The sequence below is a fragment of the Pagrus major genome, chromosome 12, assembly GCF_040436345.1.
Source record: "Pagrus major chromosome 12, Pma_NU_1.0".
NCBI classification, from domain to species: Eukaryota; Metazoa; Chordata; class Actinopteri; order Spariformes; family Sparidae; genus Pagrus; species Pagrus major.
The window spans coordinates 26594926-26663270 of record NC_133226.1 but is presented as its reverse complement, the minus strand read 5'-3'; the positions used below and the strand labels follow the sequence as shown (position 1 = coordinate 26663270).

Below are 68345 nucleotides of genomic sequence, written 5' to 3'. Positions count from 1 at the left end.
CCCTCGCGGACCCTGAGGTCCTCCGGCTCCAACCTTTTAGTCATCCCAAGTGTTCGGACAAAAACCCACGGTGAGGCATCCTTTTATTACTATGGCCCACGTCTGTGGAATGGCCTGCCGGAGAGCCTCAGGACCGCAGAGACTGTTGATGTTTTTAAAAGCAGGCTCAAGACACACCTTTTTAACTTGGCTTTTAATTGATTTCTTCTTATCCTTCTTCTAAACTCCTTTTTACTAGTCATTTATGGCATTTTACTCAGATCTTAGGTTGTTTTTTTGTTTTTTTAATTTTTTTTTTAAATTAATTTTTTAAGGACCTTTTAGGATACAGCTTTAAGAATGGTATCTTAGCTTTTTTCTTTTAGTCTCTTTCTTAATATTCCTAACTACTTTTAACTTATTTTAATGTTGATTTTATCCTGTTTTCTTTTTATCTTCTAGCTCCAGTGTTTTCCTCACGGGGGGCCCTCCACGTTGGGGGTAGTTTGATCCGCCTGTGGGGGTGCTGCCCTGGGGGCTGTCCTGGCCTGGAGGGATGGGGTGGCACTGCACCACGGCCATCTCCACAGTCGTGGTGTGGGCTCCTCTGTCTGTCCTGGTTGGGTGGTTCCTGTGGCGGTGCCCCCTTGTGGCCACGGATCTACATGACTTCCCGGCGTTGATGGCTCCCCAACGATGCTTTCCTCACCTGGATCCTCAGTGCCCAGCCATATCATATCTTAACGAGTGTATGTTTGCGGCTGTGTGTGCATGCCTAAGTGAGTGAGTATGTGTGTGTACTTGTGCACATGTGTGTGCTTGACAATCTCACATGCTGTTGCAGACTTTGGTCACAAGCTGGTAGTACTGAGCAGTGTTATTGAGTCATTAAGTGCATTCTGGTCTTTTCTTTCTGTTTGAAGACAAAAAAGTCACAAAATGAACACAAATGTGTTATTTTTTCTCTTTAGTCATCTCACGACCCCTCAGTTTTATCTTGTGACCCTTGAGAGGGGCCCGACCCCTAGGTTGGGAACCACTGCACTGAACTGGCTCCACCTTGAGCAGCTTCAACAGTAACATGTACAGTATATATATGTCCTGTGTTGAACTACCAGCTGTTGTTTCTTTATGCTATATCGTATTGTATTATTGTATAATGACAAATAAATGATGTTGAGCCTTCACACATTGATGCATCAGTATTAACAATCTAATCTTACTTTAGATACTTTCAAGTACAGTTTGCTGATAATATCTCTGTACTTTTACTTATTATTTTAAATGCAGGACTTTTACTTGTAATGTCTTTTTGAAAGATTTTTACATTGTTGTATTTGTACCTAAGTAAAGTATCTGAATACTTCCTCCACCAGTGTCTTAGAAGAAAGTCTCACTGGTCTGCAACTCAACACCAGAACGGTACTTTGGCTCCATCATGTGCTCATAAATAGTCTGACAAGTACCATCAGCTGTTTTTAACCAGGAAAAGCAAAGCGAACAGAATCAGAGGAAGAGTTAGAGAAATATCAGCAAAGCCTGAGGAGCCAAGAAATATTTTACAACTAAAAACTTTGATGTTTTCAAATGTGGAGCAGGTTTTAACTGAGGCTTTGTTGTAAAAGAGGAAACACAGTTCAGATTCACAGAGCGGCTCCTCGTCCTGGAGCGAGTCCCAGCTCGATCAGCCCTCCCTCTTCTTCCTCCTCTCACACACAGCAGCTCCACTCTGTCAGGATGTTTCCTTGTTCCCTCCCCTTCCGATCTACAGTTTGTGGTTGGGTGTAACTGAGCTGACGTCCTCATTCACTGCACAAACACACCCTGGTCAGATCAGAGCTCAGACTAGTTTCAGTTATCAGGAAGTGAAGCTCAGACAGTCGCTGTCACTGAGAGGTGAAATGGAGCAGAGAGCAGTTCAGCTGGACCGAGAGACTTTCTCTTGTCCGATCTGTTTGGATCTACTGAAGGATCCGGTGACTACTCCCTGTGGACACAGCTACTGCAAGAACTGTATTAACGCTCACTGGGACACAGAGGATGAGAGGAGGATCCACAGCTGCCCTCAGTGCAGGCAGAGCTTCACACCGAGGCCTGAGCTGCTGAAAAACACCATGTTAGCAGTTTTAGTGGAGGAGCTGAAGAAGACTGGACTCAAAGCTGCTCCTGCTGATCACTGCTATGCTGGACCTGAAGATGTGGCCTGTGATGTCTGCACTGGGAGGAAACTGAGAGCCCTCAAGTCCTGTCTGCAGTGTCTGGCCTCTTACTGTGAGAAACACCTCCAGCCTCATTATGAATCACCTCCATTTAAAAAACACAAGCTGGTGGAGCCGTCCAAGAAGCTCCAGGAGAACATCTGCTCTCGTCATGATGAGGTGATGAAGATGTTCTGCCGTACTGATCAGCAGTGTATCTGTTATCTCTGCTCTGTGGAGGAACATAAAGGCCACGACGCAGTTTCAGCTGCAGCAGAGAGGACTGAGAGGCAGAGAGAGCTCGAGGTGAGTCGACAAAACATCCAGCAGAGAATCCAGGACAGAGAGGAAGATGTGAAGGTGCTTCAACAGGAGGTGGAGGCCATCAATGGCTCTGCTGATAAAGCAGTGGAGCACAGTGAGAAGATCTTCACCGAGCTGATCCGTCTCATGGACAAAAGACGCTCTGATGTGAAGCAGCAGGTCAGATCCCAGCAGGAAACTGAAGTGAGTCGAGTCAAACAGCTTCAGGAGAAGCTGGAGCAGGAGATCACTGAGCTGAAGAGGAAAGACGCTGAGCTGAAGAAGCTCTCACACACAGAGGATCACAACCAGTTTCTACACAACTACCCCTCACTGTCAGCACTCAGTGAGTCTACACACTCATCCAGCATCAATATCCGTCCTCTGAAGTACTTTGAGGATGTGACAGCAGCTGTGTCAGAGGTCAGAGACAAACTACAGGACGTCCTGAGAGAGACATGGACAAACATCTCACTGACAGAGACTCAAGTGGATGTTTTACTGCCACAACCAGAGAACATGACCAGAGCTGACTTCTTAAGATATTCATGTGACATCACACTGGATCCAAACACAGCAAACACAGAGCTGTTATTATCTGAGGGGAACAGAAAAGCAACATACATGAGACAACAACAGTCTTATTCTAGTCACCCAGACAGATTCACTGGATGGGAGCAGGTCCTGAGTAGAGAGAGTCTGACTGGACGTTGTTACTGGGAGGTGGAGAGGAGAGAGAAAGGAGTTGGTGTAGCAGTCGCATACAAGAATATCAGCAGAGCAGGGATCTCAGATAAATGTAGATTTGGACACAATGACAAATCTTGGATCTTACATTGTTTCACAAACAGTTATAACTTTTCTCACAACAAAGTCCAAACTCGCTTCTCAGGTCCTGTGTCCTCCAGAGTTGGAGTGTACCTGGATCACAGTGCAGGTATTCTGTCCTTCTACAGCGTCTCTGAAACCATCACTCTCCTCCACAGAGTCCAGACCACATTCACTCAGCCTCTCTATGCTGGACTTCAGTTTTACTTGCCTCCTGGATACTCTGCTGAGTTTTGTAAACTCAAATAGACAGAAGTCATTTCAGGGTCAGTGTGTTAAATTCTGTGTCTCATTTCTTCACACTTGTTGTGTTTCCATCATTGTTGCTGAGAGCTGATTGTTGTGGCGTTTCTTCACTGCACACAGATCACCTGTCAATCAAACATGATGGGCGGTACTTTGACGTCTTCTATTTAATTTTAGAAGTCTGTATGTAGTACATTAAAGCAGAGAAACTGTGACGTAACACGCTGCTCAAATATTCAATTTAAGAGGATTTAAAAGAGAAATAATGAGACGTTATGAGCTGTAAATGTTGGAGTTTGTTCAGTCGGCGCTCCTTCCTGTGTCTGTTCAGCCACGGAGGCTCTCGCTGCTCGTGATGACTTCAGTTTACATGATCATAATCAATAAGGAGATGCTCCATTATTTGCTTGTACATAGCTGAGATTCTGCTCCAACAAACTGATTGTGTGGATGAAGTGAATCTGTTCATGAAATCATTGAACAAGAGTGGTTTAACAGACTTTACTGATGGGACGTGTGAACAAACTGGAAAGTGTGTCCATGTTTTGCTGTTTTGAACAAAGGACGGTTCAGATTTTGATTCTCTTCATATTTTGTTCTGTTCACTTGTTCTTCCATATTTTGAGGTGCGGGGCAACTCGTCTATGACTCGTACCAAACCTTTGTATGTGTCAGAGAAAAGAGCAATAAGACTTATAAACGAGGTGGATGAAAGAAAACAGCAACAGACCGTTTATCAGGTCACACGTGATGAAATTTAAAGATTGAGCTGATTTGAAAACGTTATCAGTCGTGTGTAAAGACAGAAATCAGCTGAACATCTACAGAGGTTGTTTATATTAAGATCACATTTAATTTTAAAAGTCTGTATGATGTAATACATTAAAGCAGAGACACTGTGACGTAACATGCTGCTCAAATATTTAATTTAAGAGGATTTAAAAGAGAAATAATGAGACGTTATGAGCTTATTGAGTCACATTTATGTTAAGATGACTGTTATTGATTGTATCTGAGTTTGTGAAAATACAATTGAACAATAAAGTGATGTCCATCAGTATCTACAGTATCTGGTGTTATTATTAAGAAAGGGGCAGCTCAGAGAGATTTTTCTTCTTCCTGCTCCTGTTTGGTTCATTGAATGTGTTGAAGTGTAACCGGATGGCTGTTTTTAAAATAACGCTATGTCGTTTTGGAGATGTCAGAATTTTAACACTTACAATATTAATGTGGTAATAATACAAACTTGGAAATATGTTGTTGTATGTCGCCTCACACGGGGCACCATATGTGGTACTTCATGCAACATTAACAGGGAGTTTGGGGTTAAATTTGGCTGTAAATAATAATCAGTGATTATCAGGGATAATTATTAATTATGATAAATAAGATCCAATTTACATAAGATCATATCGGTTTTCTTTAGGCAGAAAAAAAATCAGTCAATGAAGATCTTTCTTTTCTCATTAACATTTCCTCCTCAAAACTACAGAGTGCTCCTTTAACTGTGCGTTAAAACGTGAAATCTTCTCTGACTTTTTCTGATTTGGCTGGTAGAAACCGATACGATGAAATATCCTCATGTAAAACATTTGCAGAATTAACATGAAGGTCCAAATAGTTAAGACTGTGATGTAGACAGCATTTATCAACGTTTATAAAGTCTCTCCTGACTTAACAACTCACTAAATTGAGTGATTTTTAAAGGGAGTCTGGTGACTTTCTCAACAGAATTCAAAGAAGTAGTATTTATTGGTTACTGTTTACTGTATTTGTGTAATTTTAAATATTTACTGTTAATTGAATGTTATCTTCTTTGGTATATTGAATGTAAATGATTAAATCAGTTGAAACAGTGAGTTCAAACAGCTGCTGGGATGTAAGATGACCTGTAGACTCAGAAGCAGACAGGCTGGTACAGAGGTGCTGCCACAACATGCCCATTTTTATATAGTTGTATTTATACTTCAGTAAAGTATCTGAATACTTCTTCCACCAGTATCTTAGAAGAAAGTCTCACTAGTCTGCAACTCAACACCAGAACGGTACTTTGGCTCCTTCATGTGCTCATAAATAGTCTGACAAGTAACGTCAGCTTTTTTTAACCAGGAAAAGAAAAGTGAACAGAATCAGAGGAAGAGTTAGAGAAATATCAGCAAAGCCTGAGGAGCCAAGAAATATTTCACAACTAAAAAATTTGATGTTTTTAAACGTGGAGCAGGTTTTAACTGAGGCTTCGTTGTAAAACAGGAAACAAAGTTGATAACCACATCCTCTTCTCTCTGATCGCTTATCTTGTTCCGCCATTCTAACTTCAGGTATCAGGAAGTGAAGCTCAGACAGTCATTGTCACTGAGAGGTGAAATGGCACAGAGAGCAGTTCAGCTGGACCGAGAAACAATTTCTTGTCCGATCTGTTTGGATCTACTGAAGGATCCGGTGACTATTCCCTGTGGACACAGCTACTGCAAGAACTGTATTAAAGATCACTGGGACACAGAGGATGAGAGGAGGATCCACAGCTGCCCTCAGTGCAGGAAGAGCTTCATACCAAGGCCTGAGCTGCTGAAAAACACCATGTTAGCAGTTTTAGTGGAGGAGCTGAAGAAGACTGGACTCCAAGCTGCTCCTGCTGATCACTGCTATGCTGGAACTGAAGATGTGGCCTGTGATTTCTGCACTGGGAGGAAACTGAAAGCCCTCAAGTCCTGTCTGCAGTGTGTGGCCTCTTACTGTGAGAAACACCTCCAGCCTCATTATGATGTGGCTCCATTAAAGAAACACAAGCTGGTGGAGCCGTCCAAGAAGCTCCAGGAGAACATCTGCTCTCGTCATGATGAGGTGATGAAGATGTTCTGCCGTACTGATCAGCAGTGTATCTGTTATCTCTGCTCTGTGGAGGAACATAAAGGCCACGACACAGTGTCAGCTGCAGCAGAGAGGACTGAGAGGCAGAGAGAGCTAGAGGGGAGTCGACAAAACATCCAGCAGAGAATCCAGGACAGAGAGGAAGATGTGAAGGTGCTTCAACAGGAGGTGGAGGCCATCAATGGCTCTGCTGATGAAGCAGTGGAGCACAGTGAGAAGATCTTCACTGAGCTGATCCGTCTCATGGAGAAAAGATGCTCTGATGTGAAGCAGCAGGTCAGATCCCAGCAGGAAACTGAAGTGAGTCAAGTCAACGAGCTTCAGGAGAAGCTGGAGCAGGAGATCACTGAGCTGAAAAGGAAAGATGCTGAGCTGAAGAAGCTCTCACACACAGAGGATCACAACCAGTTTCTACACAACTACCCCTCACTGTCAGCACTCAGTGAGTCTACACACTCACCCAGCATCAATATCCGTCCTCTGAAGTACTTTGAGGATGTGACAGCAGCTGTGTCAGAGGTCAGAGACAAACTACAGGACGTCCTGAGAGAGACATGGACAAACATCTCACTGACAGTGACTCAAGTGGATGTTTTACTGTCACAACCAGAGAACATGACCAGAGCTGACTTCTTAAGATATTCATGTGACATCACACTGGATCCAAACACAGAAAACACACTTCTGTTATTATCTGAGGGGAACAGAAAAGCAACATACACGAGTCAACAACAGTCTTATTCTAGACACCCAGACAGATTCACTTGGTGGGTTCAGGTCCTGAGTAGAGAGAGTCTGACAGGACGTTGTTACTGGGAGGTGGAGAGGAGAGGAGGAGCTGGTGTAGCAGTCGCATACAAGAATATCAGCAGAACAGGGAGGTCAGATGAATGTGGATTTGGATTCAATGACAAATCTTGGTCGTTATATTGTTCCACAGACCATTATAACTTTTATTACAACAAAGTCAGAACTCGCGTCTCAGGTCCTGTGTCCTCCAGAGTTGGAGTGTACCTGGATCACAGAGCAGGTATTCTGTCCTTCTACAGCGTCTCTGAAACCATCACTCTCCTCCGCAGAGTCCAGACCACATTCACTCAGCCTCTCTATGCTGGACTTCAGTTTAATTTGTATTCTGGAGAATCTGCTGAGTTTTGTAAACTCAAATAGACAGAAGTCATTTCAGGGTCAGTGGGTTAAATTCTGTGTTTCATTTCTTCAGACTTGTTTTGCTTCCATCATTGTTGCTGAGAGCTGATTGTTGTGGCATTTCTTCACTGCACACAGATCAGCTGTCAATCAAACATGATGGGCGGTACTTTGACATCTTCTATTTCATTTTAAAAGTCTGTATGATGTAGTACATTAAAGCAGAGAAACTGTGACGTAACACGCTGCTCAAATATTCAATTTAAGAGGATTTAAAAGAGAAATAATGAGACGTTATGAGCATATTGAGTAACATTTATGTTAAGATGACTGTTATTGATTGTATCTGAGTTGATTTGTGAAAATAGAAGTGAACAATAAAGTGATGTCCATCAGTATCTACAGTATCTGGTGTTATTATTAAGAAAGGGGCAGCTCAGAGAGGTTTTTCTTCTTCCTGCTCCCGTTTGGTTCATTGAATGTGTTGAAGTGTAACCGGATGGCTGTTTTTAAAAGAACACTATGTCGTTTTGGAGATGTCAGAATTTTAACACTTACAATATTAATGCGGTAATAATACAAACTCGGAAATATGTTGTTGTACATCGCCTCACACGGGGCACCATATGTGGTACTTCATGCAACATTAACAGGGAGATTTAGGTTAAATTTGGCTGTAAATAATAATCAGTGATTATCAGGGATAATTATTAATTATGATAAATAAGATCCAATTTACATTACATCACATTGGGTTTCTTTAGGCAGAAAAAAAAATCAGGCAATGAAGATCTTTCTCTTCTCATCAACATTTCTTCCTCAAAACTACAGAGTGCTCCTTTAACTGTGCGTTAAAACGTGAAATCTTCTCTGACTTTTTCTGATTTGGCTGGTAGAAACCGATATGATGAAATATCCTCATGTAAAACATTTGCAGAATTAACATGAAGGTCCAAATAGTTAAGAATGTGATGTAGACAGCATTTATCAAAGTTTATAAAGTCTCTCCTGACTTAACAACTCACTAAATTGAGTGATTTTTAAAGGGAGTCTGGTGACTTTCTCCACAGGATTCAAAGAAGTAGTATTTATTGGTTACTGTTTACTGTATTTGTGTAATTTTAAATATTTACTGTTAATTGAATGTCGTCTTCTTTGGTATATTGAATGTTTACAATATGAGTGAAATGTGAAGCAGTGACAATCTCACATGCTGTTGCAGACTTTGGCCACAAGGTGGTAGTATTGAGCAGTGTTATTGAGTCATAAGTGCATTCTGGTCTTTTCTTCCTGTTTAAACAACCTGGAGATTTGCTGTGTGGACAGTGCTGTGACATGTGTCTGTAAATACAAACACATCCTGTGAAATACTCTGGTACAAACACTTAAAAGATGTCATCTGTCCATATTTCAACCCTCAAAGACGCCTGACTCTCCTGTATTTATTTAGTATTTCCCTCCTTATTCGATCAGTCAGCATCAAGTGTCAAACATCATTTGATTCAGGAGAAGCTGAAGTTTCAGTCTAAATCACTTCAAGTCTCAGGTTTACATTTGTTTTCTCTTTTCTCAGATGAATTTACCAGAATTTTTAAAAAACGCCAGTCAAAATTTGCCATCTGAAGTCCCGGTGGTCAGAGGAAACACATATCAACGGGGGAACAGAATTTGACACCAGACACCTACAATCCCAATCGTCAGAATAAATGTTAGCTAAGTACATTTCTGTAAAATCACAGATGATTTACAACTTGATGCTCAGTTTTCTTTTCCTCTCTCTTCTATTTCTCTCGATGAGCTGATGCTCTGGATACGTTTAGGCACAAAAACAACCTGATGAGGGTCAGAAAAACATCTTGGTTTGGCTGAAAACACCTGTTTTGGTCGCTACAAACACAGCTGGAAATGTCCTGTGTCCTCCTTAAAAATACAGAGTGGTGTCACACTTACAAATGTTGAAACGCAGACAATCCACTTCAGGGAGGTCAGCTAATAAACCTGTGATGTGAACATGATATGACACGTTTTGTACAAATGTCAGTATGGTACATAGAAGAAGAGAAGAAGAAGAAGAAGATGATGAAGAGAAGAAGAGTTTCCACATTTCTTCCAGTTGTTCCCTTGTTACCTGGGGATAGTGACCGGGGAAAACAGTGCCTCTTCCTGTTTTGTTGCAGGATGACAAGTTAAAGCAGAAAAGTCAGTTTAGTTTCTACATTAACACGAACCAGTCAACGTGGAATAAAAGAAGAGCTGAGAACAAAACAACTGTTGTTTTCAGGCTCTGCTGTGTTTCTGTACAAACCTGCCCTCGCACATTAAAACATGACATTTATTTTTGTGTTTGAAGAGGTTAAATTTGAACCATTTCACGACCTGCTGTCTTATAAGCTCCACAGCGAAGAGCTGATATATGTGACAGTCAGAGTTACAGGTATGTAATGAAATATCCACACTAACAATGAGCTTTGTGAAGTCCTTCCTTTGTTCTTCACGTTTTTACCGCTCAATGCTTCTCCGTCTGTCACAGAAATTATTCATAATTTTCAATCAGCCATTCGTCTCTGTTTAACAGTAATTGAATTTTGATACGGGGGCAATTATTCACCATTTAAGGTTATTTGCATTAATTTGAAATATTAATGGGTTCTTTTGGGTGAGAGGAGAGATGAGTATTTGGTCACAGAGGAGCTCCACCACTCCAGGCAAATATCCACTGACATTACCCAGCATCCTCTGCTCCGGCAGGTCGACAGAAGTGAGTCCACGGATGTTTCTCATCTAACCTGAATCTAACCACCGTTTCCTCATTTGATCTCCTGTGTGTTTCCTCCTCACGCTGACTTCCTCTCGGTTGGCTGAGAGACGCTAAAAGTTAAAAACATCTGCAGCTCAAATTCACATGTTTTTAAGCCATGCTAGCATCATGGCCCAATGCTAGCATTCAACCCAAACAGAATAAATAAGTTAGGCTGAGGCACAAAAACCACTTTGTTAGGGTTTGGAAAAGATCAGGTTTTGGCTTAAAATACCTGCTTATTTCGATACATACACGGCTACAAAATTGCTCTGATGTCTCATCAAAAACATCCAGTTTAGTTGCCTCTAAGACACCTGCAAAATTTCCCAGACGCCTTCTTAAAAATGTCCAGTTTATGGCTGCAAATTATGCCAGCACCTCATCAAAAATGTCCATGTGTTTTGCTGCTACTAACACGGCTGAAAAATGTCCAGTTGTCTCGTTAAAAATATCTGGTTTTGTCACCACAAACACGACTAGAAAATGTCCTGACATCTCCATAAAAATATCCATTTTACTGGCTGAAAATTGCTCAGCTGGAAACTTTTCCTATGTCCCGTTAAAAATATTCAGCTTTCGACTGCAAATTGTGCCAACATCTCATCGAAAATACCTGGTTGTGTTGACACAAACAGGTGGAAAACATCCTGACGTCTTTCACCACAAACAGGACTGAAAATTGTGCCACCTTCGTCTGCATATTCAATCCGGTTTTGTCGCCACAAACACGACTGAAAATATTCCCCAACTTCTTGTTAAAAATATCCAGTTTTCTGGCTGCAAATTGTCCTGATGTCTTGTCAGAAATATTCAGTCTTGTTGCCAGTATCACAGCTGGATATTCTCCAGACTTCTTCTTAAAAATATCCTGTTTTTGGCTGCAAATTGCGACAATATCGCGTTGAAAATATCCAGTTTTGCTGCTACTGACACGGCTAGAATATGTCCTGAAATCTCATCAAAAACATCCTGTTTTGTTGCCACGAACACGGCTGGAAAATCTCCCGACATACTGTTAAAAACATACAGTGGTTTCACGCTTATATTGCCAACATTTATTCTGCCGATTGGGTGGAACCACGTCATGATGCAATGTCTTCTTTGTAGGGTCCATGTTGTTTCCACATCACGACTTACAGGCTCCTGAACACACCGTGGTGGGAAGAACGACTTCCCAACTCAGGAAATGGGAAGATCTGAGGAGCATGTGAATGCAGTATACTGTAAGTACAGCTTCACAGAGCTGCCGGCGTGGCTGCAGACTCTTCTTTTTTTTTCAATTTCCCTCCAGGTACCAGATGATAATAGGCAATCCTGTGGTGTTACATTTTCCCCTCAAATTTCAAGTATAATGAGATTTTGGGGCTGGACACGGGGAGGTCAGAGCGGCTGTGAGGCTGTGAGATAAGAACAGATTCGTCAGAGAGAAGTCGGTTTCGGTCTGGAATAACGCTCAGAGTGTCAGACGTTTCAGCCCAGATTGATTTGACACCCCGATAAGATATTCAGGAGGAGGACGGCCAGCTCATGAAATTTGCAGATCCTGATTGAATTTAGGATATTTTCATAAAGGCCATGTGCTGTGTGTGTGTGTGTGTGTGTGTGTGTGCAGGCTGTTGTTGGCTCAGATCGGGGGGTGGTGCTGGTGCTGGTGCTGGTGCTGGTGGGGGGGTCAGATGTCTTTCTCAGCTGTTCCCCTCCTCTCTTACGGGATTTGAGAGAGGAGGGGGCGACTCCTCCACCCATCAGTGTAGGTGCTCTCTTACATCAAGCAGACAGATATTGGATCTTTCTCTTGTCTTACACGCCTCTCTGTCTGGTCACGCTTGACTGTCCTCAGCCTTTGTGCATTTTGACAGACCTCAAAGGCTTCAAGGAGTCCAGGTTCCCCCCCAAAACACCACCCACCTGCCCACCACCACCACCACCATCACTGACAATTCTGAATAAGTCAATAAATGTTGCGTTATGAAATTTGTTCAGTTATGATTCTGTAAAATGTTTTTTTTCCCAACATGAAGATTTAAATTCTGTTTTTAAGGCATTTTCTGTTGGAAAATAGTGAATCCCTTATTGGTTGGAAGCACTTTACAGTAAGATACACAAAAATGTGATTAGTTACTGAGGAACGAATCAGGAACGACTTGATAGTTAATGAATCGTTAATTCATAATTCCTCAACAACTGTGATTTCAGGACTAGATGCTAAAAATGATGAGTTACTGCAGAACAGACTGGGAGATACAACATTACTGAGTCATTAGTTAAAGATTACATCATAAAAACGTGTGAATCAACATACTGACTTAACTGTGAACCACCCAGTGAGTGTCACGAACTAGTGACGCCTCATTATATACAAACTAGAATCTTTCTCAGTATAACGAACACGATGACGCGACACCGATGAGTTTCTTTTCTTCTGGCGTGGCAGAAATACGCCGCCGTATGTTAAAGCTCCCAAATTCTCTGAAAAAAAAATCACTCTTCAGCCCTGATGCTGCATTTCTTCTGAGATCCTACCATCAAGTATTTAGCGCGGGACTTTGTGAAGTCAGAACGATTCATTTTCATGTCCTGAATCTGCCAGAATCCACCTCGAGAAAATGAAGAAATCCCGCTGACTTCACAGACTGAACGACGTCGGCTGATATGCAGATCAGGGCCGAAGCGGATACTTTCCCCTCCTTTAACTTCTCCGTTTTAATGTATCACCTTGAGCTCCACAGGGCATCCTCCCAGGAGTCCCTTTGTCTATGAATGCTAATGGGATCTCTCTATGTTAATAATAAATAGCTGCTGATAAAATAATAAATTTCTAATGTCCCTCTCAGACCTTTTTCTCTCCTCCTCCGTCTCAGATTAGTTTATCAGGGCTTCGCCGCCCCAAACACTTTGGGCTTAATTATTTAAAATGCCTGAAAAATTCATACCCTTCTTTTTTTGGGTGCAAAAGCCATCGTTCAGCCTGTGAAAATTTGGAAAAAAGAGGCGTAGAGGGGATGAAATATTCAGCAGCACGCAGGCCCTTCAATTATTTTTCAGATGCATGAATGTTAAAAAACACATGCAGAGTGAAATGAGCATTTTAAGGCGGAATAATTCCTACAGCAATATAATACAGCACTGTCAATTATTTACAGCTAAATCTCCCCACCGACACATTTATGTTTAATCACATTCAGGGAATTTGGATACAATCACTTGGCTATCATTTGTTTTGTTTTTTTTCACCCTGAAGCATTGCAATTAAGTGTAAGAAATAAAAGTTAGAGGATATTTTATGCTGACAAATAAAAAAATAATTAAATTAAAAAAATTCTCTCCATCGGGGAGTTCGAGTCCAGAGCTCCAGTTTGTTGCTCGCAGGCCTCCAGCTCCTTAACTGCACTGTTAGCAAACACCAGGTAAACCCTCTCTGTAGACTACGGTGATTGCGCTTTTGCAATGCATGATGGGTAATTATTTAGCTTTAGATGGGCATTCTGAAGCGACCATAAAAAAGTTAAAATGGTACAAAGACATACTGTAAGTTGGATACAGCACCGTACAGTACGTTAGCGATAAAATATTGTAGTTTTACAGCATGGTACACATGCTAAAAGGATTACAGGATTACAAGTGGTCCAACAAGGTAGACAGGTTAAAAGGCTAACAGACCCACAAGTGGGTTAACAAGGTACACATGCTAACAACAGGCTAATATGTTAACAAGCTAACAACAGGCTAATAGGATATAGACCTAGAAGAGGTCCAACAAGGTACACATGCCAATGGGCTAACATGCTTACATGCTAACAACATGGTAACAGGCTTATAAGTGGTCCATATTGCTTACAAGCAATATGGTTGGTTTAAGTGAAAACACAGTACATTACTGTAATATTACTGTCATTTTACTGTAAATGTGTATATTTACAATAACTAAATATGCTAATTACAGAATGATATTGTAACTTTTTACATCAAAATACTGTATTTTCCACAGTAAAACTGTCTGACTTACTTTAGAAACACAATATATTCCTGTGATTTTCATCTATCCTGCTGTAAAGTAATCACAGTATTGGTAAACTCTGACTTTACTGTAAAATGACAGTGATCGTTTTCCCAGTGTGGTCGGACACTGAGCTGTGGAGCTGCCTCCGTCCCCGCTGGTTTGTCTCCCATCAATGTTTAACACACAACCAAACATTAAAGAAAAGATGTTTCCATTCTCATCTGTAATTTAAGCGTTCCTCTGTGTTACATCCTATCCCCGGTATCGCTCTGCGCTACACAACTGCTTTTGTTTGCTGGCTGTCATCGTGCTGTATTATTTAGAGGCAGAACAAACAGAAAGCGCTCGCTGTCTTCTTCTCTTCTTCCTAATTCGTTTGAACGCTGGCTCCTCGGGCCTGTCAGTGTAGCTACCACAGGGATCAATTTCACCACAGCAAACCCACTGGATCAGATCAGGTGGGACGCACACACTCTTAAAAACGCCCACGCTGTCTCCGGCGGTACTCTGAGGAGCAGGGTGACGACATCTTCGGGGGGATTTCTTCACACCGAGACGAGATGATTCAGAAAAAAAAACTTCTCTCTTCTCGAAACTTTCTTATTAACTTTTAGGAGGAGAGGGGAGCAGCTTTAATAACAGTCTGAAAATCTGTCATGTAATTGAAAAGAGCATAGATGGTGATGAGAGTTGAATGATGGGCTTGGAGACGTATTTGAGTCTCAAATTAATTTAAATTGCTGCATGACATGCCCAGAGGTTCTGGGTCAGTTTTTTTTATTTTTTATTTCCCTCGTTTCATCTCGTCGTCTGTCCTTGTTTTTAACCTGATACTTAAATAAAGAATACGGAAATAAGACAGAGAAGATCTAAAGATGAATCTTGATTCATCAATTAGCCTGTACCAAACGTGCTTTCTGGGTTTCACCTTCTGACCAAACAATCCATCAATCAGTTAATCAACAAATAAAAACAGCAGGTAAATTGTTAGTAACAGTAATTATTTGTTTCAGCCCTAAACTGGAGACTAACCGATCAGATTTAACTGTCGAGTGCTGCAGGATTGAGTCCAAAAACCTGGAAGTGAATTAACATTTTTTGCACTCTAATTCGCTCATTTCGAGGTCTGTTCACTGTTGTTTTCCTCCCAAAAACGCAGATTTGTTTCCCGAACTGGACTCTGTAGGCATCCAGAGAGAAACATCTCCATCAAACGTGGATTATTCACCTTCCCAGCGAGGCGGCATGACGGCTCGGTCAAGCTTTAAAATGTTAAAAACTAGAAGATGGACGATGTGACATTTGAGTTTTGAGTGAGCTGAACATTACTTTAAAAAAAAAAGCACAAATATGAGTAAAATGAAGTTCAAGCCTTCCTGTGATGATGATGATGATGATGATGATGATGATGATGATGATGATGATGATGATGAAAGCGTTCATTGTGTTGAAAGCAGACAGATTATTAAAACATTTATTAACCAGCTTCATGCAGTAAATTATTCATCTGGACGGCTCATTTTAAAAAATCATGTCTGGTACATAGCTGATATTATTATATTTATAGTTTTATATTAGCATTATAGCATGAATTATTAAGGCCGTCATAAACAGCTTGTGTTGATCGACTGTGATGCTCAGATTTTTTTCATCTTGGACTGAAAGTGATCGATCGAGTGTTGATGTTTATTAATGTAACGACAGGATTCACTCACTAAGTATCAGCCCTGATGTGAACCACATTTACACACAGTGTTTCAGCTGTTAGCTGCTGAATATATGTCGATGTGAATCATTTTGCTCTTCATATTCGCAGTTTGCACTCTAGCGCCATCATCAGGTCAACAATTAATCTACGTTTGTTTTGTTTATGACAGAAAAACCAACTCAATAAAATGTTGTCGGCCATGTTCAGTGCTACACAGCGAATGTTAGCATGCTTTCACGCTAAGCTAAGATGGTGAACATGGTTAATGTCAGCATGCAGTGGTCAATGCTAAAATTAGCATTTAGCTCAAATCTTAGCTGTGCCTGAAGCAACACTCATGTCATATCATTCAGATGATATTTAGACGCAGCTGAGTCGGCAACAAACTCCCTCCGACACTTTGAGAAAAGAAGGTTTATATTGTAGCTTCAGGGGGGCGTCAGCTTGTCGCTGGGCCAGGACCCACTCAGATGCAGCTGTCGTACCTTTGACATTGGGTATTTGGGTCTGAAACCTCTGCTGGCAAATTTTTGTTCCTTAAATTAATTGGACAAAAACTGACCTTTAAAAAAGAAAAGAAAAAACGTTATTTACGCCCTCGACGTGCGATCAAGCTTGTGACGTGCAGCCACTCCGGACGGGGTGCATGCTAACGCTTTTAGCTCAGCAGCTGCAGTGAAGGGTGTAAATAACGTCTTTTCAGATCAATTTGAGATCTCAGGGCTTCTGGAGACTGGGATTACGCCGGACGAACTGCATGGAGCCATTTTATTTTTTCTTCCAGTTGTTTGTTACGTTTTAAATCAAGTCTCCAGCTGCTTCAGGTGTTTAGCAGAACGCTGCAACTCTGTTTTACTGTGAAGCTCCAGAAATGTTTGTGGACTACGAGATTTACAATGTAAACAGTTTGCTTGTATGTCGACACTGTATGTTGCTGTTCATTGTGATATAGAGATGTATTTAAACACGTTTGTTTCCAGCTGTGTTGTCCTCGTTTTTATATTTGTATTTCTTCCTCCTGTAAATTTTTCTTGAACTGTAGCACTCAAATTTCTTGTATCTGATAATTAAAATACTTCAGAGTTATACACATATGTTAAATCTTTATAATGTGGAGACGTTGGGCAGCAGAGATCTGCAGGTGGAGGACAGGAACTGGAACAGAGACACACACTGAGGGCAAAATATGAGAAAATACAATATGTTTTAAACATTAAGTGTATGCAGTGCTGACGATGAGTTGTGGGGACTGTCTCTCTCACGCACACACACGCACACACACACACACACACACACACACACACACACACACTCACACACACACACACACACACACACACACACACACACACACACACACACACACAGACTGGTTATAATCCCTACAGGCCCCGGGGCCTTGCTCTCAGGTCCCTCAACTGGGTGACAACAAACCTGCCTCTCTGATTTATGGAAATGCAGATGGAGTTTTTATTATTACGCCTCCACACACACACACACACACACACACACACACACACACACACACACACACACACACACACACACACACACACTTCTTGGTTCAACTGAAGTGAGGACAAAGGAGGTCAAACACTAAGAAATGTGTCAACTCTGCAGCGAAAATGGTGATTAGATCATGGGCTCAGTGAGTGTGTGTGTGTGTGTGTGCATAAAGACATCTTGATATTTAATTGCAGTAATTAACATCTTTAAGGAGACAATAAATTATACAGTATTTCAGGTCAGTGTGCGGCTGCGGGTGAATATTTGTGTCTGTGGGTTTTGTGCAGTGATGGAAGAAGAATTCAGATCCTTTCTTAAAGTAAAAGTACAGAAGTATTACCTGTAAAATGTACCTGAAGTATTAAAATGCACCCTGAGGCTGATATATCATTATATATAACATTTTAATACTAATGCATCAATGTGTAAGCAGCATTTTACATTTTCTCCAACTCTCCTGCTCACATCCTGTCACCCCCCCGTGTCCTTAAATTTAATGAAACTTCTTACGATATATGAAATTAATGTCCACATTACTTTTATATGTATGATACAATCCAAGCAGGGAAGTCTTCCAGATCATTTCAGGTTGTATTTTAAAACTAATTCACAGATTCTCTCAACAAGACAGTCACCTAAATCTTCACCCTACAAGCAGATCCCTCACATCACTGATACAGCTCTACCTGTGTGGTTCAAATGTCCAACAAAGCACAAAAGCACAAAAAAGGGTTAGAATAGGTATCTGCTTTGCTGTCACAAATACAGCTGCAGATGGACCGACCTGCCGGCAAAATTATCTGATGTTTGTCGCCATAAACGACTTAAAAGTGTCCAGTGGTGTCACGTCAACAAATGTTGAAACGTTGCAGTCCCTCATCAGAAATATCCACCGTCTCCTGCACCTCTCGACATGAAAGCCAGTTAATAAAACGTGATACGACACGTTTATGGAAATAAAGAAAAAATAAAATGTGACCCTGGTGACCGGGCTGAAAGATGTGTCTTTATTTACTTCTACCTTAATAACACAAACACATTCACAGTTATGCCTGTTTTGACTCCAAGATGGTTTATGAAGCTCTTGCCGGCCTGGCAGCTAGATGCTTTTTAAATGCTGGGTAGTGGAGCTTTCCACGTACAGAGGCCTCGTCCTCGCTGCAGCAGCATCCCCATTTCCTGTCATCTCTCTAAGCTGTTCTTTCAATAAAGCCATGAAAAGGCCAAAAAATACATCTGCATCTTGTCCCTGTAAAGTCCCTCTCCTCTCCTCTGAACTTGTCTTCGTTAACTGAACGGCTGTGCTCGCTAGCTAACGGCAACTGCACTCAGCAGCAGTTAATCTATGACGTAACTTACCTGAGCAACAAATAGTAATACCTGTCCATCAGAAAACTCTGTAAGCCACCGAGAGTTGGGACAGTTTCACCAAAATCAGTGAATGAGGTGAAGATGAAGGTCAACATGAAGAAGATAAACTACCGCTGCTGACATCACTCTTGTGCTCCTGCAACAAAACAACAGCTGGTCGTCAGCATACAAACTCTTTATGGCACTTCTCATATCGGCTGCAAGAATCTGGACTCCAGCGAGCAGAATTTAATTTACAACTGAGCCTGTCAGTGTTCAGATGTGTGAAACATCCAAACGAGATCATGTGAGCGTCTGCGTCTGAATATTCAAAACCACCCCCCCAAAAAATCGTGTTGTCAGAGGAAGAGACGGAGCACGGAGGGGCGGGAGGAGGTAAAGGTGCAAAATACTGGTCTGTTTTCATTATCAGGGAACATAATCCTCTTTGGACGGAGGATACTCGCCGTCAGTCTTTGAGGAGGAGGAGGAGGAGGAGGAACAAAGGGAGGGAAGTGAGGAAAACCATATGAAGGATGAAGGTAGAAGCAGAAGGAAGAGCAGGCCTTCGTTTGTTCACGGATAAAAACACACCGTTCATCCGCCGCAAGCTCCTCAACACTCTGATATAAGAGCTCTCACCTCCATCTCCTCCTTCTCTCTCTCTCATTCTCCCCTCCTCCTTTTTCAAGCTCTTATCCTTCCTTCGTTTCTCACTTCAATTTCTTTTCTCCCTCCTCCTCATCCTCTCTCTGGAGTGCTCTTTATCCCCCAGTCCTCAGTATCCTCCCACACCCTCCCTCCCTCCCTCTCATCTCACCCCCACATCCCCACCCCTCAGCGTTTAGTGATTAATGCGAGTTTTAATTGTCATGCTCACTTTTATGCTCATTAAAGTGTATTATGCAGCAGTTAGGGTATTAAAGTTCAGCGAGAAATTTCATGCATACTGATGAGAATGCAAATGAGCCCAGCGTGAAAGGGTAGTATGGTTTGTGTTGTGTGTGTGTGTGTGTGTGTGTGTGTCTGATTATCCCCAGGAGTGAGCCAGAGTGTCATTATCACCCGTGCTAGCCATCTTAGCCGAGCAGAGAGAGTCCATCCATAGAAATCATGTTAATGGGAGTCTTACAGCGTTTCTCAATGCCTGAATACCTGAATAGTATTTAACATATGATGCTGTATGTTGCAGGAAATGCTGCACGGGCTTTTAATCAGCGAGGTACGATCGATTCCACGTGCACGTCGCCTGAAGCCACGTACATACAAAACAAAACTGCAGGAGCTGAACTGAGGGGTTTCAGTGATATCTGCTGTGAGACTTACAGACGTTTGGGTCAGTGTATGTGGTGTGAACAAAAGAAAGAGTGTGTTAGCGAGGTTTAAACGCAGCTTGAATACAGTGAACTGTTTGACTGTTTGAGTTCTGCTTTAAGATTTAACCAGAAGCTAACAACGAACTGGGGAACCGGTAAATGTTTCCTGGTGCGTTCACTGACTAACGCTGAGTTCAGACATGCTGCAGGATTTAGCGGCGGTACAACACACCGAGGAAAAAAAGAAGGAAGAGTCGTCACGTCACTGAATCTCGCTTTGGTTCCAGACTGTGGTGTCAGTTGTATTGAAGTCTACGGGAGATGATGGAGAAACACGCTGAAACCCAACGTATCTACGACGTGTGACTTCTGATGAGGAGATGCCTTCAGAGAGCAAAATATGTATTCCTGTCTCATAATATATCAGACTGTGATCCTCTGTCTGCCTGCTCATCCCTGAGTCCAAGGACAGTCATTTATTTAAGAAGATCTCGGCTGTTTCATTGTTCTGTAGAGGTTATTCAGACATTTTGTTGAAAGTAACTAAAAAATAGTGTAATAGTAATTTATTACTCTACGCAGACAGTAATATTGTAACATAATATATAACTTTAAAATGGAGGTAACAAGTAATATGTAATCAATTGCATTTTTAAAGTAACTTGCCCAACACTGATCAGAAGTCACACAACGTAGATATGTTTGGTTTTAGTTAGCTTCTCCCGTAGACTTCAATACAACTGTCACCACACCCGGGAGTTGCACTGGTTGCATCAGTATTAAAGGACCAGTATATTTTACTTTGTTTATATGTGGCGGACCCTGCCACCTTTCTGGGTTCAAACAGTGTTCTGGGACCTTATTCTCCTCTGAGAGCAGTTTGTTTATTCACTTATGGAAACAGTTTGTATTATTACCTCACTAATATTGTAAATATTAAAATTCTGAGTTTCTTCTCTAAAAAACTACACACTGACCCTTTAAGTTCCTTTGCTACAGAGGAGTTACTTCATTTCTGACTGTATGTTTTTGTCTCGTGAGTTCAGAGCGTAGATTTACGCGGTCACACCTTCAGACGCTTTTAGCTTTCGCAGCTACAGTGAAGATTTCAGCTTTAAAAAAACAATGTAATAACATCTTTTCAAATCAGTTTGCATCCTCAGGGCTTCTGGAGACGTGGATTACACCAGACGAGCTGCATGGAGACATTTTTTAAATACATTTTTTTTTGTTCTGTTGGCTGTTTTGCTGTGAAGCTCCAGAAATGTTTCGTGGGCTACGAAACTTCACCTGACTTTCCTCCATCAGCTTAGTTAAATATAAACCGTCTTTTCTTCCACGCGATCATTTATTTGAAACAGCAACACTTGTGGTATTTTGTCAGCGTCCCAGCAGCCTCAGCCGAAGACGTTTGATATCTCCTTTTGATCAGCGCCGGGGGAACATTTCAGACATTATTTTAAACAGTTTTATTCTCGCATAAACACACTGTTTGTCACTGTAATGAGCTTATCTGTCTCTTCTTTCCTGCCCGTGTTTTTCCCAGTCACAGTACCACCTGCTGCTCCTGCAGGACAGTTATCAGCAGCCTCATTTCAGCACACTCGCTCCATGCTGTGTAAATGATTTAGGCTCCCTGGTTGAAAATCTTTACTATTGTCTCATTTCACCCTGCAGACAGCGCAGTTGAAGCGCAGTAATGACTGAGCCTATTCACTCAGCATGGTGGTAACAGCAGGTGGGCTGAGGAAGGAAGACGGCAGCATGTGACACACTGACTTAAATAAGATGCCATCTGACGACTGAGGTTTTATTCATATCTCAGGCATCTCTCTTTTCGTTGTATTACATTTAAATTTCAGATGCTCATTATGTTAATAAGGTGCTTATATTTTCTACTCTGACACCACAAACATTTCATCAAGACACCTCATTTATTGAACCACGCTGCTCGCTGTCTTTTCACGGTTTAACCATGCTGCCGGCGTGGCTGTATGTAGGCTGTCAGTCGGGTGGTCGACTCTATGGCAACGTCGGCGCGTGAAGCTCCAACCAAAAGACGAGCGGGAACTCCATTTTAATGAGCTGCGTAACCAAAAAAAGTCAACTTTTTTCAAACGTTTATGCACCAAGCAGGCGATTCTCAGCGGACTGAACGTGCACCGTCTTTGGGTTCACTAGTTCTACTTAAAATCTATGTTCTGTACTCGAGAAAGTAAATGTACTTAGTTACTTTCCTGTCTGGCCCCTCAGTGAACAGCTGAGCAGCTGCTTCGACATGAGAACTGTGTGGTTCTGAGGGCCCGGTCCATCTCTCTCACATCCGTTGAGCAGAATCCCACCACATTCACCGCCCGACATGCATTTCGGTTTTCACCGTCGACGTCACAGCTTTTCAATTTAGCTTCCCCTCGGGCTGTGAAACACCAGCGAGACCAGATTAGCCCCTCTTTTCTCGAAGCTCCATTAATCAATATTTCTCATATTAACACTAAATTAAACAACTCTGTGTAATGTGAAAGAACCCACAGAGAATCATCACCCAGCTCCGCAGCTCTACTTTTTTAGCCACTTTAGCCTCATTTACCGAAAAAGTTCAGTCTCAACCTGGTTTCCAGCAGCAGGTAGCTCTAAAAACTACCTGCCCAGACACAGTTAGAGTCGGAGCTGGTGGACAAAGTGGAGCAGCTAAAGATACAGACGGATATTTCCCCTCATGTGTTGGTTGAGAGGGAGAAACACGGCTCTAAATGAAGGGGAGGAAAAAGTACTCTGTGCTTTGTCACACACAACAGTTCAACCAGAATAACTGTGCAAAATGTTTTCACAGTGAACCATTGTTGTGATTGTGACGAGTCTCCACCTGGGACTTCAGGTAAGAGCAATAATCCAGCTGATGAAACAGAAATCCAGCGGTTGGGCCCGAGGGCAACTGGGCAAAAAACAGCAAAACCATTATCACAGTGAACTCTGTCCTGTTGGCCCGAGGTCGTAACGCTCATGTAGAAGTAATCAGGCTCAAAGAAACAATAAAAAGTCTGTTCTGCTGAACTAAATACACTTACGCACAGTTGTGAGGTGTTTGTAATTTACCTGCGTATTTAAATTTTAAAAGATTTTTTTGCTGCTTGACGAAAGTGAGCTACATCGTCTCACTCAACACCAACATGGAGCCGACTGGGCTCAGAAAAGGTCGTAAAAAAGATGGAGAGCTGGTTCTGGTTCAGTTCTGTGAGCTGCTGATAAACAGGAGCCGCTCTACAATGTTTAAGTGAGGAGACGACGTCACTAACGAGACAGAAAACACCTGAAAGTGCTTCACGTGTCCTTTAATCCATGTTATATCTCAAATTAACGGATCTGATGTGACTTAGAAAACATTTAAAGCTCATTTTTCTTATTTATAATCTGATAGATGCCACTTCAGACAGAACCAGGGCGTTTAAAATCAGTTTTAAAGGAGCACTCTGTAGTTTTGAGGAGGAAATGTCAACGAGAAGAAAAATATCTTTATCGACTGATTTTTATTTTCTTATTTTTCTGCCTAAACAAACTAAACAATCAAACTCTCTGTGTTTTAATGACTGAAAACACACAGTTTCATACTGAAGCGTGATCCTGCTTTTATTTCTCTCAAAACAAGTCGTGTTGTCTTTAAACGCACCACATTCCAGCGGACCTTTAAACGTCACACACAGGGCGGTGCTGCGTTCACTGCCCCCTCCCCCAAAACCACGAGGCTCCGGTGTTGACAGGCCGATCACCGCCCCGCGTTCAGTCCGGCTTCTTCTGCTCCGCCAGCGGGCGACACTGCAGCCTGTGACCGGCCTGGACGGAGGGACGGCGGCTCCCTCCCTCCTTCTCGCAGCTTTTTCTCTCCGGTCTCACAAAGGATTAGCGGCCGTGCGGGAATTCCGCCCTCCGGTCGTCATGCAGCGCCGGACAGACCCCGCCTCCGCTTCATTTGTCAACAAAGGGGCTTGACGGGCCCGGAGAAGCCCTGCCCCCGTGTTTCCATAAAGCCCGGCCCGCCGCCGCGCCGCGCTCAGCTCCCTCCCTCCCCCGGTCCCGTTCATATGGTGCGTTGACTTCCTCCGTCGCCGTTAAACGCGGAGCGATCATGGCGGAGCGCGCACCGCAGCCCCCGGCCAAGCGGCTCTGCTGCAGGCCGGGATACAACTCGACGTGTCGGCTGGGCCCGCGGGCCGCGGGGGCTCCGTGCGGCGGCTCCGCGTCCGGCCCGAGCAAGACCCAGAGCCCGGAGTCCCTGCTGGACATCGCGGCGAGGAGAGTGGCGGAGAAGTGGCCGTTTCAGCGGGTGGAGGAGCGGTTCGAGCGGATCCCGGAGCCCGTTCAGAGGCGGATCGTGTACTGGTCCTTCCCGAGGAGCGAGCGCGAGATCTGCATGTACTCGTCGTTCAGCACCGGCGGGGAGGAGCTCGGAAGTAGCGGGGAGAGCGGCGACGAGACGCGGCTGCCGTTCCGACGCGGCATCGCTCTGCTGGAGAGCGGCTGCGTGGACAACGTGCTGCAAGTCGGTGAGTGATGCGACCGGAACCGGGACCGGGACACACACAACAAAAACCCAGAATAACTAACACAACACCACGGAGCTGTGTCGGGTTATTACACGCGGAGATGAAGTGACAGGGTCGGACAACAAAGGGGGAAGCGGGCGGACACACGGAGGCGACAATGGGGCTTTAAATCCGCTGGTGCGTGAATGGGAATGTGCGGCTGCTGCGGGGGCATTTAAATCCTGGTTCTGCTCGGGGGCAGTTTGAATGTGAGATGTGGGGCACAAAGCCCCCCCCAAAAAAACCCCACTAATTACGTTTAAAAAAAAAAGAAAGAAAGAAAAGTCAAGCTGTGGCTTTAACAAAGAGGGATTCCCACATTTCCACACCAGCAGACTTCATTGAGAAACTTCCACAAAATAAGGAAAAATAAATAAATCACCAGGATGTGACACACAAGCCTTTTTAAGATGGTTTTATAACATCAGAAACAGCCTGGAAGTGCCTCACGTGTCCTTTAATCTACATTATATAGGCTATCAAGTTAACTGATCTGATGTGACTTGGAAAAACATTTAAAGCTCGTTTTTCTTGTTTATAATCTGCTTTTGAGCTTTTAAATCAATTTTAAAGGAGCACTCTGTAGTTAAATGTTAATCAGAAGGAAAAGATGACTGAATAAACATAAATGTATACTGTTTTACTGTCTATATGTGGCGGACCCTGCCACCTTTCTAGCTTCAAACACAGTGTGTTATTCATTTATGGAAAAAAAATACATGAATACCTCATTAATATTGTAAATATTAAAATTCTGTGTTTGAATTTCATCTCCAAAACTACAGTGGCCATTTTTTTAAATAAATCAGGCTAATTAATTGATCTGCTGTGACTTGAAGAGGAATGAAACTGTGTTGTCCTTTAAGATCAGCTTGTTTATTCAGTCATGAAAACAAAGAGAGTTTGATTATTTAGTTTGCCAGTGAAGATCTTTCTCTTGTCATTAACGTTTCTTCCTCAAAACTACGTAATGTACCTTTTTAAGCTGGTTTTATAGCATCAGAAAACACCTGGAAGTGCTTCACGTGTCCTTAATCCCTATAATAAATCAAATTAATTGATCTGATGTGACTTAGAAAAGCATTTAAAGGCATTAAAGCTCATTTTTCTTCTTTAAAAAATCACAATTTCTTGCCGGCCACCACTTAAAAACTGAGCCCGGCCTTTTTAAAATCAGTTCTTGCGTGATTACATAAAGCGTATTGAGTAATAAGGGAAGTGTTCAGTGTTGGGTTGGGTCTCAACTGACACACATTACATGTGAATGAGCTGTTCTGCGCGGCACAGGCGGGATGTTGTTGGACGGTGATTGTACAGCAAACATAATGTGGCGGACCCTGCCACCTTTCTAGCTTCAAACACAGTGTGTTATTCATTTATGGGAAAAAAAAATACATTAATACGTGGTTTCATCAGCAAACAGACGACGGTAAACTGCTGCGTTGTGGAAGAAGTCCATCCTCAGATTATTATTGTTGTTATTTAGATGTTTCAGTGCAGAACAACCTCCAGGAGTAAACACGCGTCGCAGTGTGTCGGCGTGTTTACAAGCCGCTGGCAGGCAGGCGATGTGAAACAGGAACAGACACATGTGCTGAGCTGACAGCTGCTCCAGCACGACAACTTTCCTCCACCGACAACACGAGCCAGTGTCACATTTGTGGGGTTTTTTTTTTGTCATTTAGTTGTAATTTCCTCACCACGTCCTGAGCTCAGAGCACAGCCCCCTCTGTGAGATTTTAATCACCCAGCAGCAGCAGCAGCACGTATCAAATGCCCAGAGTTCCTATTGTGAGTTTGGCACTTTGTTCCTATTTTCATGTTCATTTGTGTCTTTCAAGCTTCCCGTCGCCTCCGAAAGGAAGGCAAACAAAAGCGTCTTTTCACTCCCCTGTTAAGTAGAAGAGATTCACACCAGTCCGCAGCCAATCGGTTCAGGTTTGTGTCTTTGTGTGTGTGTGCGATCGGAGAGGAGACGACCGAGAGCGAAAGAGATACCTCACTTTAATTCAGTTTGCAGCCTTTATCGCGGCTCGGTCAGCCCGGAGCGTCTGTCACCTGCGAGCCGAGCAGACCCGGGACACCTTCTCAGGGCTGTAATCCCATTACTCTGCATGGTTCATTTGAATTGTAATGCAATCTGAACAGTTTCTGCATGACCCGTCCCCTCTTCCCCCCCCCCCACACTTTTAAAATGCAGGAGGCTCATGTGGGCTTTGTGAAGGGCCACGGGGGAATACACACTCACAACACACACACACACACACACACACACACACACACACACCAGCCTCCGTCCTGCCAAAATGAGAGGCCTATATATTCCCAGATATTGGGAAATGTTTCTGCAGGGAAGAAACAGAATCTGGGAGAGCGAGGGGGCTCGATCTGCATGCTTACAAAGAGGAATAACAGTAGTGCACGCACACACACACACACACACACACACACACACACACACACACACACACACACACACACACACACACACACACACAGGGAGGGTTTCTTTCTTGGCTGATTGCACCCCAGCCTGGAATTTGCTGGAAAAATAGAGCCAAGAAGTGATAAATAAAAGATGTAATCTCCCCATGTGTGGGCTGCACCAGAGGAGGGAGGCTTTCTCGCTGCAGACCTTGAGGAAATGAATTGGCACACATTAGCTGTGGACCCTCTTACTCCACAACAAACCCTCACTGTTAATCAGTGCAAAGATAAAGGACGCCATTTTTTTTTTTTTTTCCTCTTACAAGAGCAAATACTGCAGCTTCTCCGGTTTAGACTCGAGGGCTACTTTATTCCCCCGTTGTAGCCGATATGAGAGCTGCGGGTGAAGTTATTGAGCTGCGAGGTGGACGACCAACACCGGAGAAATAAGTGAAGTGTGCTGCCGCTTCAAATGCACTCAGGGCTGCCGGCAGTTTAATACCAATATCTGCTTCAGTTGTTTAGCAGAATGCTGCAGAAATGTTTTGTGGACTATGAAAAGAAACGTAAAATGGCTCCAGACAGTTAATCCAGTGTAATCAAAGTTTCTGGAAGCCCTGAGATCCCAAATTGATCTGAAAAGATGTAATTTACACCCTCGACACGTGCTCACTGACTGTAGATGGGTTTAATCACATTAGGTCACTAAAGTCATTAGGATTCATCCTCTGGGGACGATGACAACACACACCAGCCTTGTGTATTTGTATCTACAAGATTTTAAGGTAATCCATGAAGTAGTTGTTGAAATTTTTCAGTTTGCACCGGCTACAACCAACATTTCAAAATAAGACTTCCTGAATGTTTTAACTGGACGGCTGCGATATCAAATTTTCACTGCACGTTTGTCGTGGCCACAAAAATTCACAATAACGCTGATCGATGTGGCGTTTCCAGGGCCGATACTCTCGATTATTAGAAATCAAGGAGACAGAAAACCGATATTTGGGACTGATTATTAATTTGCATTTAAAAGTAATTAAAAGTAAAAAATTTTAGGTTCTTTTTACTTGAGTATTTCCTTGTTCTGCTACTTTATACTTCCCCCACTACATTTATTTGATAAGTTACTAGTTACTGCAGATTCATATTATTGTATTGTTTATAGGCTGATGATGTGTAGCACATTTTTAAATTAGTTTAGTCTGACAGAAAAATCACCGCAGCCGGTAATCGTAAAGTTGTCGAATATCAGCTCCAATAATTAATCAATCCATCCCTTATAATGATATTATGGTGATAGCTATAGAAATTTGAAAAAGCTCAGTTAAATTCATCTTTAACTTGTTGTTTATTGTGTGTTTTGTCTCTTTAAATCCTTGAATTACACTCAAAATACAAGCGAGAGTCTGTGACTATCACACATGATGATAAAGTTTTCAGTTTTATGAAAGCAAGAATGGAAATAAATGGAAATGATGTAAGAGGTGATTGTTTTATTTACACAATATTTTACTTTTTAATATCACATTATCTACAATATCAGTATATCACAACACAATTTGCACACAAGACACAATTCCAGACTCGTAGTCGGTATAAGACGCCTTTTTCATGAAATCCCAAAAACTATTTTAGGAGTTGATCTCAGGCCGCGATGACCTGCAGCGCCTCGGACACTGAAGGTTTAAACGTTGTTGAGGTATAGGTTCAGCTGAAGTACAGGCTTCAGTGGCATGTTTAAGTACAGGCTGCAGTGTTTACGTGCACTGAGCACGGTCATCTGCCCTCGCTTCATCAAAACAACTTCAAAATGGAAGGAGGAAAAAAAAAAATCAACGATGAAACGTGTACGTTGACCTGAGGGAGGAAATACAAGGTTTCTATATATGGTGGGAAAACACACGCTGTAATGTGTTTTGCTACCTGCGTCAGCCGGTTATTAGGTGCAGGAGAAGTTCAAACCGTCACACACCTCAGAGGCTCTTCTCTCTTCTGATGTCTTCAGCCTCATTACATCAAAGGTCATTAAAGCATCAGTGCTGTTAATATGCAGCGTTTGCTCTTGATGGGAAGATAGGGACCACTCCTGATTAATTGTTTGGTCTGTAAAGTGTCAGAAATAACGAAAATGTTCATCACAGTAATGAAGAAGCCCAATTATATTTTCTTTGTCCAACCAACAGTCCGAAACCCCAATGATAGTTGAGTTACGACCGAGAAAAACATCCAAACAGAAACCAAAACCTTGAATTTTTAGGGATTTTTACTTAAAAGTTGTTGTATTCTGACCCACAGATTTCATCAGTGGTTTAATCCACATCAATAAAAACAAATAATCCTCTTCGAAAGCACAGAAAAAAGGTGTTCCTCATACCTGCAGATCCTGCCTTAGAATTGACACAGTTTAAAGTTTTCTTCAGGGTGAAATAATCCTGTGATAGTTTTCGGTACATCAATGGATACAAAGCAGACAGGAGCTACTTATAGATGATTCGGCGTACTTTAAAGGGCCCCGACACCCCAGGCCGGTGGTCGGCTGATGTCAAGGACGTTGGTGAGGGCAGGTGGCCCTAGTTTTTGGCCTTAGTACTCGTCGGCCCTTGTTGGCGGCTTTTTTGGCCGACTGAACAGGTAGAATCAGCGACATAGCCAGACAGTGACAGAAATCGCTCTGGATTGGCTGTTCAGCTCAGCCAATCAGTCCCCAAGAAGAGAAACTTGAGCCTATTTTTGCTTCTTAGTCTTCACCAATGACACTTGCAACTTTTTATCAGATATATTCTCGAGCAGAAGCTACCGCCACCTGCTGGTATCGAGAGGTATTTCCTCTCGCGCAGGCGCAGAACATGCAGGTTCGTTGGCCGTCAGGTGCGTAGTCTTTGCGGTGTGTTCAGGTGCAGCTTTTTGTCGAGACTCGGGAGATGAGAGGCGGCGCAACAGTCGGCCTCCATCGCTGCTATCAAAATGCAAACAAGCAGCGGGTGAGAAGTATCTTTCACTTCCTTGTTAAGTGATTTTGAAGAACCAGTAGCCCACAGTTAACTCACCGAATCCATAGCAACACTTCACTTCCTGTTTACAGCACCCCATAACTGCCTAATTATGGGAAGTGTAGTTGTTTCAAAGCTAAGAACATGGTGAGCCCTTCAGAAAGCAGTAAAAGAAAGAATTAAAGTGTATTAACCTGTGAAACTCTGACGGTCTGTCTCAATTTTGTCTCAAATTTTGGGAATGTAAAAATCCTGTTGTTTCAAACATCAACAGACACATTTATTAGTCTTTTCTGTTTGAGATTTTGGTGAGTTTGTGTGTCTGTGTGTTAAAACTCGTGGTAACAACTGAGTTTGCGTCAACATTTCTGTCATTTTGTACACTGAAGTGCAGAATTTGAGACTCGGTGCTGAAGGTCTGTCACAGGGCTGATGGGCAGCGACGGTCTGCTGTCGCTGCAGCCTGTGGATCATTTTCCTCACATTTCATCATGTGACATTTAAGTCTCAGTCTGGCCTGTTTCTGTGCTCAGACGCTGGGTTTGGTTCTGCTGGCAGCGCGACATACCGTCACCACACAGTGAAATATCACCGGGTCTCTCTGAGACCGAGCGCAGCCAAATCTTCGCCGGCTCTGCCCGGGAAATGACTCTGATGATCATCGAGTGAGGAGCAGCGTTACTCCCTCTGCTGTCATCGTTATGTGTCAGTAAAAGTTCTTGTTTGGCAATAAAATGGCCGCTGTGTGTAAAATATGATTAAATATGACATTATTGGATTGTTAAAGGGGCACTATGTCGTTTTTGGGGAAGAAATTCAAACTCAGAATATTTACAACTCAGAAAAATGTGTTTTTCCATAAGTGAATGAATAAACAAGCTGCTCTCAGAGGAAAATAAGGTCCCAGAACACTGTTTGAAGCTAGAAAGGTGGCAGGGTCCGCCACACATAAACAAAGTACAGAGGCTGAATGGGGGGGACGGCTTCGTTCCGCCTCTGATCCGCCTGCGGAGGTAGTAACGGAGCCGCAGCAGAGGTCAGCCCAACCCGATGCATGGTGGGTCAAGATCTCAATCACACAATATAACAGGGTCCGTATGATTTATAAACTGCTACAGCTGATGTGCGCTGTCACGCCTCTCTTGGTTCTGCAGTGTTGCTTGGTTCGGTATGAGCCCCGAGAGTGATTCAAAACAGTAAAGTCTGAGCTAAAACTCAGTGTAAAGCTCAGTGAAGATGACGGCAGCTGCGGATGGAGCTGTAGGTTCATCGAGCGACCTCTTTCACTTCGACACGTATAATAAAAATATCGATCGCAGCTGCTTTAACTGAATCTCTGATGGTGTGATGCATCACATTTTCATACACATACATACAACTCAGCATACTGTATTAAATTAAACTTCAGCAAAGCATATTAAAGCACAATTAGTGTTATCTGTCTCACACACACACACACACACACTGATGCTGCGCACATGAAGCCTCGGGCCTCTTGTATACACTGATTACTGCCGGCTCGCTCTCTCATCTGCAATTTTATGAAGAATCAATGAATCGGCGCTCACATATTGAATGATGCAAAGCTTTGTAAGTATGCTGAGGGAGTGCACACACACACACACACACACACACACACACACACAAACATGCTTGGCCTTGTAGGTTGTTGATCAGCATTAATGGTGTATGCATAGCACCTCAATATGCTTCGGCTCTGCCAGATCGATTTTTATCGGAGCTACATCGGCCGCACGCTTTCAAGCGAACGCTCGGCTGGACTTCACAGAGGTCGGCCATCGGCGTAACCCGCCGCTCTGAAAAATGGTTTCACATAACAGTGCCGGTGTAAGAATTAGGAGGCAGTGGCTGTTAATGTTCTGCAGCCGAGTCGGTTTTAGTTTTTCTGTTAGTGCCGGTTGAAGTCTTGGAGTTCTGCCCAGGTATTTTCCAGGTCAGTGTCAAACACCACGAGGAATGTGGCTGAGTTTTCCGCACAAACCCACACCCAGACGAACACACACACCTTTAATTTGCTAATGTAGTTTGACACAAAGAATAAGCCTTTGAAAACATTTTTCTTCTGACTCGTAGCTCCTTAAAACTCTTTACAAACAGCTCACAACTATAAAGTTTCAATGCTCAGTAATTTCCTTAAACAGCCAGGCGCTAGTTTTTTATCAAACGTTACTCAAACAGGAGGATATAGTGATTTTTGTTGGGGACTATTTTCAGCAGCGGATTAATACACATTTGGTGGTCTAGTGAGTGGCAGGAGGACGGTGTGTGTGTTAATGTAATGAAGGATAAGAGATATATGATGGTCATATGTCTCAGTAAGATCAATTTATTGTCGGTTTTTGTCTTTATTTTTTGCAACAGGAAACGCGTCGGTCGGTCTGTAGTTGAATTTTGCCCATAATCTCTCGCCGCAGACTGGTTTAGCACTCTTTCCACATCCATCCACGTCTCCCTGATCTGTATTCCTCTGCCGTAGTCCTTCATCATTAACCTTCAACTGGAGGGAGAGGAGAGGCGGCGGAGCAGAGAGGTGGATGGAGGAGGGGGAGTCTTACCTCCGTCTGCCCCCGATCGGCTCGATATATCTGGTTTTATTCTCGTCTTATTTACCGTCTGACTTCTTCTGGGACACCCACATGATGCTGGTGCTGGTTTTAGCGACTGGTGTAGATACATGTTGGGCTGCAACTGTAGTTTCCATGTTTGAATAATCTGCTGTTTAATTTCTTAATGAATCCCAGTTTCCTAAAGCACGACATGACGTTTTGAAATAACTATCTGGGTGAACATCTTATATCGATTTGGGGAAAGTGACATGGCTGCTAGCCTTGTTGTTGTACATTATATTTACTGTTAGTCAGCTGTACTCAGTGTTATTAACGTTAATGTTATTAGTCCGATTTACTGAAGTAGTGAACAACATTTTCATCAGAGGTTTGTGTAAAAGTAGAAGTACTGATTCAACTTGTTTACTCCAGTAAAAGTAATAGAGTACAGGCTCTGAAATGTACTCAGAGTATCAGAGTAAAAAGTCTCCCTCTGAAGGACATTTGTGGTCAAAGCTAACTGAAGCTCACGTCATATTAATATAATTCAAAGACTATTAAAGTTAAAGGTAGAGTCAGTAGGATTTGTCCCAGCTGTTCCTGAACGCACCCCCACATAGTTGATTGTTGAGTCTCATTCCCAGGACGTCAAATAGCCACATGTTGGGTTGGTAAAGCGTCCCGAGCAGCAACAAAGTGAGAAAATAAGAAAAACTAAGAAAAACCTTTGAGCTTGTTGCTTGAAAAAAAAATACATAAATGATAAATAAATGCTGATTATTTTTCTATGGATCGACTAATCGATTAATTGCCTCTGAGTTTGACTAAAAACGCTGAGGTGGTGTCGTCTCCTGGTCGTGTCTGGGGAGTTTTATTCAACCACACTTGTGTCTCAGCAAGTCAAAGCCTGCCGCTGCGCTCGCCTCACGGGAACCCTGAACCTCCCGGGGTGGTCTCCGGAGAGGAGCGCCCTTCGGCCCTCCGCAGCTCTGCAAACAGACCACTTTAGTTAATAACAGGTGAATTGCTTGGAGCATTTCATACATATTAGCACTGCTCAGGATTTTCTGAGGTCAACCCAGCCGAACTGCCCACTCTTGATCTTTTTGAATCTCATGAATAAAAGGCTGGAGATGAAAATAATAGTGTTTCCTGAGGGTCTGCGTCGAGAGGTGCAGGCTGGATGAGAAGCCTGAGCTTTTGTCTTTGTGGAGCAGGCGGCTCAGCGCTTCCAGCCCGACTGTAAATCAGAAGCTGCTTATGAGCAATGCTTACCTTTTAATGGGAACTTAAAGGTGTCATCCATCAGAGGCTGTTACCTCCGCTCACAGCCAGAGGAAGTTTAATGAAGACTGATGGTCCTCCTCTACTCTCCTCTGCTCTCCTCAGACTACAGAAACATCAGAGCGTTTGAAGTCGAACTGAAATTAACACAAAAAGAATAAACTGAAACCTGCAAAAGCTGCTTTTTTATAACGGATGACTACTATTATATGGACTTGTTAGCAAACAGTTGCTGATTTACAGCTCCAGCAGATACAGAGCAACATGATCTCTCATCCAGAGTGGTTTGTGTTTCCTCCTGATGAAAGTTAAGTCCAGTATTCACTCTCTTCTCACTGCACCAACTCCTGAAGGGAATATATTTGGCTCTTTAGCCGCTAAATGCTCCACGAAAAACAACGCTGTGATAGTGAAGCAGTGAAAATGTGGCCTCGTTGGCTAAACAATGAGGTGAAACTCCCTTCAAAGCTCCGTAAGGCACAGGGGAGCCGTTAGCTTCCAATTTCCAAGTGAAATACAAACGTCTTAGCATGCTATCGCCACAACTGGACCTATGAGAGCGAGGCAGCTAATGCTAACTAGCTCCCCTCTTTTCTAAAATACAGAACAAACAACACTGAGTTTGTTAGAGCTGCGAATGACTCAGCCAAATTCAAAATAGTACAAACGAGTAACGACTTGTTGCAGAAAGCTAGGCTAACTAGCTTCCAATTTGTGAGTGAAGGCTAGTGCTTGTTAGCTTCTAGCTTACACTTTCCATGTTGATGGGCTCTCCTAAACGTTTAAAGTCAAAATGGATGTTTTTTATCACACGTCTTGCTAGTATCAGGGTGAACGGTGGATTTGTAGGGACTTTTAATGGTTTAGAGTTTTTCATTTCCTGGAAAATAGTAAAAGAAATGTTGATGACTCATCCTGCACTTGGGGGTGTTTACTACGATTACAGTAAAATGCAGTTGAAATTTTTATGAAGTTGGCAATGGTGAAACTGAAACATATTTTATAGAGAGAGTATCGTCTGCTGTCGTCTCAACAGATAGCTTTACTTGTTGCTAAACTGACTGCTGTTTGCTTGCAGCATCCCAGTGAACACCTCCTGTTAGCTTGTTAGCACGGTTAGCAGTGCAGCTTGCAGTCCTGTTTTCTTACTCGAAACCCCCCTCCGTACTCTATCCCCTGTCGTCAAACTGGCTTTCACAGGAAACACGTAACTATGTAGTTTTATGGGAACTTGAAGGATTTAAAAAGACGGATGTTATAAATTGCTAATAGTGTATAAACAGCGTAATGTGGCTCGTTAAAAAGGGGGAAAACCCTCAACTGTCAGTTTATTTTAGCCAGGAAACGCCCCAGCAGAGGTCTGAGAACAGTTTAAGAAATATAATATTTCTTTTCTGTTTTTATATTTTGCAGTGTCATTGTATTTTTTTATATGAAGTAAAATACAAGGTTGACTTTAAACACGTCCGTCCTGCGTGTGATCCTGCTGTCAGATCACCCTCCTGCCTCCTGAGCTCAGTCTCATGTCCTCATTCAGGAGAAATCATCAGTGTTTGCTTAGCCAAATTTTACCAAGAGACCAGACTGTGTCACATAATGTGAACCCGTCGTAAACCCCCTCCTCCTCCCCAGTGTTGTCACGGGACCTGAAAGCATTCACTTCCTGCCCTTCACGTGGGGATCTCCTGTCTGGCTTCAGTTGATTATTCTGCATTCTCTTTGCATGCTCCACCTTTGCACTGACTGACGTCTGTATCTGTAACAACAAGCAAATGATCTCGTTCTCCTGGTTCGGCTGTAGCTGCAGGCCTTTCTCTGACCTTCAGCGCCCTGACTCATAGCTGTGTTTTTGGGCGAGGGCCTCGAAAGTCCAACGGGTACAGCGTGATAAATTCTAGACAAGCAAACCGGGTTTGGAGACGCATCCTGAGACTGTTTAATCAGGGTTCTGTCGTCTGAACATGTTCAGGCAAACTGTTTATTGCAACACATGAAATGTGTTTATGAATAAACTGGCGATCGAAAATAAGGAAACCAATCGGAGCCTGTTTCTGTTTATAGATGAAGTGTTTACGTCTCTTCTCGGGCTAAATTGCCAAATATCTTTGTAATTATAACTAGTGGATTAAAGCGCTTTAATTCAGCCAATCACGGCCGTCTTCTTCCAGCTTCTCCATCGTGAGGATTTGACAGTTAACTGAATGTCTTGATTGCACAAAAACAAAGTGATTGTGTGATATTTTATAGGCCGTACGACAGGGTTGAGCCGGCGGTCGATGCCATCATCCATCGCCGGTGGCTGACTTCATCAACTACTGATGTCTGAACTGATAAATCATCCCAGATCGTTTCATGTAACATTGTCTGTGGGGCTGTTTCTTCATGGACCAGAGGTATCTGAACTAATTGCCCCCACTTTAACACCTCCCTGCCTGTGTTTTAAACTCTTTGCTCCGAGCTGATAACACAGTTTTCTATCAATATTTGACGTCTCCAGTCTGACCCCGGTGACATCCTCCGGGGTTGTTTTCTCAGACTCGGAGCCAAGCTGAGCAGTTTTCTTCCATGACGAGCAAACTGACCTTTTATGTATGAAACGGAGCAAATAATCAGCAGATGATTTGTTATAATAATGCATAATCCTGCACACAACTGCATAAACCAGTACAGTAACTCTCCAACACTCACACACACGCTCACACACTCACACACACACACACCTCGGAGATGACACAAGCTACCACAAGCCCTGCAAACCCATCCGTTGTGTTTCCACACAAGCGGGGTATGCCCGGCATGCGCCTACAAGTTGAGTCATTGTTTTCATCAGTTGAAGATGAGTAATGTCGGCGCATGTGATGGAAACGGGATGCACTTGAAGAGCGTATCGACTGGGCTGTAATGCAGTCTGCAGCAGGGAGGGGCGGGGGGCTGCGAGGAGCGAGAGGTGGAAGATCAGATGGAAATGTGCGAGGATGTCGAGTTGAAACGAGGAGAGTAGAAAAACTCATACATATACAAACATACCATAAACTGCCACGTACATAAATATGACATAATTTGTTTGTAATGATGTATTTTAGTGTTGGAGCTGCTCGAGGTGGAGACAGTTTGAACTACTTTGTGTTATGGATGTGTATCGAAACCCAGCATGAAAAAGACCGTGAAGCTAAACTATTAACGATGTAGTATCGATCAGGTTTGATGTTACTGGTCGTGCTGTCGGTATTAGAGATATTAGGAAATAAGTCTATGATGCATTTTTGCTGTTTTCACAAAAAGTGATCTCTCTGTCCGTCGTAGCCGATTTATTTGACATCTCAGTGATCACATTACAGTTTGTAAGAGTTATTTCTTTAGACTTAAGTATTAATTACTTTCACCAAGGAGTGGTTTGTTGTTTGGTTGGTTGGTTGGTTGTTTTGTTGATTTGTTGGTTGTTTTGTTCCTTTATTGGTTGGTTGGTTGGTAATATTTCCTCATTTGATCATTTATTCAGACTAAACAGGTAAAATTACCCAACATTTTGCAAAAAACACAAAGATTAGTGAAGTCTGAGACATTTTTGTACCATAAACTTGTATTCTTTCTTCTTTCCTCTCCCATTTATCATCTCATGAACCCTCAGATTGATCTTTTCTCAAAAACAGTGAAAAGTTGTTGATGGTTTTTCTTTTGTTTTTTATGAAGCGTTTTCTCTTATTCATTGTGCCGAACAAAGAAATCTTCATTCTGATAAAATAAACAGTTTTGAAGTCATTCATGTCTTTTGAAAGAGGACGCACGTGATCATCCGTATTATCTACCAGAGTGAGAAAGAAAGATGAACATCGGTCAGTTGGAGCTGCCTGTTGGTGTAATCATGGCCATCATTTTGTTTTGTGTGTGTGGATCGGACATGATGAATCACATGGCAGCTGAACAGGAAGGCAGCTCCAGCTGGTCAATGAGATGCAGTGAGGAGAGGAGCTGGTCGGCTGATAACAGCAGAGAAACAGTGTACAGAGCAGACTGATGGTGATGATGAGGAGGAGGAGGAGGAGGAGGACTGAACGAGGAGTGTGTTGTAGTTTCTCCTCCAGTCCGGTCACACCTGCTTGTTTACACAGAGCGCCTCTTTCCCCAAAGATGTTGAGCGAGCTGAATCGTCTGTTTAGCCCAAACAGAGAGCCGGCTGAGGGTGTGTAACGCTGCTCTGATGCTCTGCTGTGATATGGTGTGACCTGCATCCTGTTTTGACAGCGAGGGGCCCCTCCTCCTCCGTGACGCTGTAGGAAAGTATTCCTTCCTCCTACAGACACGCCGTTACGACGTCACGCTGACAGTTAAACGGCTGCGCTCAGGCGGCTGCAGACAAAGACGAGCCCAGATAATGTCGTCTGGCCCGTTGCTCAACAAACGCATGCACACCCCATGTGATTGTTGGTGATTTTACAAAAGCCAAAGGCGGCTTTAAACGTATCTGGAGCTGTTGGCTGGGCCGTGTGCTTTTTAAAGGAACAGTTCACCCAAACATGGAAATTCAGTCATCATCTCCTCCTCCCTCCACGCTGATGGAAATTTCAGGTGAAGTTTCGTCATCCACAAAAACATTTCTGGAGCTTCACAGCAAAACAGCATCGCAGCATTCTCCTAAACAACTGAAGCAGCTGGGGACTTGATTTAAAATGTTAAAAAACAACCAACAGAAAACATAAAGTGGCTCCATACAGCTCCTCCGGCATTATCTAAACCTCCAGAAGCCCCGAGATCCCAAATTAATTTTAAAAAGAAGTTATTAACACCCTGGACACACAGTCAAGCTCGTGCAAACTTCAGATAGAGTTTACACAAACACTATCAGCTCAGACCAAGAAACATTATTCATGATAACTTAATGTAAGTCCAACACTTCAGCTTCTCTGAATTCGTTTCTGAGAACACGGATCGTAATTATTCAGCGAGATGTTCTGAGTCACCGTTTGGTTCTCACGTTATGACTTCTCTCTGGTCTCACTTTAATACATGTATGCAAATACAGTGTGTGAATGTGAAGACATGAACATACACTTACTGGAAGGGGTTGGTCCAATCCGATCGGTCCTTTTACCACAGGCGTCACTGGTGTTGCTACGGTTGCAAACGTTCCTAGAATTTTAAAAGAAAGTGAAAACAATGATGTGTACTCTGATTTCTTTTTAACGCTGGTGATGTCGGGCTGTTTTCTGACTTTCAACTGGTGTCAGTTGAGAGGTTAAAGGTCACGTTGGTGCTCATCAAGAGAAGCTTTTGTTGGTTCGTGCTGCAACGTACAGCAGGTGTGTTCAGATACTTGTGTAAAAACAGACTCTGGTAAAAGTAGAAGCACTGATTCAACTTGTTTACTCCAGTAAAAGTAATAGAGTACAGGCTCTGACATGTACTCAGAGTATCAGAGTAAAAAGTCTCCCTCTGAAGGACATTTGTGGTCAAAGCTAACTGAAGCTCAGGACGTCAAATACCGTCAGCCTGTCCTTCAGCGCTCCAGACAGTAAAGTAAAATGAAATCAAAGCAGCTCTTTCCGTCTTATATATTTATAATTACATTATTATTAGAATAATCCCAAAGCCACAGGTTTACTTAAAGTAACGGTGCTTTTCGTTCGGACGCTTTAACTTCCAAGAGAGAGTCAGAGAGCGAGGAAGGAGGTTCAACAAACAACTTTTTTCATCAGCAGTGGTCGTTGTTCAGCGAATCGAGTTTAACCGCAGGATTATTTGTGTCAATTCGCCTCAAACAGCCGGATTATTCTACCGTATATTAGCTGTAAACTAGCGAGTAACGCCCCCACAGAGGTTGTGTGTCTTCTCTGAATTCAGGTCAACTCTGACTGAGCTCAGCACTCAGCAGAGACTCTGGTTCTGGTTCTGGTTCTGTCTCCTCTCTGTAACGTTACGTTCATGAAGTAAAGTCCATTTCCCCTCCAGCTCCAGTCAGCAGTCAACATTACAGAACAGAAACACCCGACAATGGAGGTCACCTCCGGATCACTGCTGCAGTCAGGCTGATAAACAGGAGTGAAGATAAATCCACTGTTTAATCCCAGAAGTTTAAAAGTTAATCTCTGAGCTCTCCGTCTGTCAGTGAACGGCTCCGGATCAGAGCAGAATCTGATCAGACTCCTGGTGTTTGTTCCTCCTGAAGGTCTGGATCTGAACTCGACTCGGACACAAGTGACATATTGTGCGTTTAAGAAAAGGTCCACATTTCTTGCTAAGACTGAGAGAAGAATATTGATACTGTTCTCATGTTAATCCATTAAATATGGAGCTGGAGCCAGGAGATAGTTATCTTAGCTTAGTGTAGCTTAGCTTGATGTAAAGACTGGAAGCAGGGGAAAACAGCTAGCCTGGCTGCAAGTCACTGCCTCCGGCCAAGAAATAGTCCGGCACATCACACCTGAAAGACCAAAAATTGGTGTGTTTACACTTTGTTTATCGTACAGATTAAACAAACAAGATATTATGACACAGCCAGGCTAGCGGTTTCCCTCTGTTTCCAGTCTTTATGCTAAGCTAAGCTAATCGCCTCCTGCTTCATATGTGATGCACACGAGTGGTTTCTAGGGTTGCAGCGGTATGAGATTTTCACGGTATGCTAACCGTCTCTGAGGGATGAAATCCTCCACATATTATGTCCTGACTTGATGTATATATTACAATAACACTCGTGGTAGAATTTAGTACAGCAGATAATGGACACAGAATGATAACGGTCCATTTTTATATATTACGTTATACTTAAAAGCCGTCATGTCACTGCAACTCTTGTTCTATCGATCTTTTCATCAAACTCTCGGCAAGAACTGACTCACGATGTCAAACCGACTCGGAGAATATTGACATCAGTACCGAACACCGCTCACGTCTTGGAAAACAACATTTAATAAACTACAATCAGATCAACATGTAAGCAAACACTAAAAGCTTTTATTTGATTTTATTTCTGTCTATATGGGATTCCTGCGCTCATTAGCGGCGGCAGCGCGGCTCTCTGTGGAGACCGTGCTGTATCTCAGGAGTGGGAACAAATGCATTTGGAGAGGAGAGGCTCTGGCTGGCCTGCTGATGGTCCTCAGAGGCTAAACAAATGACTTTCAGTGAGCACATCGGGAACAGACAGCACTCAAACAAATGCTTTTAAATGGAGGGAGAGACAGGGGGGTGGAAAATCCTCCTCTGTCCCTCTAGAAGCTTGTTGTGAAGCCTCTGATGGCTGTTATTTGTCTTAGCAAAGGCACACTGACGTCAAAACGCTGGAGAGATTGTACGTGTCTGACCATGATCCTCCACGGAGGAGCTGCAGCTGTCAGGGGGCCGAATGTGAACTGGCTGTTTCCTCAGTTCTGCTAAAATTAGAGCACAATTTGAACTCAAAGTCGCTCCGTCATTAACACACGATTTACCCTGAACATGTGTGATTGTACCTGCTGTGAGCAGCAGCCGGGGATCATAGAAGTCCTGAATGTTTGGAAAATGCTTAAAGGAACAGTTCACCCAAATATGAAAATCCAGTCATCATCTCCTCACCTCCACGCTGATGGAAAGTCAGGTGAAGTCTCGTCGTCCACAAAACATTTCTGGAGCTTCACAGTAAAACAGCGTCGTAGCATTGATTGGAGACTTGATTTAAAACGGAAAAAACAACAACAAAAAACATGAAATGGCTTCATACAGCGTAATCCAAGTCTCAGGAAGAATTTCTATCACGATATTGTCCTGCACAAATATCACAAGAGATGACTGTAGGCCTGGGCGATAACACATAGCAATATAGCAATAACATCTCAGTTTGATAAAACGTCATAAAATGCAAACCAACTTGACGGCACATAGTGAAAACGCCCTGGCTATCACATCCCGTGATAATGGAGCACGCAAATCATTTGTCGCCACGTGACTGTGAGGCAACTGCAAGCACAACCCGTCACTACCAGAGTGAGAGGATGAGTGCTGACGGGGAGGAAATGTGAATAAGAAAGAGCCGGTCAGCTCGCCAGTACGGCAGTATTTTTATTTATATGTGATTTTATTTGCGTGTTTTTCTTTGTTTTGTTAATATAATTATAACCTGGTTACATTAGGTTAAATTAGAGGGGGGCGTCACCAGATGTGTGATGTGGTTACGGCAGACGACATGTAGCCTCAGTCAAATCCTCCTTAAACCTGAAACATTGCCAAACTGGCGTTGCGTTCATGGCGCCACACCAGGTCAATTAATCTGCAGAAACCTCCGCCCGCCTTTTTCCACCTCGTCAAATATCAATGTGTTACCGTCGCTGCCGTGACGGCTCCGTGTGCATTTCCTGTTCAAAATAAAAGCCCGAAGATCTGAGCAGCTTTTTATGATATTCGCGAGCTTCAGACGGGGTTTTCTTTAGCGCTTTTAGCTCAGCAGCTGCAGTGAAGATTTTAATTAACGCCTTTTCAAATCAATTTATGACATCAGCTCCACCTGGATCAACTGCAACAGTACATGGCAAATCACACATGAAGGTATCAGTAGTAATAATACAGTAATAGTATGGCAGTACTTTTACTTAAGTAAGAGATCTGAGTCCTTCCTCCACCGCTGGCTGTCAGAACAATATAGTCCCTGTGTTGGAGCGACTGTCTGTTCTGGTGTGTGTTGATCCATGTGTCCACACAGTGTGGTCACATGTGCGTCCTGTATCTGATTGTTTCAGCAGCGCGTTAAAGCCAAGGATGAATTAGTGAGGGTGACTTCCCCCGAGGGCCCTGAACTCCAGGGGCCCCTGGAAGCTGAAAGCTCTCTGTGTGTCGGCGGCTTCGTGGAGAATCGGCCGACATGATGAAGGTCTTTAGGTCGATCCTGCTTCAAAAGACGATCTTGAAGAGGTCGTCTGTGTCAATTTTTGCTTTAAGAGCTAAACTTTCTCTCAATGATGAGACCGTGTCCAACGTGATGTAAAGGCCTCTTTGTTTTTCTGACGGATCGGCTGGTCGAGGAGGAAACCGTCCTCCCCGTAGTATTTCACTGCAGTTTGTTTATTTCTAGAAGGTCTGTTTCAAACACAGGAGAGAGGAGCGCAGAGTTATTTAGAAAAATAAATGGTGACAGGTTTATTTATGGTCTGTGTGTGTGTGTGTGTGTGTGTGTGTGTGTGTGTGTGTGTGTGTGTGTGTGTGAGAGAGAGCACAGAGAGCATTGATTAGTACGTTCGTAGCGTAAGAAGCTGTTGGCGATTAAGAGGAACGCAGACGACCCAGTTAACTCAAATCCTCATTGACCTCATTTTGAGCTTGTGTGGAGGTGCGTCCTCCAGCTCCTTACCACACACACACACACACACACACACACACACACACACACACACACACACACACACACACACACACACACACACACACTAGAACCCCGCTTTCCTTCAACTCATTACCGTGTTAGCTCGTGGCTAAGCCCAGGTGACCTTTCGCTAAGCCCCGTCCCCCTCAGTTTACAAAGATAACAGTGGCAGACTTTTCACTCAGAGTTCATAGTGATGAAAGTAATGAAAACTATTTATAACTCACATTTACATTTAGGGTCCACATCCACTCATAGCTGTAGCCAGCTAGCTAATGGTACACTAACTCTTGGCCTTGGAAGTAAAGCTCGGTGAGGTCACTGCTGCAGGTTGTGAGTTTGACGGCCTCGCAATCCGATCCATTCAGACACAGAGTAGGGAATGGTCTTAGGTAGCAGCTTAGGTAGTAAGCCAGTTAGCCAGGCATGCTAACGTTTGCAGCTTACGTTGGAGCAGATAAACCCACTGTCCGAGTCATTGCTTTTTGTTTTTGATTTTTGGAAAGGATTGACGAGGAAACTACCCTCCAATCTATTCAGACACAGTATTTGTTATTATTACATGTTAAAAAACAAAGTTTTAGAGGCCTGTGGTTGGTTGGGCGCTAACGATGGCAGCTTACGTTGGAGCAGATAAACCCACTATCTGAGTCATTCTTTTTTGTTTTTGCAATGTACCATTCAAACTATTCATACAGCGTATTTTTCTTCCAAAGCTTGAGATGTTAGTTGCTGTCGGTTACCGAATCGTCAGTCGGCTAGCTTAGGTAGTAATCCAGTTAGTTAGCTTACGTTTGCAGCTTAGCTAAGAGCAGATAAACCCACTATTTGAGTCATTCCTTTTTGTATTTTGGTTTTAGAAAGGCGTGAAAATCTCTTCACTTGGAGCATTTCTCGTACAAAACTCAATCAGGCTGCGGTTGGTTGCTAACAGTTAGCGGGCCGTCAGTTTGCTACCCGGCTGTCCTCTTTACTTCAGTTGTTACATAACTGGTATCAGTTCCCATGGCGATAGACGATCCAATCAATATTCAGAAAACAGGTCAGCCTGATTCTCGTCTCTTTTGACGACAGCTCTGCTGGAATCACAGGACTCAGTTAGCATTAGCGGCTACCTGCTAACTTGTGTAAGTGTTGTGTTGGTAAAGCTGATCTAAAACCAGTCATTAAGGACAGATGGTAATCAGCGCTCCGTGAGTATTGATTGGTTGTTTACTTCTCCTTCCTACGGCCCCAGAGGTGCCACTGCATCTCCACGGGTGAGAGATTAGGTTCCCCATTGTCACCAGAAGCACACACACACACACACACACACACACACACACACACACACATCGAGCACACCTTGGCTGAGGAGCTCTCACTTAAGCCTGACTGGTCGGCTTTGGAGGCTGAGCTGCCTGAATGGCTGACTGGTGCGTGTGTGTGTGTGTGTGTGTGTGTGTGTGTGTGTGTGTGTGTGTGTGTGTGTGTGTGTGTGTGTGTGTGTGTGTGTGTGTGTGTGTGTGTGTGTGTGTGTGTGTGGCTGGTCGTCTTTTGTATGCAGCTCAGTGTCTTCGGCCACGTAGCTGAGAATGACCCCCTGCAGCCGCAGTTTCAGTGGGCGATGCTGCTCACAGCCTCTGGCGTGAAGGAGCTGACCTGCTGCTCTTTCACAGGCTTCAACGTCCTCGACTTGTTTTCGACCGTAAAAACACCCCCTCCTGTTATTCCCCCTCTGCACCGAGACATCCTGCTCTCTGAATCCTATAGAGACGGCTTAAGTCGACTACCTCGGGCTTAATTGGGAGTTAAGTGTTAAACCTCAGTTTCCAGGCGAGTGTGTTCAGTGTCTCTTTAAAAGTCTGGTGTATTAACATTGAATAGCATTGTTAGCTACAGTAGCTAAAAAAGCAGATTGTCTCATAATAGTTAGTTTTTTTGCGAAAACTTGAGCAAATTATGATTTGTTTGACGATTGGTGCCACTCACATGGTCTGCATGGCCATTTAGCTTAGCTTAGCATAGCTTAGCACAAAGACTGGAAACAGGGGGAAGCAGTTAGCCTGGCTCTGTCCAAAGTTAACAGAATCTGCATACGAGCTTTTCTGCAGCTCACTAATTACATCTATATCACATTATATCTGCTCTGTCGTCTTATTCTTGACAAGAAACGAAATATTCCTGGAGGAAAATCCAACGACGGTCAAGACGCTCGTTCATTTACTTTTTCAGAGATCCTTTATTAATTGCTTTGTGAAGAGGGTTCACTCTGAACAGATTTGAGAAACCGAGGCTGGTATTTTTGTGTTGAATTGTGAAATCTTTATTTCCTGGTGACTATTATTTGTTTAACCAGCAGGATAAAGTCAAGCTGTTGTTTTAAAACACTCCTGTCTTTTTAAATCGTATACTTGTGACACTGGAGTGTTGTTTTGTTAGTGATGGCAAAAAAAGTAGTTGTTGGTTCACTTTTCTATGTCGATGTGTTGTTGCACTTACTGAACCCATTGTTTGCATCATTGTCCCAGCAGGACGTAACCTGCAGCCCAAAATACCACAAGTATTGTGTTGCTTTTAATATTAGCACTGTTAATTATTAATTACTTTTCTTTGATGCAGTTTGAGCTCCCGGATGTTCCAGCTGTTGCAGTGAAAATATCTTTTTAAGGAAGGATTTGATGATGATGATGATGATAAAACCAGTGATCTGTGGATGAGATGAAAAGAGATTTTTTACAAAAGGTTCAAATAGATGATTTGATTGGTTTAACCCCGAACACACACACACAGGTACGAGCCTGATCTGTGTGGAGTTGGATCTCGTGCTGCGCCGGGAGTGGAGGAGTTAAGTTTGGTTGCTATGCAGTGCACAGCGCTGTATTATGCAAGCTGTGAGGCGCAGACACACAGAGAGAGGAAGTGCATTACAAAATGCTGAGCTCAGGGCTTTGGCTCGCCGCCAAGCATGCACTCCTCCTGCATGTGCACACACACTCGCACACTCAGCTGAGGGCATACCGATTTTTCCAGCAGCACAGCGGCCTCCTCCTCCTCCTCCTCCTCCTCCTCCTCCTCCTCGTCCTCGTCCTCCTCCTCCTCGAGTCACTCTCTCTCGTTCTGTTACGTCAGTAGTTCAGCTGTGGGCCAGGCATGACTGGGGCAGGGCTGCGTAACGGAGAGCACCACACAACAAAACTGGGTCTGTGTGTGTGTGTGTGTGTGTGTGTGTGTGTGTGTGTGTGTGTGTGTGTGTGTGTGTGTGTGTGTGTGTGTGTTTAAGAGACAGGATGTGGACGTGGTGGTGAGTGTGATCCAGTGTGTTTGTGTGTCAGCTCAGCAGGAAAAGCAGCACTGAGAACAGGCAGGTCGCTCTGTCTCTGTGCAGGTTTCGCTCTCACGTTGTCTCGCAGTGTTTTGTTTTTGCTCGGCTGTGTTTCGGCTCCACCACACACACACACACACAGACACACAGACACACACACACACACACACACACACACACACACACACACACACACACACACACACACACACACACGGACAAACACCTTCTCTGTTTACAGCGTTCTTCCACCCAGCAGGGGCTGATATGTGTCAGCTATGTGGTGTCACACATGTATGAGAAGGTTTTTGAGCAAAGTGGAAACCAGATCTCCAGCTGTGAAGTGAAAAACATTTTGCACATTCATACTTTCTGTAATGTTTAATGAGGCAGAAGGAGCAGGTGACCTTTGACACATATCTACCACAGATGTATCGGTATCGGCGTGCGTGCAACAACACAGTGCAGATAAAGATGCTCGATCTATAGTTATTAGATTCTCAGTGAAGTTTACTGTTTCATAATCCGTTTGAGGGATCGATGCAAAAACTGTGTGTATATCGGCCGACGCGACGTTATCAGAGTTTTTCACTCCCTGATATCGGCTCTAAAAATTGCATATCTGCCGTAGTTGTTTCTGCAGAAGCCGAGTCGGACGCGTCTTCATACATGTGTGGAGAAGATCTTTGAGTACAGCGTTGAGGTGCTTCCATCTATGTTTCTACTCTTCTGCGGTTTAAAACATTTGCAAAACATTCAGCTGCTGTGCGTCGTCTAGTTTACTAAACTTAAAGATGCATTAAAACTGTCGGTGTCCTCCTGAATCCTCATGATCTCAGCTGCACTTTGGTGCTAGTTGAATGTTCCTCTGCTTGTTTGTTACCATATTGCTTCCTGTTTTATCCAGGTACGTCATAAAATCTGATCTGGAGACAGAGCGTTAATAATAACTATATAGAAATAGACCATATTCTTGATGATGATCTTGTTTTTGCTCGGAGGTTCATTTCGATACAGAAACAGAAACACTTCAGAGCTGAATGTCGAAACACAGATGATTAACTCTCGTCTGCGTCAGTGTTTGTCTGACACCATCTGTATCTGTCAGTCGTCCGACTTCTCGTCAATACAGACGGAGTTTAGTCATAAAGTTTTTCTGCAGAGTCATCGTTTACCGACACGTGTCCCTCTGCTCCGTCTCATCTGGTCGGACCCACATGCAGCCGCTGTGTTTTCAGATCAATATTAGTCACGGGTTTCTGTCAGCGTCAGCATGTGTGTGTCTCCTCCTCGTCTGCCTGTCAGAGGCTCCAGAGCAGGTTAGGGCAGTAATAGTAACTTTAAGGTCACGTCCACGTTGGACTCTGCGTCTCGGCCGATGTTTACCCTCCTCAAACACACACACACCTATAGGATTTAGGTTTAGGCCATAGGGTCGCTGCACAATAGCAGGTCTCTCTGCCGGCGGTGAATGATCCCGTCAGAGGGTGGAGGTGTTCAGAGAAGGTAAGCACTGGAGGTGTTGTGGAAGGGAAATGAGAAGGAAATGAGATTATAAGGGTCTCTCCCCGTCCTTTAACTCGTCGGTCTTTCTCTGTCTGCGTCTTTGTTTTACTTTCTTCTATTGAAATATGATCAAAATCGCAACGTATCCAAATCACAGAAGCTGCAGTTTGTTGCTAAAGACAATAATCTGCGACAAAACAGCATTGCAGTGACGCACAGTAGAGCTGCGGAGGTGTCCTGACCTACAAACCCTGTGGTTCAGACTCCAACAAATGTCACATCATCAGGATTTTAAGTGACTCTCAACACAACATGACTTTTGCCTTTCGCTCGCAGTTTGGTTTGGTTTAGGAAAACATTGTGGTTTAAATCACTACAGCTTACAACTTAATGTAACTCCACTACGTTGACACTGATTCTGTCCTGAGCTTGTTTGACCCGAGACTCATGATATCATGATAAACTGTCGGTTTATGGATAAAAATACACGTTTACTAACATTTCAAATAGAAAGTTCTGACAGTGATGATCCTGCAGACAATCATCACCCGACTCTGCTGTTTTCAACTCATTGTTTGGGGTTCGGCTCGCTCTCATCGGTCTCACAGCCCCAGCAGGCAGCCATTTTTAGTGACAAAGCTGAGACTAGCTGGTGGTTGAGACCAAAACAGAGCTAAAAGAGAGTTTTTTCGGTGCTAATGTTGTTAGCCACGTCCAACGTCAACATATAATAAATATGTCCTCTGTCTCTCTGCAGGGTTTCACCTCAGCGGCACCGTCAGAGAACCTGCCACGGCCTCGGAGCCCGAGCTCGTCTGCAACGTGAGCGTCAGCTTCGACCGCTGCAAGATCACAGCAGTGACGTGCAGCTGCGGCAACAAGGACATCTTCTACTGCGCCCACGTCGTGGCGCTCTCGCTGTACAGAGTACGGAAGCCCGAGCAGGTCAAACTGCGCCTGCCCATCTCAGAGACTCTCTTCCAAATGAACAGAGATCAGCTGCAGAAGTTCGTTCAGTACCTGATCACCGTGCATCACACCGAGGTGCTGCCCACCGCCCAGAAACTGGCCGACGAAATACTGTCGCAGAACTCCGAGATCAACCAGGTTCACGGTGAGTGGAGGGGCGTTCGTCTGTGATTTCATCTGACGAACAGGCTGAGCTGCTCATGCACCAACACACACACACACACACACACACACACACACACACACACACACACACACACACACACACACACACACACACACACACACACACACACACACACACACCTACAGAAGCAGGTGCAGGTACCTGAGTTAGATTTCCTCATTTCGCACCAGTGCAGGTCCAGCTGGAGGCTGCTGTCCTGAGAGACGACTCAGGAAAAACAAGCTGTTTAGAGACACACACACACACACACACACACACACACACACACACACACACACACACACACACACACACACACACAGCAGGCCAAGTTTGCCTTGAACACATTGCAGAAATTAGTGAAATGAGGAGACTTAATGTGTTCCTGAACAGAAAAATTAAAGGAGCAGTTCATCCAAAATAGAAAATCAGTCATTATCTCATTTTACAGGTTTTGTTCATCCAGATAATCTCCACAGATGAACAACACTTTGTGATTTCTGAAGCTTAAATTAAATCTCTAGCAGTAAAAAGCTAATGTTAGGCTACAAACAGACGACATCACGGTCACATGACTTAAATGTCTCCACCACTGAGCGTCTTACTGCACAATTACTATCCAGGTTTTCTATAAACTGATCAATGTACAAGTTGTAAAGTCAGAGTCAGAACAGTGTGTAACTAAAGTGGCCTGTAAAGACGGACTAGTGAGCAGATGAGTCTCCGTGTTCGATGTGAGGACGTTTAATGTCCCCGACGACCTCTGTAGTCTCATTTAGAAACTCGTTTGAGACACATTAAGCCTTTTAAATTCAAACGTGTAGTGTTACTGATATATTAATATGCTTTGTGTGTTAACCACAGACCTTATTTCTGGTATTTAACCAAAAACTCAGTGACTTTGAGACGAGGAAAAATCCAAACTGATTCACGTTTTTAGGACTGAAACACTCATCGGACACTCGAACGTCTTCTGCTCGTGATGTTGCTGATTTTGCAGTTTATGTATTGATCAGTGTTTAACCAGCACTGCAGTAATGCTTTAATGCAAAAGGTGAACTATCTGCTGATGCAGGAAAATTCATATTCATGTTTATTTCAGGGTCTGTACATTTATTCAGGTACAATACATCAGGTTTCTCGACGGTTCTCCTGAACACCATATCGGTGGCGCTGTTACGTGTCTTTCAAATTAAAGGTTCTTGTTTTTAAGAATTCCTCTGTTCGACAATATTATTGTATGTATTGTTATTTGTTGGGGTCCAGCTCTCGTATCCTATTTTCTTTTTTATACTTTGAGGGAAATGTGTGTTTTATTGTAAAAGGTAAACTACTTTTACATAACCGATCTGAATACTTCCTCCTCCGCTGACGCAGTAAACTATTAAATCAAACAGTGTAACGAGGCTCTTGTAATGACTTGCTGACTGGTTTCCTTTGTTGGCTGCAGGCGCTCCGGACCCGACGGCGGGCGCCAGCGTGGACGATGAGAACTGCTGGCATCTGGACGAGGAGCAGGTTCAGGAACAGGTCAAGCTCTTTCTCTCCCAGGGCGGCTACCACGGCTCGGGGAAGCAGCTCAACTTACTGTTCAGCAAGGTAACCACAAAAAAAACCAACCAATCACGTGACGCTGCGGACGCTGCACGGCAACCTTTACCCACAATCCCCCTCTCCACTCCCCTCCCCTCCCCTTCCTGTCTGTGCAGGTGAGAGAGATGCTGAAGATGAGGGACTCTAACGGCGCTCGCATGTTAACGCTGATCACAGAGCAGTTCATGGGCGACCCCAGACTGGCACTGTGGAGGCAGCAGGGGACGACCATGACGGACAAGTACAGGCAACTGTGGGACGAACTGGGTACGCGCGCACACACACACACACACACACACACACACACACACACACACACACACACACACACACACACACACACACAGTCTGATGTTTCATTAGTTTGATGACAAACTGAGACTTTATTGACTGATCTACATTTTTCTTCCCTAAACCTCTGTTTAGTTACAGCTGGTGAAACATTTCCTGTAATTCTGCTTCATAATAAAAGCTTATAAATGACCACATAATGGGGGCCTTTTATTGTGAAGAAACAGGAAATGAAACGTGTTTGTAACTGAGTTATTGGAGCCATTTTGGGGGATCATGACAGTTCGGTCCGTAGTTGTTTTGTCCCCCGCAGCGTTAGTTAAAGACACATCTCCGAGCAGGAAGCCCAGTTTGTGGTGGAAATGCAAAAACCCTGCGGTGCCGAGTCAAACCGAGCAGAGCCGGGCCGACAGATGTTTACGGGGAAAAAACCGCCACATGTCCAGCTCATTATTTCACCTGCTGCTGCTTCTAGACAAATGTGTGTACGCGGGTCTGAAGGTGCACATTCTGTCTTTATGAACACCAGTTTGTTTTATTGTGCGTAGACATCGTTCATACGTCCGTCCCCTGGTGTGTTTCACTCATGTGGTGCAGAGTCAAAGATAAAACAGCCAGTCAGCAGCTGAAAAATGACTTGTGAACAAAATCCCATAAAAATAAGTTTGACTGTGAACCACACCGTGTAAACAGCAGCAGGTTACAGCTCTCCCCTCCACCTTCTTCTTCTTCTTCTTCTTCTTCTTCTTCTTCTTCTTCTTCTTCTTCCTCGTCTGTTTGTTTGTCTTCGCCCGCTGTGAAGCTTCTTGCTCCGTGTTTCGTCACTCTGGTCTGACATCACTGCTCGGCGCTCTGTTTTCCCTCCTCGCTGTTGTCCTTGAAGCAGCCCTAACAAAGAGACGGAGGATAAAGCCTCTCTCCTCCCGTCCCCTCCCCCCCGATCCTTCCAGCCTCCCTCCCCCACCTCCCCCTTCCCTTCCCTTCCCTTCCCTTCCCTCACCTCTCCTCCCTGTCCTCCCTTTTCCTCCTCACTTCACTTCCTTTCTTTTCTTCTCCTGTTTCATTTTGTCGTCTGGTATTTTATTTAGTTTGCACCCACAGTCTTTGTGTTTTTTAACCATCAGCGCTTCAATTCTTTAAAGAGCTGCAACGATCAGTCAATTAGTCGACTGTCAGGAAATTAATCTGCAAATTGAATCTTCTGGTTTCTGCTTTTCTTTGTTTAAAACACTGTAAACTGAATCTCTGTAGGGTTTTTTTTTTCAAAATAAGACGTCTCGTCATTAATTGCTTTTTCATAAACAAAGAAAATTAATTGATAATGAAAAAATATCCGTTGTTTGCAGCCGATCATCTGCCATCTGCTGCCATATCGAATCAGAAACCGTCTTTATTCCCAAAGCTGTTTTGCATCACTGAGAAAATATCACCAGCTCTCTTACTGGTAACTGGTTTTTCCTTTTCAGAGGTCGTTCTGATTCATTATTCGTACCTGAAGGTAGATTTAAGTAGACAAACATGATAAAACTGCTCAAAGCTCCAATAAAAAACACTAAAAACAAATAACAGCCAGAATAAATAAAGTAAAATTCAAGTAAAGATGAGACGAAGATTAGTCGAATGTGCTCGATCCTCCTGTGAGAAAAGGTCAAAATGTATTTGTTTTCCTCGAGATCACAAATTATTTATGCATTTTTCATAGAATAACAGACTTCGTTATATTCATGCGAGCGGACTGATGTGAAAGTTTCCATGTGAACTGTTATTATAAATGAATGTTTAACCTTTTGACTTGATATGAGAGCATTTACATTCTGGCTGCTGTGAACGACAAAAAATGATTCAGTCGTCCATATTTTGTGAAGACGGAGCAGATGAGACGATGTTTCTGTCCACATGTTTCAACCTCTCGTTACCCGAGAGAAGACAAACTACTGTTATAGGCTAATAATGTATTTATATAAATTAGGAAGTCGATCAGTAACAGCGCTCGTTGATCTGACATCAGAAATCAGTTGCAACACTTGTCAAGACGCCATCTATGTTTGCTGCTGATCTAATAAACGTTAGAGAGGGAACAACCTTTTGTTTCCTCGTGATGGTGGATTATTTATCTCGTTATCTCGTTAAGTTCAGTTTTGAGAAACTGAACTTTGTAACAAACTGAATCTCTCTCTTTTGTTGTTTAATGTCGAATCACTGAAGGCTTCTGTCTGTTTGAAATGTTAGTGAATATTATTTTAACTTCTCTTATTCTAACCTGCAAAAAGCCCCCAGGACAAAATGATCTGTTGATCTTTACAAACCCAGATGTGACAGTCTAACAAAAATGTTTAAATTAAATCGAACCGTGGATTTTGAGAATCGTAACACTCCTGCTTCCAGCTTAATGAACATAATGAATATGCAGGTGTTTGGGTTTTGGACACTGGTTGGTGTTTGAAAGAAGGAAATTAAATCTACTTTATCGACCAAACGATTAATCAATACTGAAAATAATCTTTAGTAGCACTTTGCAATATTCAGCTCCACTTTGCATCAATTTAAGGAGCTAAATTAAGTTTTTTTTTTGCCACAAAGATCAAAGTGTTTCTCACACGGTGTGTTTTGCTGCAGGATGACAGTGTGAGTGTTGTGTCTCTGCAGGAGCCCTGTGGATGTGCATCGTGCTGAACCCCCACTATAAGCCCGAGCAGAAGGGTTTCTGGCTTCGACAGCTTCGCAGGTGGAACAGCGTGGACGTCTGCCCCTTGGAGGACGGTAACCATGGCAGCGAGCTGACCAATCTGACCAACGCTCTGCCCCAAGGCCCTCCCGGCAACCCAGGTGAGATGACACCCCCGGACGAAGGAGAGACGTCACCTCGCTGTCTTTAAACTCCCCGAATCCTCCTCTGCTTCACATCTTTTCTCATCAGAAGGTTTCTCTTTCTTCTCTCCTCCTCCTCCTCCTCCTCCTCCTCCTCCTGTTAAGTCTTCTTTCTCCACCCTCCCCCCTCTCTTTTAATCAACTCTCCTTCCTTCAATCTCTGTGCCTGCAAGCCTTATTACCTTTTTAGTGCGGCTAATAGAATGAGCCTAATAACACAGTTGAGGTCCTGCAGCTTTTTTCCACTAAATCAGAGAAAATACAGACACACGAACGTTTCTATCAGGCGCTAATAAAACTGTTTCGAATGAGAAGACGGGCGCTGTTATTACTGCAGCTGCAGTGTTGTGTTATCTACGTTCTTTAATCCGGCTGCGGCGAGGGTGTCATTCTGAATCAGACAATTAAATTATAGTGATATGTCACTCTTGTCATCATCATTATTATCATTATTTGGCTTATTTTTATTTATATTTTTCAGAATTACAATACACATAGTTAGGCTACAACCTTAGCCCTGTGTTTTAGCATTTTATTTGTTGACATTCTGCAGATTAGCACCATTAAAAGTATGCCGAATTAGCTATTAGCACTTCCTGTTTGCAGTGTACCCATTGATGTACAGACAACTATCACTGGAATACTTTGACACTGAGGAAAACTTAAAAATGTGATTTTTCTAAGGCAGGTTCTGTAGTTAGATGGAGCATCTTTTTTTTCCTGCGATTTCTAAGCAAGTTTATAGACGTTTATTTAAGATTGACACGTCAGATTATGATATCATTTGAAAGTGTAAGATAAACTGAATTTTAAAATATGTGTATCATGTCTGTGTGTTTACATTTGAATGAGTTGATGATTGTGGACTGGAGACAACACGACAAGAATGCCCTGTGTTTTAGCGTATATTTGTATATATTTTGGCAGATTAGCACAATTAAAAGTATGCAGATTTAGTTATAGGCACTTCCTGTTTCCAGTGTACCCGTTGATGTACAGGTAACTGTGACTGGATTACTTTGACACTGAGGAAAACTTAAAAACGTGATGTTTCTAAGGCAGGTTCTGCAGTTAGAATGAGCATCTTAATTATCTTAAGAAGGTTTTATGGATTTATCGATTTGCGTCCGCAGATTCCCTGACTCGACCTCACCGGACTGTGTTCACGCGGGCGATCGAGGCCTGCGACCTGCACTGGCAGGACCCCCACCTGCAGCACATCATCACCGAGGACCACTACACCAACTACTGTTACCATGACAACCTCGACAGCTCCCTCTTCGACGCCCGAGGGTGGCCCCTGTGGCACGGTGAGAGAGCAGGAGATTGTTAAAAATAAATAAATAAAAATAAAAGGTGGTCGTTAATAAATCCGTTCTCCTCTCCTGCAGAACACGTCCCGACTGCGTGCGCCCGAGTCGACGCCCTGAGATCTCACGGTTACCCGAAGGAAGCGCTCAGACTGGCCATCGCCATCGTCAACACGCTGCGGAGGCAACAGCAGAAACAGCTGGAGTTCTTCAGAGCTCACAAAAAAGGTCAGTTTCTCCTCCTTCAGGCTGCTGCTGAGATGAAAAGCATGAATCTGAAAACATTAACACTCAAAGGACGACTCCAGCATGATTTAATCTTTTACTCTGTAGTTCCTATTTCATATCTCATTCAAAACTCCATTGAAAAAAAGCTGAAAAGAAGCATCCAGGAACAAATCCAAACATTTAACACTGGGACTGTAAATTTTCCTGATTTCATCCAGGACACTTTTGTCAGCTACAGATAATAAAGTTAGATTTACAGTTGGATCTTAGAAATGTCGTATTCCTTCACAGAAGTAGCTCTTAAGATGATGTTTCAGGGAATAAAACAGCAAATAAACAAAAGAAATGTGCTCGGAGCTGCACGACAGTGAGGAGAGAAAACACACAAACTGGGGAAACAATCTCACCCAGACTGGATCTACAAAACTACAGATATTATTTTACATGTTTTGTGATTCATAACACCTTCGCTGAGTGTCTTGTCGGTTGCTGGGAGACGTTAACATCTCGTAACTACAGCAGTGTGACAGTGTGATCGTTCTGCAGGAGGCTGTTTAAATCCAGCTTAATGCCCCTTTCAGTCTTTTGGACCCGGCATGCTGTATGAAACGACACACCGGAGCGGCTTTATGCCGGCGCTGCTGGCAGAACCTCTGTCTGAGAAGGGCTAATGTACAAGCTCATTAACTCATAATTTAGCATGAACTCAAATTAAATTAATTCTTGTTTAACGGGTAAATTAATTCCTCAGTTTCCTGCTGTTAATCTGGGTCCAGGTCGGGTTAATTATTGGATTTCATTACTGGGTTTTATTGTCATATAGAGCCAGAAATATGTGATATAAATGTCAATACATGTATGTACTTAATATGTATTTGTAGGTGTTATAGTTCCTGGCGGTTTTACATCAGTCTTTAACCAAAGTGACTGTTAGAACAAGAGTTAAAATGTGTGTGTTACTGCAGAGCTGCTCCATAAAGGCGTCACCTCAGTCACTAACCTGGAGGGCTGGGTGGGCCACCCTCTGGACCCCATCGGCACCCTGTTCAGCACCCTGATGGAGACGGGGCGAGGCAGCGAGGACGGAGCCGCGGTCCTGCTCGACTTCTCAGGTACAGAAACACAGATGCTGAAGTAAAAGTACCAGAACAACACAGTAGAAATACTGCAGGACGAATAAAAGTCCTGCATCCAGAATCCTTCTGAAGGTCTACAGGTTTAACCCATGAAGACCGGTGCGACGTGCCACGTTAATGAACATTGGATCTTAAGATTATAATTATTATTATAATGTCAGGCGATATTTTCCAACGAAGGCGGACGTCTTCAGCTCTTAAATGTTTTTTAAGTAGCGTAAAAAACAAAAGATAATGACTGAAGAGGAGGAAGAGGACTTTTCATCAGATACTTTGATCAGCTCCTTTTAGAAATAATCAATCCAGAGTGGTTGGGGGTGATTTCGCCCATGAACGCTTAAATCGGACACAATTAATCAATATTGTAGCGTGACATCTTTTGAGTTAATCTGCACATCGTGATGTCGATGCTGAAACAGTTTATTCTGCAGCCTTATTTTAGTGTGAACTTATCCTTTAATCTTTAACAATGTGTTTTTATTTCATAACCTCGTTTCTGGTGTAAGATCAGAAACGAAGCTCAAAAGATTGCAGTCAAGTAAAAAGAACAATATTTCTTGAAGTGTAAAGAAGCAAAATGAAAAACCTCAAAATGGCTCTGAGGTAGAGTAATAGAGTAAATGTACTCGGGTACTTTCCAGCCCTGACAGACACAGCAGACAAACATTGACTCTGCAGTGATTGTGTCTTCCTGTCGGAGCTGCAGGCCCTCAGGTTGCAATCAGCGGCGATGACACAGACGTGCTGATCGGCCCGCAGTCATCCACCAATAACAGCTCATGAATAAGAAATGCAGCAGGAAAAACACTCCAATTAAAATGCATTAATTATGCAGAGAGCTCAGCTCGACGAACTTCAACATACTTCAGTCAGAGAGGATCGTCGGCTGGTCTCAGTTACACTCTGCAGCGAGGAAGTTGTGAAAGTTTTCAATTAAGACCGCGAGCACTCTGCTGTGTGTGTGTGTGTGTGTGTGTCTGTGTGTCTGTGTGTGTGTGTGTCTGTGTGTGTGTGTGTGTGTGTGTGTGTGTGTGTGTGTGTGTATTCATTAGGGACTGGTAACCCTCCTGGGAGCAGCTGTGAGGTCTGCCCAGACATCATTAAGCCATTAAAACACATGATTACGTCCCTCAGGAGAACAGACTGAAGAGAGAACACCAGAGTGAACAAATAGATCAATAGATTTATCAATACTCCTCCCTGAGTCATCCCTCACGCTGTCTCCCTCCTCTCTCTCTCTCTGCGTCACCCTCAGGCTCGCCGGGTTCGGGTCGGAGGGCGGAGCATCCCGTCCTGCCGGCGCAGCGTTTCCTGGAGGAAGGGGAGTCGTTCGTGTCGCTGGCCGTGGAGACGGCTCTGATCGGTTTAGGGCAGCAGAGGGTGATGCCGGACGGCCTCTACGCCCAGGAGAAAGTGTGTCGCAACGAAGAGCAGCTATTGGCCAGGCTACAGGAAGTGGATTTAGACGACACGCTGGTGAAGATCTTCCGGAAACAAGCCGTCTTCTTGCTCGACGGTGAGTGAAACTCAAACACTGCTGTGTTTAGTTTGTAAAAATGTTCTCACAGGAGAAGCCGAATGCTCAGATGTGTGTAACTCTCCAAACTCTCTAATAAATGTGTCAGAAATACTTAAAAGAAAGAAGAAGAAAGAATAAAAGAAAAACATTTGTCTTCAGCAGGAAGCAGAATGTTTGGTGCTGAGTGTTCATACATTTATTAAGAGATGAAGTAAGGTTGATATCTGTGATATTGATATCAAATAACTCATTTAATTAATAATAATTTAGATGAAAGTCATTCTCTCCTTCTTGTGACGTCTCCTCACGTGATGTTTCAGGACTGTGATGAGGTGACTGATCTCTGCTATCAGACTCTGTGACCCTCTCAGACGAGGACGTTATCTCACTAACCTGGCCTCTCTGTGGTGCCTTCACTGACCTGATCTCTGATGTTTGTGTTGCAGCTGGTCCTTACAGCGGTCTGGGGGAGTTGCTCTACAGAGAAAGCGTCCCCATGCACACCTTTGCCAAGTATCTCTTCACCTCCCTGCTACCTCATGACGCCGAGCTGGCGTACAAAATTGCACTGAGGGCCATGCGGTGAGTCGACCCGACCTCGTCTTAAACTGTTTCCGTAGAAGATGTTGTTTTTATTATTTATTAGAAAACAGTTTACAGAAACATTATTTAAACTACACAGTACAGTATGGTAAGTACTTTACTGTAGAGTGTTACAAAAAAACGTAGATGTTTCCTAAAAGGAAACCGGTTAGTTGTTTGTTTTAGGAGACTTGTCTTATTTTTCTTTTGCATATTTATTATTGCTCTGGATGAAAGCAACCTTTGGTTACAGGTGTTCATGTTATTCAGTTACATGTTCGGGCAGCAGTGGATAAAACTGTAATTCACAAGAGAACAAGACATTGGGGTTATAAATTGATTAATTAAGGAACATATTGGTGTACGAGTGCGCTCCCTGTCTGTCGTACCAGCTCGATCAGATCGTCCTGGAAAAGTCCTGGAACGTGATCTCTAGAAACGAGTGGGAACCCTGACGAGGACTTTCCTTCATCCTGAGTACAGATATTAATACATTATCTGGATTATTAAATTAATAACCATAAAAACTCCTTGTAGAAGCAACAGAAAGTCCCTCTTAATTTTACTGCCACACAGTTTGGTTAATTATCAGAGCTGTTTCCTCCATCATGTCAAGTTTGTGTTTATAATTTATAAATAATATAATTATAAAAGCACAGAATGAGAGCGCACGTCACACGAGCACCGGCCTGTGGTTTAAAACTTTCTGGTGTCGGTGATTTGTCGATATTGAGCGTTTTTTTTATAAACGCTGGGATTAATAAATGTAAATAAATAACTCTGTTTCTGATGAGAAACAGAGTTATTGGTCGTTAAGACAAGTGATCGTTGCTTTACAGAAGATCTACAGGATCTGGAAGCATCTGGGTAAATTTTGGGGGCAAGAAAAATGCAGTTTTAGTCAGAACGGGCCGAGGTGGAGGGTAGAAGACGTACTTTAAGTGGTGAGAGGAGGAAACAGAAATAAAGAGGGGCCGCTCTCATCGGACCGAATGTGAACCGGCTCTTCTGCTTTCTTTAAATGTCATCTGGTTTGTGTGTCCCGGCTGCAGAGACAGAGAGGAAGAGAGGCAGATTTAGGAGCTATCTGGGGCGCTGTTTAATGACAAAACCTCCTTTTGCTGGAATATTCACTAAATAATTCAACGCCGCTGAAAACGAGTTTTATAAAAATGTGTTAATAATAAATACATGCTGTTGGTTTCCTCCCTGACCGCCACGGGTGTTACGAAACTTTATTTCCTCTCGCCCAAATTAAACCCTTTTGATTTTCATCATATGTGAATCTCTCTCTCTATATTTTTTAATCTCGGGCTTGAATTAGAAAAGAGGAATATTAGACGACAGACGGCAGCTGTAACTGGATATGACAGGAGCGTGTTTAGAGGAAAAAGGAATTGAGCTGTTTCTTTTGGACTCGTCCTGATCCTCGGTGCTCATGGCCCGAGGCAAAGATCCACCTGAGTCGAGAAAATATTGATTGATGCTGTAAAAGGAAAATTTCACCTTGATAACTTCTTTACCTTCATGAAATGTTCCTCTGAGTGGACACATCACTTCCTGTGTCTTTTTGTCCAATCAAGTCCAATCGTTTTTTTTCTCTCTCTGTGCTCAGGTTGCCGGTCCTGGAGTCCACGGCCCCGTCCGGTGACCTGTCTCGGCCTCACCACATAGTGTCAGTGGTGCCCAATCGCCTCCCTCGCTGGTTCACTCTCAGCCACATAGAGACCCAACAGTGTGAACTGGCCTCCACCATGCTCACTGCTGCTAAAGGTACATGGACATTTACAATCCTGCTTTCACATTTCTTTATGTTGCAACGTGTCTTTTAAGTTTAGGTTAAAAACCCACTTGGTTAGGACGAGGAAAAGATCATGTTTTGTCTTGAAATACCTGTGTGGAGATGCCCGAGGTCTCCTTTAAGTCTCCTTTGTCACCACAGATACAGCTGGAAATTGACCCAAGACCTTGTTAAACACACCTGGTTTTGTAGCTATTAAAAACAGCTGGAGATGTTCAAACTTCTCGTCAAAAATATCCCGTTTTGTCGCCACAAATGCAGCTGGAGATGTTCAAACTTCCCATTTCTGTCGCCACAAACACGGCTGGAAATTGTCCCAACATCTCGGTAAAAACAGCCTGTTTTTCACCACAAAACACAGCTGGAGGTGTCCTGAGTTTTCATCAAAACTATTCAGTTTTGTCGCCCACAAAGACGGAGCGACCTTGTTAAAAACAGTTTTTCACCGTCAAAAATATCTGTTTTTTTATCGCCACACACAAGACTGAAAATTGTCCAGAGACCTTGTTAAACACACCTGGGTTTGTCGCTACAAAAAAACAGCTGGAGATGTTCAAACTTCTTGTCAGAAATATCCGGTTTCTGTCGCCACACACAAGGCTGGAAATTGCCCCAATTCAATTCTGTTGTTGAATGTAAACAAACAATAATCCAGTTTAACAAAATGATGCCTGTTAAATCTGAACCTCTGCTCTGTGACCAGGCGACGCTCGTAAGCTAGAAACAGTGTTAGAGTCCATCCAGAAGAACATCCACTCCGCCTCACACATCTTCAAACTGGCCCAGGATGCCTTCAAAATCGCCACCCTCATGGACAGCCTGCCGGACATCACGCTGCTCAAAGTGTCCCTGGAGCTGGGTCTTCAGGTACACAACACACACACACACACACACACACATTTCATCCTACGTGTCGGGCAGATTCAGAGCTAACATGGTGTTTCGTACAGGTGATGAGAATGACGCTGTCCACCTTGAACTGGCGGAGGAGAGAGATGGTGCGGTGGCTGGTCACTTGTGCGACTGAAGCTGGTGAGTCTGTTTTTTCCCTCTGGTCCCTGAAACCCACTCACATCTGGCTGTGACCCTGCAGCCGTCACGGGTCGTTCATACACCAGACAAATAAGGGGCGGGTACATCACCGGAGCGACTGCTAACTGCTGCTAGCTGTAGCTGCCATTAGAACGTTAGCTCAGTTAGCAGTGCAGCTAGAAGTCTGGACTGGGAGCCTGCAGAGGTGTTACAAGACAGGGCAGGCCGGGGAGCTGGTTAGCATGCTAACTTCTGCAGACATAGACACATTGGTGCAACGTCAACACTGCATTCACAACATGTATGTAATTTAAACTTAAATTATTACATACTGCACCTTTAAAAATAAATATATGAAGGCTGTAACAGGACACGGAGGCAGGGCGTCTCTTGGCTGGTAGCAGAGAACAGCAGAATGACTCTGCAGTAAAGATTAAATATCTCAACATTAGCTTTTATCAGGCCTTTAAAAATAACGTGTGTCAAAGAGAAGAGGGCGAGGAAGCACAGCTGCTACTGAAGCATCGATACTGTGGAAAATAACCACTGAAACCATTTCTAATGTTCAGCATTTAATGTCCAGTTGAGGTGATCAGGCCAAACTTTGTTTCTGAGGGCTCCCAGCAGCAGAGAGGGAAGGGCGAAGCAATGACTGTCAGGGAGGTGATTATGGAAGATTGTTGGCTCCTGGCTGATTAAGTGCGCCTCATGTTTGGACTCGAATACTTGAAACCCAGCGGCTGGTTTCCCTGAAGTGGACAGGAAGCTGCTGTCCAGAGGGACGGAGCTCTGTAGGGGGAAAACCCTCCTCCCCAGATGATTTCTCGTGAATGTGGGGTGGAGTGACAAGGACTCCCTGTTTCTGTGAGCACGGGTTTTGAATGGACTCATTGAGAACACGCCAGTCGGTGATGCAGAGCGGAGCCAGACTATATAATGTAAGAGAATTAGAAACAGAATATCTAATTAGACGGTGAGGAGCCATTGTGAAGAGCGGTGACGTAACCTAAAAGTTCAACAGGTCAGAGTCGTGCACTAGTTAATAAAATAGAGTTTAAAGTTGAAAATGAAGGGTTTTTTTTAGCTTTTAGATTTTTAACATCTTTAAAGTCTAAAAGAGACATTTTATTTTTGCAGAGAGTAAATTCATTTTCTACCTGGACTGCAGGTTTTAAAGGACGGGACTGGCGACATTTTACATTTTTGTTATCGTCAACAAACCGTGAAAATACCAGAAAGCGAACAACGTATTTAACCAGTTCTTCAAACCTTTCTCAGCACTCGCCCCCCATGGTCTTCAGCTTTATTCAGCATTTTTCTGATTATCAGTATCTGTGATTTTTCTCAGATTACCAATTAAGATAAACTAATTTAACAATGTGCTATCTAATCATGAGATTTTCCTGAACACCAGAAATAACTTCTACATTTGTCTCAACACATTCAGATAAATGTTGTTATAAATACAGATACTTCCAGGAGACCAGTTACCAATATTTTGAACTGAGTTACAGTAAAAATGAAAAACTTGTAATGAAATGAACCTGGATTTCCTTTTTCTGTAACTTATTCTTCCTCCCCGCTACATTTATTTGATAAATTTAGTTACTAGTTACTTTGCAGATTCAGATTTTTTTATTATTTATAGGATATTAATCGTGACTAATGAGAGATGTGTTGTGTGACAGGTAGCACTTTGTTTGTTTGTACCTGCTGTTTTTTTTTTTCAACCTAAAACATAATAAGAGACAAAACAAACAAACACACAAACAAAAACTTGAGCAGGAAGTTTTAATGGAAGTGGTTGGAATACAAACACAGGTAGACATTAGGGAAAATATAATAAACTATAAAAATAAATGAAGCAAATAAATAGAAAAGAGATGTGAGCATGTGTGTGTACACAAAGAGGGAGGATGAAGGGGGGAGATTAAGATTCATCTCCACTCAGAAGGTGCGTTAGTGTTCAGATTATATTGGTGTCCATCTTTTAACAAATAAATGTTTTGGGAGACGTTATTTGTTCAATCTGGTTCATTTCCCGTAAACATTCCTCTTTGTCTCCGTCCAGGTGTGTTCGCGCTGGACAGCATCATGCAGAGCTGGTTCACCCTCTTCACTCCCACTGAAGCCACCAGCGTCGTGGCGAGCACCGTCATGTCCAACAGCACCATCGTCCGCCTGCATTTGGACTGCCACCAGCAGGAGAACCTGGCCAACTCTGCCCGCACCCTGGCCCTGCAGTGTGCCATGAAGGACCCCCAAAACTGTGCCCTCTCGGCGCTGACGCTCTGCGAGAAGGACCACATTGCCTTCGAGACAGCCTATCAGATTGTACTGGACGCAGCCGCCACGGGAATGAACTACACACAGCTGTTTACAATAGCGCGCTACATGGAGCACCGCGGTTATCCCATGAGGGCGTACAAACTAGCAACGTTAGCCATGACCCACCTGAACCTCAGCTACAACCAAGACACGCACCCGGCGATCAACGACGTGCTGTGGGCGTGCGCTCTCAGCCACTCGCTGGGGAAAAACGAACTGGCATCCGTCATCCCCCTGGTGGTGAAGAGCGTGAAGTGTGCCACCGTCTTGTCGGACATTTTGCGGCGGTGCACGTTAACGACGCCGGGCATGGTGGCGCTGCACAGTCGCAGGAACTCTGGGAAGCTGATGCCTCTGGACAAGGCTCCGCTCAGGCAGCTACTGGACGCAACGATCGGGGCCTACATCAACACCACGCACTCGCGGCTGACGCACATCAGCCCGCGCCACTACAGCGAGTTCATCGAGTTCCTCAGTAAAGCCAGAGAGACGTTTCTGATGGCGGCTGACGGACACATCCAGTTCACACAGTTCATAGACAACCTGAAACAGATATACAAGGGCAAGAAGAAGCTCATGATGCTCGTTCGAGAGAGATTTGGTTGAAAGAGGATCGAACGACCAAATCACCGATTTTACTTGAGTCTCTTTTGTATCCTTTCTAACTTGAAGTGAAAATCCTCCCAAAACAAATCTTATTCCTATGATTTGGCATTTCGGGGTCGAATGTGATGAACAGTCGTATTCGTTCACAGTGAATATGTCTTTTCATTTTGAGTTGTGCCGGCCTGAGCACAGACGGACTCCAGGTTGATTTTAGTGTTGGAAAAAGAAACTGGACGGCCGAAGATGATAGGAACGAGATGTGAAATATGTTTTAGGGTCAGTTTTCTCGTAAAAACGACGAGAAATTTAAAGAACACTGTAAACCGTTAAAAGCAACAGCTGGTGTTGATGTGTATAAAACCATTCAGAAGGAGAGAACTTGTTGATTTGTGGAAGTTTGTGTGTTTCCCTTTATATGTATGAAAGCGAGAGAGTTTTACACCGAGTATAAACTGAATTGTCCAGTGGCAAAATGTCCACCTTGCACTCCTCCTCCTTCCCTCAGCTAACGTTCACAGCCTCAAAGAGAAGACAAACGGCTTTAAACCAAACGGAGAAACTCCATCTGAAGTGACAAGTACCTCTTTTTAAGGATCCAGCTTTACTCTCCCCCTCCCGAGTCCTCACTACGGAAAAGGATCGGGGTCGCTGTAACAAAGTTCTGACTTTTCTTTTCACAATCCTGAATATTTTCTCTGGATTCTGACTTTAAATTCAGAGCTCTGACGTTTCTCTGTGACTTTAATTCTGAGTTTAAAGTCACAATTCTGAGTTTAAAGTCCGAATTTTGAGAAGAAAGTCGAAATTTTGAGAAAAAAGAGTCAGATTTCTGAAATTAAAGTCAGAATTTTCTTTTGAAAGAGTCAAAATTTTGAGGAAAAAAGTCAGAATCGTGAGAAAAAAGTTGGATTTCTGAGTTTGAAGTCTGAACCCTTTTTTCTTCAGTGGCCCTGATCCGACAGAAAAACTCCAGATTCACAATCAGAATTAATTTACTGGGTCGATATTTGTTTCTGCCATCGTCAGGCTGATTGTTTTGGCTTCGCAGTGTTGTCTCGAACATTCAGCGTGTTTTATTTTACAGACACGTTCGTCACAGAAACACAAACTGTCACAGCGCTCGCTCTTGTGGAAACTTGGCAACTGTCAACATACATTCTCAGGGATTTCTCTTTGAAAAAAGCAGACAAAAAAAGAGAACAGAAGAGAGAACAAAAGCATTTTATTGTCCTGTATATATGAAAGTATATGTCTGAATATTGAAAAAAATGTATATGTTAACTAATTTATGACAGAATATTCTATGTAAGGCACAATACTTGAAGCTGCAGTACTTTTGGTTTTTGAAACAAGGACAAAAAAAAAAAAAAAACATATCAGAAGGACTTCAAAACATTCGCCTTGCATTGCACCAGGGCCCGGTTCAGACAGGAGTCCACGCCGGCCGGTTTGGCTCCGCTCACGTGTAAACGAGCGGCAGAAACTGGCCCGGCCGTACGACAGGAAGTGGACGTGCAAAGTGCGTATTCTCCCGAACACAGACGCGTATTGAGGATTGTGGGAGTCGGAGAAAGAGACGACTGTGGAGGCAGAGCGGCGGCGACACAACAGCTGGAGAGAAATCTGCCCCTCGCGTCTCCTCCTGCAGCGACTCGGTCCAACACAAAGCTCTGTTTCACGCCCTTCTTCTTCTGACGTCTCGACTTTGTGCAGGACAGAAAGTTGCTCTATACTGAAGGTCTCGACTGTTCCACTTTTTCTACACTTTTGTTGTATTTTTCCTCTTCAGCTCAGTTTGTTTTCATTTCTCTCCAGACTTCCTCACACGAGAACAGCCTTCTTTCTTGCCTTGTCTTAATGCTTTAAAATAACCAAATGGGAGTTCTGACTACCAAACTTTTATTCATACGCCGACCGACTTCGGTTACGACCTTTCAGTGTCTTTGATTTTTTTTTAATCTGAACTGGCTCTGTATTCTGTGCTTTAAAAGCTCGTTTCATCTGTTTTTCAGTGTCGTCTGTTGTTCATTCCCTCGTTAGAGGTCTGTTCGTAGCTCCTTCTTTTTGTTTTGTTTAGGAAACGAAATATGCTCCCTTTTTATTTATTACGTTAGGTAAATGATTGTACAACCATGTCAACATGCTCATGAAGTTGAAACTAAGATTTGATACACTGATCGATTTATTTATGTAACTAAATCACTGTTTTATAAACTTGTTATTGAATCAACATTTTGTTTTTGATTAAATTCGTTTTTTGAGAGGACGAAGTCTCTGTTCTTCATTATTGAAGCTCTCGTTCTGAGAATAACAGAAGTTTAGGGTCGAAGGTGAAAGTTGAATATTTGATTTTAGATATTTTAATACGAGACTCTCACCGGGGTTCAGGTCCGGACTCTGTGGCGGTCTGTCACAGGTTGAGCCCGATGAATCGTGCCGTTTGAAACGGCTCGTGCCATCGGGGAAGAAAAAAAATCCACTGATGGAAAAACCTGCTCATTCACTACACTCAGGTGACCTGGCAGCACTCAGGTGACCTCGCAGCACGCAGGTGACCTGGCAGCTGAGCAGTCGTTATCCAGTGAAAAGGCTCGGACCTGTTTGCTCAGTTAAATCCAGGTGATCAACTGTGTATTAAAGTGCAAATCACAGCGTTACAGACACGTTTGTAGTTTGTAGTTTGCACCTAGAATTTGTAGTTAGGACAGTGGTGTTGCACTCAGACGCTGTAGGGGGCGCCAAATCACACACAATGCCAAATTTCTACATAACATTGCTTTAATTACCAAATTAATAAAGAATGAAATAAGATTTTATGATAATCTATAGGTCAGAGAGATAGGATAAGATGACATCAAATAAACCAACGTAAATAGAAACCATCAAGTGCATTGATCAGAAAGTCAGTGAAGAGACGAGGATGCATCAGAAAAAATGCTATCGATCGATGTGGATATGGATCGATCAGAAACAGAAGGGGGGGGGGGGTTTGAGGAGCACAGTTTATCAGTTAAGTTTACATCAGGAGGAGATTTTATTTATTTATGAGTGAAGGAAGAGACTCCACATCACTCCATCTCACTTCATTCCTATCGATGAGTTTGACGTTACGTTCCCGTCTGATCTGCTTCTTTCGGAGGTTCAGGTGCTGGTTCGACACTTGTCCGTTTGTTTTCGGGCTGAAAAACAGATCTCGTTTCTTGATTCGATTACTTTAAACTGTCATCTGCATTGAATTCTTTCCCATCGAAGTGTTGATACCAGTTGTGTTCATGTTAACGTTTCCAGCAGCTGGATGTTGAGACAGATGTTTAACCCAAAGTCCTGATGTTGAGTTTGGTCCACAGGCGAGGACACACACACAGCTCGCGCTCTTCAAGGGGGGGAAGTCATAATTTCTCCTAGTGCCTCATTTTACTTCCTGTAAAGATAATTTGGGAATGTTAAGCTTTCCTTATCCCACTTCCTGCCTCATCAGGGGCCTGAATGGGCAGGAAGTTCTTACAAAGAGGAAGTTTTATTCTGGAAACAAACGGACCATTAAATAATGTAAATATGGTCCAAACTAAAGACTGTAGTGGAATCAAGATCGACGCTACTCCTGTGTTTATCCACATCTTTCTTTCTTTATGCTTCTGTTGAATGATTAAACAGTTTCATTTATGTTTAAATGTTTAATTTG

General features: G+C 43.3%; 3 protein-coding genes across 3 annotated transcripts in view; all 3 read left to right on the top strand.

Moving 5' to 3' along the window:
• Positions 1 to 4556, top strand: part of LOC141005651 (uncharacterized) — a 10514-nt gene extending 5958 nt beyond the window's left edge. The window contains exon 2 of the mRNA XM_073477573.1: positions 1818 to 4556. Within this exon, the coding sequence (XP_073333674.1) occupies positions 1818 to 3557 (1740 nt within the window). The 3' untranslated portion in view covers positions 3558 to 4556. The remainder of the gene's footprint in view (positions 1 to 1817) is intronic.
• A 1362-nt stretch (positions 4557 to 5918) lies between these two features.
• Positions 5919 to 7636, top strand: LOC141005599 (tripartite motif-containing protein 16-like). The gene has a single exon (XM_073477512.1). The coding sequence runs from the start codon at positions 5919 to 5921 to the stop codon at positions 7590 to 7592; it is 1674 nt and encodes a 557-aa protein (XP_073333613.1). The 3' UTR covers positions 7593 to 7636.
• A 16704-nt stretch (positions 7637 to 24340) lies between these two features.
• On the top strand, positions 24341 to 66929 carry LOC141005594 (zinc finger SWIM domain-containing protein 6-like). The gene is made up of 14 exons (XM_073477507.1): positions 24341 to 24789; positions 48992 to 49348; positions 50820 to 50968; positions 51079 to 51229; positions 53900 to 54079; positions 55255 to 55431; positions 55513 to 55659; positions 56625 to 56771; positions 58051 to 58311; positions 58761 to 58896; positions 60512 to 60669; positions 61401 to 61564; positions 61648 to 61729; positions 63801 to 66929. The coding sequence occupies exons 1-14, from the start codon at positions 24372 to 24374 to the stop codon at positions 64661 to 64663; spliced, it is 3390 nt and encodes a 1129-aa protein (XP_073333608.1). The 5' UTR covers positions 24341 to 24371; the 3' UTR covers positions 64664 to 66929.
• The last annotated feature ends 1416 nt before the right edge of the window (positions 66930 to 68345 follow it).

Excerpts from the sequence above, each read along its gene's own strand:
- LOC141005599 (XM_073477512.1), top strand. The coding sequence starts at position 5,919 with ATGGCACAGAGAGCAGTTCAGCTGGACCGAGAAACAATTTCTTGTCCG.
- LOC141005594 (XM_073477507.1), top strand. The coding sequence starts at position 24,372 with ATGGCGGAGCGCGCACCGCAGCCCCCGGCCAAGCGGCTCTGCTGCAGG. Across the intron at positions 49,349-50,819 it reads CGAGATCAACCAGGTTCACG|GCGCTCCGGACCCGACGGCG; the intron begins GTGAGTGGAGGG and ends TGTTGGCTGCAG. Across the intron at positions 58,897-60,511 it reads ATTGCACTGAGGGCCATGCG|GTTGCCGGTCCTGGAGTCCA; the intron begins GTGAGTCGACCC and ends CTCTGTGCTCAG.